This window comes from Stenella coeruleoalba (assembly GCF_951394435.1).
Source record: "Stenella coeruleoalba genome assembly, chromosome: 5".
Classification (NCBI taxonomy): domain Eukaryota; kingdom Metazoa; phylum Chordata; class Mammalia; order Artiodactyla; family Delphinidae; genus Stenella; species Stenella coeruleoalba.
The window spans coordinates 137,429,734-137,501,822 of record NC_137150.1 but is presented as its reverse complement, the minus strand read 5'-3'; positions in this window follow the sequence as shown (position 1 = coordinate 137,501,822).

Below are 72,089 nucleotides of genomic sequence, written 5' to 3'. Positions count from 1 at the left end.
ATAGATAGCTAGTGGGAAGCAGCTGCATAGCACAGGGAGATCAGCTCAGTGCTTTGTGACCACCTAGAGGGGTGGAATAGGGAGGGTGGGAGGGAGACACAAGAGGGAGGAGATATGGGGACATATGTGTATGTATAACTGATTCACTTTGTTATAAAGCAGAAACTAACACACCATTGTAAAGCAATTATACTCCAATAACTATGTTAAAAAAAAAAAGCTTTGGAACAGAACAGGCTTTATAGAATCATAAAAAAAAAAAAAAAGAACTATCATAATATCCAGCAATCCCACTACTGGCATATACACTGAGAAAACCATCATTCAAAAAGAATCATATACCATGGTGTTCACTGCAGCTCTATTTACAATAGCCAGGACATGGAAGCAACCAAAGTGCCCATCAACAGATGAATGGATAAAGAAGATGTGGCACATATATACAATGGAATATTACTCAGCCATAAAAAGGAACAACACTGAGTTGTTTGTAGTGAGGTGGATGGACCTCGAGACTGTCATACAGAGTGAAGTAAGTCAGAAAGAGAAAAACAAATACCGTATGCTAACACATATATATGGAATCTAAAAACAAAAAAAAAATGAAAAATTGTTCTGACGAACCTAGGGGCAGGACAGGAATAAAGATGCAGACATAGAGAATGGACTTGAGGACATGGGGAGGGGGAAGGGTAAGCTGGGACGAAGTGAGAGAGTGGCATGGGTATATATACACTACCAAATGTAAAATAGATAGCCAGTGGGAGGAAGCCACATAGCACAGGGAGATCAGCTTAGTGCTTTGTGACCACCTAGAGGGGTGGGATAGGGAGGGTGGAAGGGAGATGCAAGAGGGAGGAGATGTGGGGATATATGTATATGTATAGCTGATTCACTTTGTTATACAGCAGAAATTAACACATCATCGTAAAGCAATTATACTCCAATAAAGATGTTAAAAATAAATTAATTAATTAAATATTTTTTAAAAAGGAAGAAAAAAGAGAAGGCAATGTCCTGGTATATTTCCTAAGTGGGTCAAGCTTTGTATAATCTAAAAATTAAATAAATAAGGACTCAAGCTTGGGATTCACTTAGCAAGTCTTTATTCAATTAACAAATAGACAGTAATATAAATGGAACTAAAATTATCTCAGGCAGCTTATGTCCAATTCAGAAACACAATGGAACCAAACAGTTTGTTCTTAGGAATAGTTATTTTATGGCAAAAACAGTCTAGCACAGGGACCAGCAAACTACAACCCACAGGTCAAATACAGCCCACCACATGTTTTTGTAAATGAAGTTTTACTGCAACATAGCCACGTCCATTTGTTTACAAATTGTTTATGTCTGCTTTCAGGCCAAAAAGGCAGAATTGCAGAGTGGTGACAAAAAAAAAAGGGTGAGAAGTATAGTCCACAAAACTGAAAATATTTACTGTTTGGTCTTTTTCAGAAAAAGTTTGCCAACCTGTGATCCAGCAGATCAAGCAATATAAAATGTATCATCTAAAACCACCTTCTTAGTCACAGTGAGTAGAAGTCTCCAGAAAAAAGAGGTTCTTTCCAACAAGTAGTTATTGAGCACCAGTTAAGTGCAAGTTTTGTCTTGTGAATATCAGAGAATAAAAGGATGTGCATTTTTTAAACCTGCCCTTAAGAAAATTATAGTCCAGTAGGAAAAGTCAGAAATAATTTATTTCTTTACAAAGAAAATATTTCTAAAATTTTATAGCTTGAAAAACCATACAAATTTTGAACCTTCTCAAAAGTCCTCATCTCAATAATTGTACAGACAAGAGGCAGAGATGTTCAATGGTTCTGAATTAGACAAGCTCCATGAGATGATTTTAGTTGCATTCTTATTGTTGGCCACTTGTTATTTGAACAAGCACTTGCTAAGTGCCTCTCAAGCTTGAGTCCTTATTTATTTCATTTTTAAACTGGGTTGAAGTCACACAGCCGGGTGGAGAGGCAGGGAAGTGAATCTCTACTATTCGTTTCCTCCTCGTATACTGCACCATTTGGTTTGATCATTTTGATTACCACGTTTCATGAAGCATCATCTCAACTATGGGCCAGGTACTCTTCTATTGGTGTGGAGACAGCAGTAAACAAAACAGACCTCCACCCTGTCCAGTTTTTCTTTGCCTTGAATTTATAAGTAAGCATATACACACACAGCTCGTCAAGTGAGGATGGAGAAAAAGCAAGCAGGTGTGGGTGATGGGAAATGAGGAGGGGTCAAGAGGCCAAGAAGGTGCCACTGATGAGGCTACTTTGGGACAGAGCCCCGTTGAAACAAAGAAATTGGGCAAACAGATAGACAGAGTCTTAGAGGGGACGGCCCGGAGGAGGACAGTCTGGGAGCGCACTAGGAGAAGAGCCGGGATGCCCGGGTGGTAGGAGAGACGTGGGGATGAGGGATTGGGGAGGAAATCCTGTAGAACCTTGCAGACCTTTGTATGAATTGAAAATGAAGCCACTTGGGCATTTTATTTATTTATGTATTTTGTTTTATACAATTTTTAAAGGTTACTTTCCATTTAGTTATTACAAAATATTGGCTCTATTCCCCATGTTGTACAATAGGTTCTTGAGCCTATCTTATACCCCATAGTTTGTACCTGCCACTCCCCCACCCCTATCGTGCCCCTCTCCCCTTCGCTCTCCCCACTGGTAATCACTAGTTTGTTCTCTGTATCTGTTAGTCTACTTCTTTTATGTTATATTCACTACCTTGTTGTATTTTTTAGATTCTACATATAAGTGATATCATTCAGTATTTATCTTTCTGTCTGACTTATTTCACTTAGAGTAATGCCCTCCAAGTCCACCCTTGTTGCTGCAAATGGCAAAATTTCATTCTTTTTTATGGCCGAGTAGTATTCCACTGTATAAATGTACCATACCTTCTTTATCCATCCCTCTGTTGATGGACTCATAGGTTGTTTCCATGTTTTGGCTATTGTAAATAGTGCTGCTATGAACATAGGGGTGTATGTATCTTTTCGAATTAGTGTTTGTGTTTTTTTCAGATATATGCCCAGGAGTGGAATTGCTGGATCATAGAGCGACTCTATTTTTAGCCCTTTGAGATACCTCCATACAGTTTTCCATAGTGGCTGCACCAATTTGCATTCCCACCAACAGTGCACAGGGGTTCCCTTTTCTCTTCTTGGGCTTTTGAAATGATTTAAATGTTGGATGAGGCCCTCTCTCTTTAAACTCCTAGCTCTGGGTTTCTGTTTGGTTTGTCTTCAAAGGGTGTACACATGGGTACACCCATGTGTACACACATGGGCAGGAGAAGGGGTCTTTTCCACACGCAGCCCCGTGTGAAATCCTGGTGCTCAGGTAACCCCAGATCACTGTCAGTATGGCAGAAACAAGCATCAGAGAAGCAGCAGTGAGAACAGCACGTATATAGGAACAACTTTCAGTCCATCTGGGATGCATATAACCACCACCTTGCTCGCTCTCTGATTACATTTTCTGTTTGGGTAAATAACCAAGACAGAGTGTGGAAAATGCACCATCCAAGTCTTGGCTGCACAAAACGAAAATGACCAGTGGACGCAGTGTGGGGCAGAGGTGACGACAGCCCCAAAAGGCAGCTGTGGCTTCAGGTACCCATGTGCCTGTTAAGGATAATTAATCCCTCCCTGAACAGAAGAAAGCGGTTTACACACACCAACACTGGGCCTTTGTAGACAAAAGAAAAGAGGAAGCAAGTCATCCTTGAAAAGTTTAGACTAAAAAGTGGAATAATCCATGGAGGGTGGAAATCCCATATTGCTCCAAGAGTATGTTTTGCCCAAATGTATTTAGGTAGTGGCCTCAACTCTACACACTGTCACAAATTTGCTGTTCATAGTGGAGAGCTTGGATCTGGACAGCGAGCTTATTTGCACAAGATGAAAATTCACGGAGCTGCCTCGGGCCTCTGCCATCTACACAGGGCTGGCCTTTTCATGGAGCCCATGGGCGCCTGCACCCAGTGGTGCTGTGAACACCAATACCGCAACCTTCAGGGAGACATCTGGAACAAAAGCGATACCCTGCTGCATTGAAAGGTGACCTGGCTGCCTTGCACTTGGGGAAATTGCAAACCTGAAAATTCTCAGCAAGAAAAACATATCTTACCAAAGCACAAACCAGACACTTGGCACCTACGCTCTGTGACGCAGGGCTCCCCGACTGGCAGGAAAACCACAGTAAAGAACTGATTATGCTGCTAGAACAGATTCCATGGGCTGTCCTAGGCTATTTTTATTTTATAATAAGGTACAATATGTTCCGTGATGCTCCCTACCCTGGGCAGTTTTTAAAAATTGTATTTGCCTACTCATTAATCCCAGTATATCACCAACTACCCAAAAATTGAACAAATTAACTAGATTTGGGTGTGTCTATTAAATGCAACAGCAAGAGTCATACACATGTGTAATTTTTATTATAAGCAGAACACTGATGGCTGGTACCACCTGTTGACTATGGAAATCTTTCATGAGAGATGGGCATTTTGAAAGACCGAGCTCCAGGAAAACTCTTGAATTTTACAGATCAAAAATGCCTGCCTTTTTAAATCTTTTTTTTTCCTTTTAAGAGAAGTCAACTGTGAAAACAGTGTTTGGTCAAATGTTATTTGGTCAAGAAATGGACTAAATCCTCATAATAGAACATTCCAAGAATTTTCCCCCTAAGAAAATAAATGTTCCTGTTTTAACTTAGACTCCATAAAAATTAAAATTGTTTTGGAAGAAGGAATGGCTTCCCTGCAACATAATGGATATTCAACAACTCAGATGCATTTTGAAAGCAACTTTCCATCCATCTCTAAAAGGATAACAGACGATCAGTGTAAGATTACTCGTAAAGCCCAGACCGTGCTTGAAGACTCATGCTGAAGAAAAACTTCCTTGCTAATGCTTAACTTGTTATCATGACCACGTTTGCTTTTTCAGTACTTCCTAGCTCCTCTGTAACCACTTTTAATCAGGCAAACTGGACAGAGCGTATCAAATCCAATCAGTAGGTCCGCTAAGGAAAGACTAGACGTGATGAAATTTGAGCATTCCCCATTGTTTTTTTTTCTTTGCAGACTTTGAAAAATCTAAGGGTCACGAGAGGGTTAGCCATCTGCAGTGTCATGGTGGGAGTCTGCGCTTCTTGATGGTCCTTAAAAAGGACAAGCCATCACTGTAATACAGTGTACTTTGTTATGGGGGTCCTTGGAGATACAAGGGTGGGGAGAGACAGAAGTGACCAGTGAATTTAAGTAATATATCTAATTACTCATAACAAGGAGAAAGAATAGGAAATATACCCCAGGAATAAAAGCTCTGTAAGGAACTGCAGTAAAAATAATGCTCATATATGCAAATTTACACCTCATAAGAAAACACACATAAACCAAGAGTCTTGTTCTAATTTTTTAATGGCAATTTTGCTGACAAGATCAGGAGACTTGGGCCAAACATCTGCATCAAATGATAAAAGTCACAGCAAAAATGTCCTTTTTCCACTGTAGGGCAGTCACAGCAAAGCAGACACACAGAAATGCTTTCTGTTTTCACTTAAAGCTCAGATGAGGGTCCAAGCAGAGTTCCCCATGCTGGGAGTGGTAGTGCTTCTATTTCCCTTGTAACTCTAATTTCTATTTTAAGATAAGGTTGAAGGAGCTGACCTTTTTCATATCTTTGGTTTGCTCATTGGCCTGCAAAGATTGTGCATATATCTATGCTGTGCTTTATTCACTATTTAACCCTAACTAACACTAATAACACTATTATTTTTATTTAGTTTTTATAGGGTACCAGAAATGTGGCTGAAGTTAAGTACTTTTTCTGCCTTTCCAGCTACAATGGAAATTCTTTTTTGGAAGGTTTTTAAAAGACAAAAAGGGAGAAAGGGAAAAATAAACATAAATCAGGACCCCAAGAGAGGTCTTTTCAGAATTCATGCGTTCAGATTCCCTGCCACGGGGGTCCTGTGGGTTGCCTGTGGATTCTCGGGGTGGGGGGGCAGGATGCCTTCACTGTAATGCCACCCTTGGTGGCTATTACACTTGATATACTTTCTGGGTGGGTGGCTTTGTGACCTTTGGGTGATCAGATAGCAAGCTTGTGGGAACTGAGCAATGTTACAAATATCAAAGTTGTAAAGTAAATGTCACATCAAAAATTGTTCTGGTTGGAATCTTGGTAGTAAGGGTGAACATGCCTCTACGAACATCTGGCTCCCAGAAATATCAAAAACAAAAACAAAACAGCTAGGTCTGAATTATTTTCCATCAGCTCCTGTGAATAGGTCTTTTCTCTTGTGACAGCAAGCCAGCTTTTCCAGTTCAGTGGAAAATGGCTTGCTTCTGCAGGTTGACCCTCATCCAGAAACATCCCAGATGTTCCCTGTCACTTCTGCAGATCTACTTGTAGGGTTTTAACTTTCACAAGTCACTTGCCTCGCAGTTACAGGATCATGTCTAACCAGGGAACAACCTCTGAGAACAAAAATATTTTGTGAGGGAAGGACAGGTAAAAGATGTAGAGAACTGAAAGGGAGAAACATTTTTCCCTGTGGTCTTTCTTTTCCACACCAATCCCTGGACATAGAGTATTGGAACTATACTCAATATCTGGTAATAACCAATAATGGAAGAGAATGTAAAGAAAAAGAATATATATATGTATATGTATATATAAAAGAATATATATAAGAATATATAATATATATATATAAACTGAATCATTTTTCTGTACATCAGAAATTAACACAACATTGTAAATCAACTATATTTCAATTAAAAAAAGTTATGGGCAAAAGGAAACAAAAATACAATTGCAGAATAGAAATATTAGCACAGTCTTAATCATCTATTTTTAGAAAAATGACATACTTATTCTAGAGAAAATCATCTCTGGCGGTCATCAAAGATCCAAGTGTTTTACAAAGGTAAAAAGAAAAGGGAGGAAATGTCTTCTATGCTTCAAGAAAGGCCCTGAAGAAGAGTTTTTGTGTCCAAAACCTATGAAATCTACTGACACTGTGCATGGACTATATTGATTTTTCTCAAGAGTTAAGATCTCTGTTGAAATCCCAGCATTTCATGATTTTATCAGGAAATTACCCTGGTGGGTTTCTGGACATCACAGGCTGTTTGAGCATGGAGAAAGTGATCTAGCCACACACCTAACCTGTCTGACAGGTATTGCTTCTACCTGTATGTCTTATTCATGAGTCAGAAAACACCTCTGTTGCCAGGTTTGTGTTTCATTTTGTTCTTACTTTTGTCTGACTCAGGATGTTGAACGAGTTTTAAAATTCAGAAATATAAAAGGTTTTAAAAAGCATGTGCTTATTATTCAGATTCTCCAAATAACAGATATCTTTATACATAAACTTACATTTATTGAAATGTTTATATAGGCAAAAAGGAACCCTAGAATAACGCCAATGCCAGCATTCAAGCTGTGTCTCTACAGCTATAAGACTATCAGACATTGAAGGGGTTGTGATAGTTTCAGTGCCTGGTTGGTCCACTCGGAAAGGGCTCCCAGTTGTGAAGCTCTCTTTAATAAACTGGAGGGGATCTTTAAACCCAGCCTTGGTTGGTCCTTCAAACAGATCACAAATTCATAAAGTCTTTTAATTTCCATCATCACATCTTGCTAGAACAAAAGTTGTTTATTTGTTTCTGTTTGGTCTATAAGGAACCCAGGACAGCAGTAACGAATCATTTTACTATGTGTAGAACTTTAATTCAAAATATGATTCATATATATATATACACATATATATATGAATATATATAAAAGTGTAATATATCTGACAATAACAGCATAAAGGAGGCAGGAGGGAACAAAGACATGTTGGGGTAAAGTGATGACACGGTAACTTTAATCTACAATAACAAATAAAGAGAACCAGAAATGAAACATAAGAAGACTGACATAAAAAGTCTTTAGATACGTATTTTCTCTCCTTTCTTATCTCAGCTTCCTTAAATGATATATAATTACCTAAAGTGGTAACTAAAGCAATGTATTGTTGTGTTTATTATATATGTATATGTATATTTGTATACATATATAGAGAGATGTATGTGTATATATATATATTTATACACACACACACACACACATATATATATATATATGTGAGAAAGAGAGCATGTATAACAAGAATACCACAAAACAGGGAGGAGGACTGTATAGAGCTATGTAAGAGTAAAGTTTCTATATCTCACTGGTTGGTATTAATTTAGCATGAGTCTGAAGTCAATTCTGATAAATTAAGGTTATAGTATAAACCCTAGAAAATACCTTCTTATAAGCCACTAAAAAAGTAACTGAAAAAGTTATTAGAGGAATTAAATTATTACACTGTAAATATTCACTTAATGTAAAAGAAAGTAGTAAAGGAGAACAGAGGAGCAAAATGTTACATGAGCTATATAGAAAGCAAAAAGCAAAACAGAAGGTGCAAATCCAACCATATCAGTAACAATACTAAATGTGAAGAGATTAAATAGTACAATCAAAAAGCATACATTGGGCTTCCCTGGTGGCGCAGTGGTTGAGAGTCCGCCTGCCAATGCAGGGCACGCGGGTTCGTGCCCCGGTCTGGGAAGATCCCACATGCCGCGGAGCGGCTGGGCCCGTGAGCCATGGCCGCTGAGCCTGCGTGTCCGGAGCCTGTGCTCCATGATGGGAGAGGGCACAGCGGTGAGAGGCCTGCGTACCACAAAAAAAAAAAAAAAAAAAAAGCATACATTTTTAGACTGGATTAAAACAACCATGATTCAATTATATGTTGTCCCTGGGTCATAAACTTTACATTCAAAAATATAAAGAGCTTGAAAATTTAAAAATGAAAAAAGATATGCCATGCAAATAGCAATCATAAGGGAGCTACTAATGTCAGGCAAAATATACGTTAAGGCCAAAGAAATGATACTGGAAATAAACAGGGTATTTTATAATGATCAAAGGGTCAATCTATCAGAAAAATATAATAATTATAAACATTTTTCACTTAACAAATCTGATTAGGCCTACAAAAATAAAAATATTGAATGACTAATTTTAAAACTTCCCACAGAGAAAAGCCCTGACCCAGATAACTTCACTAATGCATTTACCAAACATTTAAAAAAAAAAAATAATAGCATCTCTCCAGAAATTATTTGAAAAAAATAGAAGAGGAGGAAACAATTTCCAAATCATTTTGTGTGGCCATTGTTACAAAGACACAAAAATCAAACAAATGCATCATAAGAAAACTCTCAAAACTACAAACCAATGTCTTTTATGAACATAGACACAAAAAAATCCCCATCGAGATAATGGTGAGCTGAATCCAGCAACATATAAGAAGGATTATTCCTATGACCGAGTGGGAAATATCCCAAGAATGTAAGGCTGATTTAACATCTAACAGTCAATCACTCTTATATACCATATCAATAGAATAAAGGACAAAAACTACATGACTATCTCACTAGAGCATAAAAACATTTGACAAAAGCCAACACCTATTCATGATAAAAAACACTCAATAAACACTCAATAAACACTCAGGAATAGAAGGAAATTTTTTCAACTTCATAAAGGGTAGCTATAAAATCTCGCAGATAACAACACACTTAATAATGAAAAGTTGAATGTTTCTTTTCAAGATAAGGCAAAATACAAACAGGTCCACTCTCAGCAATTCTATCTGACATTATACTGGAGGGCATAGCTTTGGAAATTAGGCAGACAAAATCCCTGGTCAGGGAACTAGATCCTGCATGCATGCCACAACTAAGAAGCCCACAAGCTGCAACTAACTAGTCTGCATGCTGCAACTAAGAGTCAGCATGCCACAACAAAAGACCGCGCATGCCACAACTAAAGATCCCATGTGCTGCAACTAAGACCTTGCACAGCCCAAACAAACAAAGAAATATTTTTAAAAAAGACAAACGAAATAATAAAACCATCCAGATTGTAAAGGAAGAAAGAAAATCATCTCAGAGATTTGAGAAGATGGCGGAAGAGTAAAACGCGGATATCACCTTCCTGCCCACAGATACATCAGAAATACATCTACATGTGGAACAACTCCTACAGAACACCTACTGAACGCTGGCAGAAGACCTCAGACCTCCCAAAAGGCAAGAAACTCCCCACGTACCTGAGTAGGGCAAAAAAAAGAGAAAAAAACAGAGACAAAAGAATAGGGATGGGACCTGCACTAGTGGGAGGGAGCTCCCCTCCCGGGAGCCTGTGCAGCCTGCCACTGCCAGGGTCCCGTGATCCAGAGACAACTTCCCCGGGAGAATGCATGGCGCACCTCAGGCTGATAAAATATCTTGTCAGCTGCTGCCGCCGCAGGCACGCCCCACCTCCATACCCCTCCCTCCCCCAGGCCTGAGTGAGCCAGAGCCCCCAAATCAGCTGCTCCTTTAACCGCGTCCTGTCTGAGTGAAGAACTGACGCCCGCCGGCAACCTACGCGTAGAGGCAGGGCCAAATCCAAAGCTGAGCCCCGGGAGCTGTGCGAACAAAGAAGAGAAAGAGAAATCTCTCCCAGCAGCCTCAGGAGCAGCGGATTAAATCTCCACAATCAATCTGATGTACCCTGCATCTGTGGAATACCTGAATAGACAACGAATCACCCAAATTGAGGACGTGGACTTTGGGAGCAAGATATATTATTTTTTCCCCTTTTCCTCTTTATGTGAGTGTGTATGTGTATGCTTCTGTGTGAGATTTTATCTATATAGCTTTGCTTTCACCATTTTCCCTAGGGTTCTGTCCGTCTGTTTTTTTCCTTTTTAACTTAAAAACATTTTTTTCTTAATATTTTTATTTTAATAACTTTATTTTATTTTATCCTCTTTCTTTCTCCCTTTCTTTCTTTCTTTCTTTCTTTCTTTCTTTCTTTCTTTCTTTCTTTCTTTCTTTCTTTCTTTCTTTCTTTCTTTCTTTCTTTCTCTCTTTCTTTCTTTCTATTTTTTCTCCCTTTTATTCTGAGCTGTGTGGATGAAAGGCTCTTGGTGCTCCAGCCAGGAGTCAGTGCTGTGCCTCTGAGTTGGGAGAGCCAACTTCAGGGCACTGGCCCACAAGAGACCTCCCAGCTCCACGTAATATCAAGTGGCAAAAATCTCCCAGAGATCTCCATCTCAACACCAAGACCCAGCTTTACTCAACGACCAGCAAGCTACAGTGCTGGACACCCTATGCCAAACAACTAGAAAGACAGGAACACAGCCCTACCCATTATCAGAGAGGCTGCCTAAAATCATAATAAGGCCACAGACAATCCAGAACATACCACCAGATGAGGACCTGCCCAACAGAAAGACAAGATTCAGCCTCACCCACCAGAACACAGGCACTAGCCCCCTCCACCAGGAAGCCTACACAACCCACTGAACCAACCTTAGCCACTGGGGACAGACACCAAAAACAATAGAAACTACAAACCTGCAGCCTGTGAAAAGGAGACCCCAAACACAGTAAGTTAAGCAAAATGAGAAGACAGAGAAACACACAGCAGATGAAGGAGCAAGGCAAAAACCCACCAGACCAAACAATTGTAGAGGAAATAGGCAGTCTACTTGAAAAAGAATTGAGAATAATGATAGTAAAGATGATCCAAAATCTTGGAAATAGAAGAGACAAAATGCAAGAAACATTTAACAAGGGCCTAGAAGAACTAAAGAGCAAACAAACAGAGATGAACAGCATCATAAATGAAATTAAAAATTCTCTAGAAGGGATCAATAGCAGAATAACTGAGGCAGAAGAACGGATAAGTGGCCTGGAAGATAAAATAGTGGAAATAATTACTGCAGAGCAGAATAAAGAAAAAAGAATGAAACGAACTGAGGACAATCTCAGAGACCTCTGGGACAACGTTAAACGCACCAACATTCGAATTATAGGGGTTCCAGAAGAAGAAGAGAAAAAGAAAGGGACTGAGAAAATATTTGAAGAGATTATAGTTGAAAACTTCCCTAATATGGGAAAGGAAATAGTTAATCAAGTACAGGAAGCACAGAGTCCCATACAGGATAAATCCAAGGAGAAACATGCCTTAATCAAAATATCACAAATTAAATATAAAGAAAATATATTAAAAGCAGCAAGGGAAAAACAATAAATAACACACAAGGGAATCCTCATAAGGTTAACAGCTGAACTTTCAGCAGAAATTCTGCAAGCCAGAAGGGAGTGGCAGGACATATTTAAAATGATGAAGGAGAAGAACCTACAACCAAGATTACTCTACCCAGCGAGGATCTCATTCAGATTTGATGGAGAAATTAAAACCTTTACAGACAAGCAAAAGCTGAGAGAGTTCAGCACCACCAAACCAGCTTTACAATAAATGCTAAAGGACCTTCTCTAGGCAAGAAACACAAGAGAAGGAAAAGACCTACAATAACAAACCCAAAACAATTAAGAAAATGGGAATGGGAACATACATATTGATAATTACCTTAAATGAAAATGGATTAAATGCTCCCACCAAAAGACACAGACCCGCTGAATGGATACAAAAACAAGACCCATATATACGCTGTCTACAAGAGAACCACTTCAGACCTAGGGACACATACAGACTGAAAGTGAGGGGATGGATAAAGATATTCCAGGCAAATGGAAACCAAAAGAAAGTTGGAGTAGCAATTCTCATATCAGAAAAAATAGACTTTAAGATAAAGACTACTACAAGAGACAAAGAAGGACATTACATTATGATCAAGGAATCGATAAAAGAAGAAGATATAACAATTGTAAATATTTATGCACCCAATATAGGATCACCTCAATACATAAGGCAAACGCTAACAGACATAAAAGAGGAAATCGACAGTGACACAATCATAGTAGGGGAGTTTAACACCCCACTTTCACCAATGGACAGATCATCCAAAATGAAAATAAATAAGGAGACAGAAGCTTTAAATGATACATTAAACAAGATGGACTTAACTGATATTTATAGGACATTCCATCCAAAAACAACAGAATACTCATTTTTCTCAAGTGCTCATGGAACATTCTCCAGGATAGATCATATCTTGGGTCACAAATCAAGCTTTGGGAAATTTCAGAAAATTGAAACCATATCAAGTATCTTTTTCTACCACAACACTATGAGACTAGATATCAATTACAGGAAAAGATCTGTAAAAAATACAAACACATGGAGGCTAAACAATACACTACTTAATAACGAAGTGATCACTGAAGAAGTCAAAAAGGAAATCAAAACATACCTAGAAAAAAATGACAGTGGAGACAGGACAACCCAAAATTTATGGGATGCTGCAAAAGCAGTTCTACGAGGGAAGTGTCTAGCAATACAATCCTACCTTAAGAAACAGGAAACATCTCAAATAAACAACCTAACCTTGCACCTAAAGCAATTAGAGAAAGAAGAACAAAAAACCCCAAAGTTAGCAGAAGGAAAGAAATCATAAAGATCAGACCAGAAATAAATGAAAAAGAAATGAAGGAAACGATAGCAAAGATCAATAAAACTAAAAGCTGGTTCTTTGAGAAGATAAAAAAAATTGATAAGCTATTACCCAGACTCATCAAGAAAATAAGGGAGAAGACTCAAATCAATAGAATTAGAAATGAAGAAGGAGAGGTAACAACTGACACTGAGAAATACAAGGGATCATGAGAGATTACTACAAGCAACTCTATGCCAATAAAATGGACAACTTGGAAGAAATGGACAAATTCTTAGAAATGCACAACCTGCTGAGACTGAACCAGGAAGAAATAGAAAATATGAACAGACCAATCACAAGCACTGAAATTGAAACTGTGATTAAAAATCTTCCAACAGAGAAAAGCCCAGGACCAGATGGCTTCACAGGCAAATTCTGTCAAACATTTAGAGAAGAACTAACACCTATCCTTCTCAAACTCTTCCAAAATAAAGCAGAGGGAGGAACACTCCCAAACTCATTCTACGAGGCCATCATCACCCTGATACCAAAACCAGACAAAGATGTCACAAAGAAAGAAAACTACAGGCCAATATCACTGATGAACATAGATGCAAAAATCCTCAACAAAATACTAGGAAACAGAATCCAATAGCACATTAAAAGGACCATACACCATGATCAAGGGGGGTTTATTCCAGGAATGCAAGGATTCTTCAATATACTCAAATCAATCTGCATGATACATCATAATAACAAATTGAAGGAGAAAAACCATATGATCATCTCAACAGATGCAGAGAAAGCTTTCGAAAAAATTCAAAACCTATTTATGATAAAAAGCCTGCAGAATGTAGGCATTGAGGGAACTTTCTTCAACATAATAAAGAGCATATACGACAAACCCAGAGCCAAAATCGTCCTCAGTGGTGAAAAACAGAAACCATTTCCACTATGATCAGGAACAAGATAAGGTTGCCCACTCTCACCACTCTTATTCAACATAGTTTTGGAAGTTTTAGCCACAGAAATCAGAGAAGAAAAGGAAATAAAAGGAATCCAAATCGGAAAAGAAGAAGTAAAGCTGTCACTGTTTGCAGATGACATGATATTCTACATAGAGGATCCTAAAGATGTTACCAGAAAACTACTAGAGCTAATCAATGAATTTGATAAAGCAGCAAAGATACAAAATTAATGCACAGAAATCTCTTGCATTCCTATACACTAATGATGAAAAATCTGAAAGTGAAATTAAGAAAACACTCCAATTTACCATTGTGACAAAAAGAATAAAATATCTAGGAATAAACCTACCTAAGGAGACAAAAGACCTGTATGCAGAAAACTATAAGACATTGATGAAAGAAATTAAAGATGATACAAATAGATGGAGAGATATACCATGTTTTTGGATTGGAAGAAAAACATTGTGAAAATGACTGTACTACCCAAAGCAATCTACAGTTTCAATGCAATCCCTATCAAACTACCACTGGCATTTTTTCAGGGAACTAGAACAAAATAATTTCACAATTTGTATGGAAACACAAAAGACCCTGAATAGCCAAAGCAATCTTGAGAATGAAAAAAAGAGCTGGAGGAATCAGCCTCCCTGGCTTCAGACTATACTACAAAGCTACAGTAATCAAGACAGTATGGTACTGGCACAGAAACCGAAATATAGATCAATGGAACAGGATAGAAAGCCCAGATATAAACCCACGCACATATGGTCACCTTACCTTTGATAAAGGAGGCAAGAATATACAGTGGAGAAAAGAGAGCCTCTTCAATAAGTGGTTCTGGGAAAACTGGATATGTATATGTAAAAGTATGAAATTGGAACACTCCCTAACACCCTACACAGAAATAAACTCAAAATGGATTAAAGACCTAAATGTAAGTCCAGACACTATAAAACTCTTAGAGGAAAACATAGGTAGAACACTCTATGACATAAATCACAGCAAGATCCTTTTTGACCCACCTCCTAGAGAAATGGAAATAAAAACAAAAATAAACAAATGGGACCTAATGAAACTTAAAAGCTTTTGCACAGCAAAGGAAACCATAAACAAGACTAAAAGACAGCCCTCAGAATGAGAAAAAATATTTGCAAATGAAGCAACTGACAAAAGATTAATCTTCTTAATTTACAAGCAGCTCATGCAGCTCAATAATAAAAAAGCAAACAACCCAATCCAAAAATGGGCAGAAGACCTAAACAGACATTTCTGCAAAGAAGATATACAGATTGCCAATAAATACATGAAAGAATGCTCAACATCATTAATCATTAGAGAAATGCAAATCAAAACTACAATGAGATATCATCTCACACCACTCAGAATGGCCATCATCAAAAAATCTAGAAACAATAAATGCTGGAGAGGGTGTGGAGACAAGGAAACCCTCTTGCACTGTTGGTGGGAATGTAAATTGATACAGCCACTACGGAGAACATTATGGAGGTTCCTTAAAAACTACAGATAGAACTGCCATACGACCCAGCAATCCCACTACCTGGCATATACCCTGAGAAAACCATAATTCAAAAAGAGTCATGTACCAAAATGTTCATTGCAGCTCTATTTTCAATACCCAGGACATGGAAGCAACCTAAGTGTCCATCAACAGATGAATGGATAAAGAAGATGTGGCACATATATACAATGGAATATTACTCAGCCATAAAAGGAAACGAAATTGAGTTATTGGTAGTGAGGTGGATGGGCTTAGAGTCTGTCATACAGAGTGAAGTAAGTCAGAAAGAGAAAAAGAAATACCGCGTGCTAACACATATATATGGAATCTAAGAAACAAAAAAGGTCATGAAGTACCTAGGGGTAAGTCGGGAATAAAAGCACAGACCTACTAGAGAATGGACTTGAGCATATGGGGAGAAGGAAGGGTAAGCTGTGACAAAGTGAGAGAGTGGCATGGACGTATATACACTACCAAACGTAAAATAGGTAGCTAGTGGGAAGAAGCTGCATAGCACAGGGAGATCAGATCGGTGCTCTGTGACCACCTAGACGGTGGGATAGGGAGGGTGAGAGGGAGGGAGATGCAGAGGGAAGAGATATGGGAACATATGTATATGTATAACTGATTTACTTTGTTATAAAGCAGAAACTAACACACCATTGTAACGCAATTATACTCCAATAAAGATGTTAAGAAAAAAAAAGAAAATCATCTCTATATATGGCATGCTCTTGTATATAAAAAATCCTAAGGAATCACTAAAAAAAAGTAATATAAGTTAGTTCTGCAAGATTGTAGGATACAAAATCAATTTATGAAAATCAGTTTTGTATTGTTATATGCTAGCAATCTGAAAATGAAATTAAGAAAACAATTCCATTTACAATAGTATCCAAAAAGAATAAAAGCTTAGGAATAAATTTAACAAAAGTAGTGTAAGACTTGTACATTGAAAACTTTAAGACTTTTTTGAAAGGAATTAAAGAAGACCAAAATAAATGGCAAGTCATTCCACGTTCTTGGATTGAAAGACTTGATATTGTTAAAATGATGCTATCCCTCAAACTGATCTACAGATTCAGCACACTATCAAATCCCAGCTGGTTGTTTTTCAGAAATTAACAAGGTGATTCCAAAATTCATATGGAAAGTCAAAAGACACAGAATAGCCAAAACAATGTTTTTTCTTTTTCATTTATTTTATTTATTTTTTTTTTGGCTGTGTTTTGTCTTAGTTGCAGCACACGGGATCTTTCATTGCAGTGCAGGCTCTTCGTTGTGGAGCACGGGCTTCTCTCTAGTTGTGGCGTGCGGGTTTTCTCTCTCTAGTTGTGGCGCATGGGCTCCAGAGTGCATGGGCTCTGTAGTTTGTGACATGCAGCCTCTCTACTTGTGGCCCACATGCTCAGTAGTTGTGGCACACAGGCTTAGTTGCCCTGTCGCATGTGGGATCTTAGTTTCCCGACCAGGGATCGAACCCACGTCTCCTGCATTGGAAGGTGGATTTTTTTTACCACTGAACCACCAGGGAAGTCCCTAAAGTAATCTTGAATAAGAACAAAGTTGAAGAACTCACACTTCTTAATTTCAAAACTTATTACAAGACTATAGACACTGTCGTACTAACATAAGGACAGATAGAGATCAATAGAACAGAATTGAGAGTCCAAAAATCAGCCCTCATATTTATGGTCAAGTAATTTCAACAAGGATGCCAAGACAATTCCATGGGGACATAGTCGTTTCAACAAATGGTGCTGTAACAATTGAACATCCACATGCAGAAGAATGAAGTTGGATGCCTTCCTTACACTATAGAAAAAGTAACTCAAAATAGATCATAGACCTAAATGTAAGAGCTAAAACTATAAAACTCTTGAGAGGAAACATAGAAGGAAACCTTTGTCACCTAAAGTTAGGCAAACCCTTAGATAGGAAATTTTAAAAATGCAAGTTACAAAAGAAAAAAATAGATTAATTGGAACTTGTCAAAATTAAAAACTTTTGTGCCTCAAATGATACCATCAAGGGTGCAGTGGTTAAGAATCTGCCTGCCAATGCAGGGGACACGGGTTTGAGCCCTGGTCTGGGAAGATCCTACATGCTGCAGAGCAACTAAGCCCGTGTGCCACAACTACTGAGCCCACGTACTACAACTACTGAAGCCTGCGTGCCTAGAGCCTGTGCTCCACAACAAGAGAAGCCACTGCAGTGAAAAGCCTGTGCACCGCAATGAAGAGTAGACCCCGCTCACCACAACTAGAGAAAACCCGTGCACAGCAGAGCCAAAAATTAATTAATTAATTAAAAAAATGATACCATCAAGAAAGTGAAAAGACAACCCACAGAATGAGTGAAAAATATTTGCAAATTGTAAATCTGATAAGGAACTTGTGTCTATATAAAGAATTTTTAACAACTCAGTAATAAAAATATACATAACTGAATTAAAAATGGATGATTGATCTGAATAGACATTTCTTCTAAGAACTGGTTAATAAATACATGAAAAGATGCTCCACATCATTAGCCATTGGGGAAATGCAAATCAAAACCACAATGAGATACTACTTCACACCCACTAGGATAATAATTACGAATGACAGATAGTGATAAATTATAATCATGTGGAGAAATTGAAATGTTCATACATTAGTGGTGGTAATGTAAAATGATTGAGCTACTTTGGAAGTTCTTCAAACTGTGAAACATGGAGTTATATGATCTAGTAATTCTTTTCCTGGATATATACCCAAGAGAAATGAAAACATACATTCACACAAAAACTTACACACGAATATTCATAACAGCACAATTCAAAATAGCCAAAGTGGAAATAACCCAAATGCTGAAATAACCCATCTACTGATGAATGCATAAATAAGACAGTTTATTTACATACCTTATTATTCATCAATGAAAAGGAATGAAGTACTGAAACATACCACGATATGGATGAACCCTGAAAACGTTATGCTAAGTGAACGAAGCCAGACACAAAAGGTCGCATATGGTATAATTCCATTTATGTGAAATACACAGAACAGGCATATCTATAGAGGTAGAGGGTAGATTAGTGGTTGCCTAGGGCTTGGGGAGGGGGTAGGGGAAGGGCGGGGAGATTATGACTGAAGTGTATGGGCCTTCTTTTGGAGTGATGAAAATGTAAAATTGGTTGTGGTGGTTGCACAGTTCTATGAACACACAGAAACCATTAAATTGGACACTCCAAATGTGTGAATTGTTTGATACATGAATTACATCTCAATAAAGGTGTTAAAAATTTAACAGACTTATGAGCCAGTCATGTAGTATAAGGTTTTAGTCTCTAGAAAAATCATTTAATACAGTAACCTTCATTAATGTTGTCACTTTTGATATTTTGGGCCACACATTTGCTGCTGCAGCGGGGTGTGGGCGGGAGGCATCCCTCTGTCCTGTGCATTGCAGGGTGTTTAGCTGCATCCTTGGCCTCTACTCCCCATATGCAGTAGCCTCCCTTCCCCTGGGTATAACCACCCAAATGGTCTCTAGACACTGACATACGTTCCTTCGGGGAGGGGGGGAAAAATAGCTCCTGGTTGAGAACCACCGTATACAGTGTTTAGTAGCAGTAATTGGACAACATCTGAAGACTTCAGCTTTTAACACTTTATATTTCTAGAAGCTTAACCATTTGCCCCTTATTACTCACAATAAAACTAAAGAGGGCTTCCCTGGTGACGCAGTGGTTGAGAGTCCCCCTGCCGATGCAGGGGACACGGGTTCGTTTCCCGGTCCGGGAGGATCCCACATGCCGTGGAGAGGCCAGGCCCGTGAGCCATGGCCGCTGAGCCTGCGTGTCTGGAGCCTGTGCTCCGCAATGGGAGAGGCCACAACAGTGAGAGGCCCGCGTACCGCCAAAAAAAACCACCAAAAAACAAAACTAAAGAATAGATTATTTTTGTTACTTTCAGCTTATATCCTGGAGCTCAAGGGAAACCCAGTTAGGAAAGTGGTGTAAGTGCAATTATAACTTTCCACAGATTAGGGCCTGTACTATGTTTCTAGTTAACTAGCATACTTGGTATTGTAATTTTAGTGAGTGTCAAAAAATATTAAATTTGCTTGCTACCCATTTAATAAAGAGTTCCCCTAAATAAGAAAATATTTAGAAAAGTAAAAATGCCTGCATCTTTTACCAATATTGGATTGGTAATAGAACAAATACTATTCACGCTTATGCAAAGTAAGAAAAAAAACAGGATTCTATGGGGATTTAAATAAAAATATTTCTCTCGAATTTACTCATTTTTGGTAAATTAGTCATCGAGCTTCTCAATCTATATTCAAGGAGCTCAACAAAAACTCCAGTGATTGATTGGAAAACACAAAATTTGATTTCCAGGTAAAGCAAGAAGGCCTGTGATTTATTCTACCACTATTTAACACAAAAGCTAAATTGTAATGAGTGAGAAAAATTAACTATATTGAAACCCAGGAGAGAGCAGAATCAGAACTGTGAATCTTAGGGAAAAAATGAGAAAAATGTGACAAGTCATGAGGGTGTTGAATAAGTCACTGATAAAAGGGAACATATCACTTTCTCTCACAAAGAGTTTTGGCAATAAAAAACAAAAATAAAAACAAAAAAGAAACAAGGAAAGTCGCCATCCAATGCAATGAGAAAATATCTGGGTTTTACGTACACAGACTCATGAGCACATTATCACTGAATAGTAATACTCATTGTCATATATTCATTTCTTTTTTAAAAAATTTCTATTGGAGTATAGATGATTTACAATGTGTTAATTTCTGTTGCACAGTAAAGTGAATCAGTTGTGCATATACATATATCCACTCTTTTTTTTTAGATTCTTTTCCCATATAGACAATTACATAGTACTGAGTAGAGTTCCCTGTGCTATACAGTAGGTCCTTATTGGTTATCTATTTCATATATAGTAGTGTGTATATGTCAATCCCAATCTCCCAATTTATCCCTCCTCTGCACCATAAAGAGATAAAGATACGGAAAGAGAGATAAAGAGATGGAAAATATGCAAGAATAAATAACTTTAACATATTTCTTATAGATGTCCCAGAAATAAAATAGGAAAAATGAGGAAGAAACAACACTCAAGGAGATAATTACTGAGAATTTTTCAGGGCTGTTCAAAGACAGGATACTCAGACTCAAAAGGTATACTGAGTCCTGAGTAGGAAGATATGGATTTAAATCCACATCTGGACACATTGTAGTGAATCCACAGAATATCAAAACAAAGATGACATATTAAAAAGTATCAGAGAGAAAGGTCAAGTACAAGGGAACAATGATTAGCATAAAACAGAGTTCTCGGGCTTCCCTGGTGGCACAGTGGTTGAGAGTCCGCCTGCCGATGCAGGGGACACGGGTTCTTGCCCCGGTCCGGGAAGATCCCACATGCCGCGGAGCGGCTGGGCCCGTGAGCCATGGCTGCTTAGCCTGCGCGTCCAGAGCCTGTGCTCCGCAATGGGAGAGGCCACAACAGTGAGAGGCCCGCGTACCGCAAAAAAAACAAAAAACAAAAAACAAAAAACCAGAGTTCTCAAAAGCAATAATAGAGATCAGAAGATAATGAAATAATATAAAGTGCTGTGGGAAAAATATAATATAGAATTTTACATACAACTGAGCTATTATTCGAGAGTAAGGATGAAATAACAACATTTTGATTTATGCAAAACCTAAGAACTGCAAACTTAATTGAATACACATAAAACTACAACTGATTTAGGGACCATTAAAAAATTTGCAACTAAATATAAAACATAAAAAGTGAGGTTCAATTAAACTAATAGATAACTATAGCCTATAAGTTGAGAGGGAGTGATTGGACTTCAAGCAAACTCATATGTTTGTATAGTTCATGAGAATGGCTGAGATACTTGTTAATATTAGACTCAAGTATGCATACTAAATATTTAAGCATCACCAGTTCAAGAACAGAAGCACAATATATAACTTAGGAAAGAATGGGAAAAGAGAATTTATAAAAAAACAATTTCTAAAAGAAAATAAAGCAGGAGAGGGGAAGAAAAGAAGCAAAAAATACATAGTATATATAAAACTGAAAATGATATGGTACAAATTAATTTTCTTAGTGACTGATTACAATGGACTATGTTCGTTAATTAAAAGACTGGGATTTTCAAATTGGATTTTTAAAAATCCAGTTATATGTTGTTTAAGTTTTTAAAAAGTAAGCAAAGGCAGAAGTAAACTGATAACATTGTTATTAATATTAGAAAAAATAGGCTTTAAGGTAAAAAAACAAAACAAAAAACCATTATTAAAGATAAAAAGGGTCACCACAACATAAAAGAGGAATAATTCAATAAAGATATATAAAAATTCTGAAATTATGTGTCTCTAACTATGTAGCCTAAAAATGAATGCAGCAAAGGTGAGAAAATTATCAGGTAAAATTTTTAAATCTACAATAAGAATTGAAAATTTTATCACATCTATCTCAGAAGAACAGATCAAATAGAAAAAGTATTAGGTGTGTAGAACTTTTAAGTGAGAAAACTGAAAACCTTGATCTAGTTAGCATTTATGGAACCCCTATCTCATCACTGGAGAACATACATTGTTTTTATGCACCCATGGAACATACAAAAATTGACCTCTTAATAAGCCACAAAGCAAATCTTTGAAATATCAAAATACTTATGTATCATGGGGCCATGTTCTTCTGGCACAGTATTCTAAAAAATAGAAAATGACAATTTAAAGTTAATTTAAAACATGTGTTTTAAAACATTTTGAAAGTTTAAAGACACGTCTTTATAGGTCACTTTATATGACCTATAAACATAGGTCATAAAACAGGTCAAAATGGAAGACTGTTAGAAATAAATGAAAAGAAAAATACCATACCCTCAAACATAACAGTATTTAAGAGGAAATATATAGGAATATATATCATATTCATCAGGGGGGAAAAAAAAAGAAAGTCAAAATTAATGAGCTAAACAGTGTGAAAAGTTAGAAAAAGATCAGACCTAACTACAAAGAAAGTAGTACAGGGAAACAAAAACGAAAGCCCAAATAATGAAATAATAATTGAAGAAAGAATAATCAATATCATGTCAGTGAAAAGAATATTTTTAACACCAAAATACCTCTCAAACCTCCCCCCATTACATTCATAACGTAATGAATAATTTACAGTATTCAATGTAAATTGAATAAATGTCTTTATGAAAACTTATTATATTTTTCTTCTATTTCACATTTTGCCCCTGACTCTTGAAAATTACTTTATACTAGAATGGCCTTAATTTTTGAGCCATTTGTTGGAAATGACTGCATTATACCCTGAAGTCTCCTATTTTGATTGAACATGCTCAATACACTTCTAAAAACAAAGAAGTTTTTACATAAAATAACATTTTTATAACATGCACATAAATTAATTAGAAGTTATATTTTATTCTTTTTAAAATACCCATGGGTTTAAAAACTAATGGGAAAAACTGTTTATCTCACCATGCCAAGTGTTTAGAAAGAACTTCGATGTGTTTAGTGACCTCTCCTGTAGGACAGGTCTAGAATTTAGACTCTGCTCTCTTCTCTGACAATAATTTGACATATGCTCCAAGGTGCATGTCAAAGAAACTCTCTTATTTTAGGACTTTTCTTTCACCATTGAAGCAACCACAAGAGCTGAATGGCATCTTGCTCTTATTACTATCCAAGGCACTTTTACAGTCAATCTTTTCTCTTGCTACTATTCTATTTTCCTTTTGCAATATTATCAGCAATTTTATTTGAAAATAAACTCATAATAACTAGCATGGTAAGAAAACTTTTTACAACGCCACATGTTATAAATTAGCAAATGAAAGGCACACACAACATCTTCAACTCAACTTATGCTCATGTGGAATCCTTTAGACCCGCAGGTTAGTTGAAAGAGGTGAATTGTGTTATTTCGAAGAATAACCTGTGTTCATATACTAGTTCTATTTCTTATTAGTTAGTGAGTTGCTTTGCAAGCCAGTGTCTTCATCTGTAAAGGCGAAATAATAATGATATATTCCCTAAGGGATTTCTGTGGGTGAAATCATGGACATGGAATAATATTCTACTCACATTACCTTCCTTCCATAAAGTAGCAGTAGCAGTAGCAGCAGCAGCAGTACTAAATAAATAAATAAAATGAATAAATATAAATCTTCCTTTTACTTACGATGGGGTTACATCCCAATAAACCCAATGTAAACTGAAAATATTGTAAATTGAAAATACATTTAATACACCTACCCCACCAAACATCCTAGCTTAGCCCAGACTAACTTCAATGTACTAAGAACACTTACAATAGCCTACAGTTGGGCAAAATCATCTACCACAAAGCCTACTTTATAAAAAGTGGATGGACCTAGAGTCTGTCATACAGAGCAAAGTAAGTCAGAAAGAGAAAAACGAATACCGTATGCTAACACATATATGTGGAATCTAAAAAAAACAAAAAGGTTCTAAAGAACCTAGAGGCAGGACAGGAATAAAGTCACAGATGTAGAGAATGGACTTGAGGACACGGGGAAGGGGAAGGATAAGCTGGGACGAAGTGAGAGAGTGGCATGGACACATATACACTACCAAAAGTAAAATAGACAGGTAGTGGGAAGCAGCCGCATAGCACAGGGGGATCAGCTTGGTGCTTTGTGACCACCTAGAGGGGTGGGATAGGGAGGGTGGGAGGGAGGCACAAGAGGGAGGAGATATGGGGGTATATGTATACGTATAGCTGATTCACTTTGTGATACAGCAGAAACTAACACACCATTGTAAAGCATTTATATTCCAATAAAGATGTTTAAAAATAAATAAATAAATATGGGGGGAAAAAAGTGTTGAATATCTCATGTAATTTACTGAATACTGTCTTGAAAGGGAAAAACAGAACGGTTGTCTGGGTACAGAATGGATGTCAGTGTTATTGGTTTTTTACCTACATGATAGTGTGGCTGCCTGGGAGCTGCCCAGCATCATATCAGAGTTTCATACCACATATCACTAGCCCCAGAAAAGATCAAAATTCAAAATTTGAAGCATGGTTTTACTGAATGCATATTGTCTTCACACCATTGTAAAGTCAAAAACTGTTAAGTTCAACCATCGTAAGTAGGGGACCATTTGTAATACTAAAAATCATAACAGCAACAATAATAATTGTTGTTATATTTATGAGAATATTATATACAAGGTACTAGGCTAAGCAGTTCCCATGTACTAACTCATTAACTCATCCTCTAAATAACCAGTTTGAGTGGTACTATTTTTATTATCCCCATTTTACAGATGGAGAAACCGAGGGCTAGAGAAGTTAAATTAGATGTCAGCTTCTAGGGGACAGGCCTAAAGCTGCATGCATCCCTTCTATCCACATCTCCTGGGTCATAGCTCAGAAATATGGCCTTACTTAACTACAAAGACGGCTGAGAAATGTAGTCTGCCAGGAAAGGGAAATGGGTTTAGTGTACATTTGGCCAGTCTCTGCAAAAGTATAATTATACAACTTGCTTTTTTCACTCGATATTACACATTTAAAATTTTACCCATGCTGGTACATGTAGAATGAGTTCATTCATTTCACTTTGATATATTATTTCATTGTGTGGCTTTACCACAATTCATTTATGCAGTCTACCATTGATAAGCCTGTGGATTGTTTCCAGTTTGGGGTTATTGCAAACAGTGCTGCAATGAACACAATTGAATTGGTCTCCTTGGACGTACAGAACGTTTCTATATTGTATATACCAATAAGGAGAATGGCCACACCTTATGGTCCAGCGATCCGCAACTTTACCAGATATTGCCAACTTGCTCTCCAATGCATGTGAAACAATTTGCATACCCAGAAGAAGGAGCTAGGACTATTTTCCCACATGCTTCTTACATGTTTTAAATTTTGCCCATCTTATGGGTATAAGGAAACATCTCAAACTTAATTAATTGTTAAATATACATTGAGAGGAAACATATCACATCATAAATGGTAATTTTCAAGGTGGATGATTTGGGTAATGTTTCTTTAGAAGTTCTGTATTTTCCCAGTTTTTCTATAATATTTTTATAAACAAAATAAGTATTAATTTTCAGGGAAAAGAGAAACTTGTTCATATACAACTATGAAATGTGAAATCATCAGTCAAGAAACGTTCAAGACATGCACAAGTGTGCAATGCCCGCCCTCTCCAGCTTTCTAAGGGTATATCTTTCTAGGTCACCTCAAACCTTAAGAGATAAAAGCTAAACTCACTGGGAATTATGTGCTTAATATGTACAAGGCACTTTCACATGTGTAAGCCTTTCACCTCCTGTGGGGGAGATTTTATTATCCCAGGTTTAAGATTAGGAAAAGGAAGCTCAGCAAAGTCATGTGACTATCTCAGGATTCCACAGACAGAGCAGCTGAGCTGGGACTGACCTCAGAGTATCTGAATATAAGGGCTGAGCTCTTCCCAAGAGCTGCCAGGCCCTTAATCCTGCAGAAATGGTTTCCATTCACAGCTGAAGGTGGTCAAGGGCTGGACATTTTGCTGCAAAACAAGGGCAAAACGAGATATAAGGCCCATGGTAACAGCTGGATCCTCTCACTTCACCATCACTCCAGCTTTATGCTCCAACATCATGGGCTTCTGATGATATTTAGTGTAGACTCCTCATTTCCAGCCCCAAACTTGTTGCCCGGATTTGTAGAAGATTTTGCCACATTGTTTTGACTCTGAACATGTCTTAGAGCAGTGCCAGCACACAGAGCGATGCTTCACACTCTGGTCCCTTGGGGCTACCTTCCCAACTCAGGTCCTTTGACCCTGACAGGGGAGTTCAGGGTTAGTTATCTTCTAATTATCACCAAGGTTTTGATTGTTTACTAGACGTGTATGGTCTAGAAGAACAATAGCTAAACACTGTTTCCAGATAAAATTAGATTCTACCCAGGGCTGCCTTCTTCCAGCAACGGGCATGCACATGTTCAAGCACACAGACACACACACGCATACAGCCTGGATAAGAAGTCTAGCACTACTTGGCAGGCAGACTAAATGGGCGTGAATTCCTGGGAACTAGTCTTTCCAGCAAACCGAAGAGTGTTTCACGTGGAGAAACCTCTCAGGTGAAGAGCATCACATTTCAGTTGTGCCCTTGGGCACATATCTAATGCCACTGATTCCGGGTATTGTTTCCTAATATTTGGATAACAGTAAGCACACAGCTACATATTAGATTCTTAAGCCTAATCTCTGTTGCTTGATGTCTTGCTGCCAAATCTGTTCCAGCAATGCCCTGGAGCGGTGAGCACCCCCCTCTTCCTTCCCTATCAGGAGGTTGAGCAGTGGCCCTGCAGCGCCAGACAACATCCATCATGGCGCCCGTACAGATGAGATGTTGAAGGAGCCGGTGGCTTCATCAAGTGGTCCCACTGGAAAGACTATGAATGAAGGAGGTTCCATATTCCCAGACATGAAGAGTGAGGATCATGGGAAGTAAATAAGGTTCCTTAAGATAAGTGGGAAATTTCACCTCCTATTGAGGGCTAATAATCATATTCTTTTTGATTTCCTCTGAGGTGACAAGTAGAAAATTCAATTTTTTTGTATAAACAAATTTTAAAAATGTGAAATCATAGCATCCTAAGGAGGTTTGCTGTTGTCACTATTATTGTCCTCTTAGTTGAAGATTGTTCTATGGGAAAAGTGAATCTCCAATCATTCTGTTTTAACCTTTTCCTGGGCAAGACCTAGAAGCAAGGTTGAAATATCCCTCCAGAGACATGGGTATAATTTGTTTCTAAGTTCAGACACAATAGTGCAACTTTTTAAGAAGCGTTTAATAAAAGTCACACTAAGGAGGAGAAATCTGGTAAAACTTGACTCTGAAAGACCATCCAGGGCTCGCCTGTCAACTCCCTAGCTTGGTGTAAGCATCCAGGTTGAGCTTTAATTTTTTGTGACCCTGCTGTGATTAACTGGCTTTACTAGCTCCCCATACATTGCTGAGGATGGGCTTGGATCATTTGTGGGGCTGCGGGGGAGTGATGAGAGGGGCTTGTTCAGCTTCTCAGAGCAAAGTGGAAGACCAGGTGCAGAACTAGGCCTGCTGTCCCCAGCCTCCAAGGGCACAGAGCAGCATAGCTAGACAAACCCAGTGGGAAAGAGTAGGTGTTCAGGGCTGAACTGTGTCCCCACCCAAAGATGTTGAAGTCCCCAGGACCTTTGAGTGCGACCTTATTAGGAGATAGAGTCTTTAAAAAGGAAATCAAGTTAAAGTGGGGTGATTTGGGTGCACCCTAATCCAATATGACTGGCGTCCTTAGAAAAAGGGGAAACTTGGACACAGAGACAGACAGGCACAGACAGATGATGATGTGAAGACACAAAATGAAGATGGCCATCTAGCCAAGGCATGTCTGAAGCTACCAGAAGCTGGGAGAAAGGCCTGGAAGAGAATCCCCCTCACAGCCTCAGAAGGAACTAACCCCGTTGACACTTGTACATCCAGAACTGTTGAGACAATACATTTCCATTGTTTAAGTCAATCACTTTTTGATACTTTGTTATGGTAGCCCCAGGAAACTAATATAGGAGTCCAGTGGCTTCTTCTACCAAAGGGCTCTGCTGTGGTAGGTGCCCTCAGAGCCTACTTAAAAACAGCTGGTACCCAGAACTCTCTGCTGGGGCTCGTGCCTAAATGAAGGACAGAACTCCAACATAGGTGGAAGGCTTTGATTTGTGCCGTGTAAACCACTTCCTATGGGAACAGAAGGGGACACAAAGGCCCAGATATTTGTTTTTCTCTTTTCACAGTGTATTTATACAAAGTACACAATTATTATACCCTCTTGGAGAAAGCAGTTAATAAATGACTATTCCAGGAAAAACAGGACTGGTTCAGTGTCCTGTCCAGATTCCTCTTTGTATACTTTAGTGATAGTCACTGAATTACCCCCAGAGATCCTTAATTATCTCCTCTGCAATCAGGAAAGGATTCATAATTGCATTCATTTTCAAGATGTACATTATTGTTTCTCAAATTCTAATATTCATGGGATTCTCCTGAAGGGTTTGCTAAAAATCGGATTCCCCGAACCCACCACAGAGATACAGAATCAGAATCTCTCCAGGTAGGACTTAGAAATCTCCAATTAATCATTCCCCCTTTTCCCCCTACCCCACCCTAGGATACTGTTATAGACAACTTGATCAACCTTCTTTGGGAAACTCTGTTGGAAATGATCAGTTAAAGTGTATGGTTTTATCTCTGTGATATCTGAATTTGGAGAAGCAATACAACCTTTGTAGGCCTAAACCAAAGGAATGAAGATCTAACTGTGGAATATTGGGCTATGGTGAGTTGGAACGTGGAGACATTTCCACGAATAGCTCCTTGACTAGGCTGGGCTCATTCCTACAGTAAGTTACTGGGTTGGGGAGTTGTGTCTCCATCTTTCAGTTCACGTGTCTTTCTTATGCCCAAGTGAACCGGGTAGTTTCCTACAATAATGATTGTCCGTCTAGATCAGGTGGCATAGTGGGAAGCCAGGACACCCAGTGAAGTGAGTCATGGCGTACTGATGGATTTAATTCCACTTAGAAACACCACGCCTGTGCCTGGAGAAAAAATGACTTTATTACATGCAATATCAAGTAACAACCAGAAGAGTATGTGGAAAGCAACTTCTATGTCCAGCATTGGTGCCACATGCAATATCAAGTAACAACCAGAAGAGTATGTGGAAAGCAACTTCTATGTCCAGCATTGGTGCCTATTTCTGAATGATTCTAGGGCTCATCGTCTGCCACATGGTGACTCATCTTCTCACAGGCCAGCAAGTGGCAACAGATGCTCAAACTGCACGGGAAATGTAGTAGAGAAAATTTGAAAGTGAAAAACTAAGACCCATTGATTTTTTTTTTCTGTAAGTTGATAACTTTTTGTTTAGTATGTGAAAAACTACCACTGAATCTTTTCCAATGACAGAGAGTATTTTAAAGATGCTGTCTAAAATTGGGCAAAAATTCTTAGGCTTGTAATAAGTAGAAGTGTTTAAGTGGTATAAAACTAAAATTTCAAGAGTACAGGGAAATAGCATCTTCCACTTCTGTAGAGCTATGGTATTTTATTTATTTTATTTTTATATTCTTCATATATTTATCTATTTTATAAAATTATATTTTATGTTACATATTATACTTATTTACCTATAATAAATTTTACATTCTATATTTATATGATACATATTTTGTATTAAATATCCATGTATATGATATATGGATATATTTTGGATATATGGATATATATGGATATATTTTAGAGTAGACTGGAAAATCCAAATAAATGTTTTAAAATAACTCTTAATTTCAAAGAAATATTATGTTTGCATTGGGTATCCTAGAAAGCCAGGCACTCAGATATTACAATATAAAAATATGATTACATGAAGCGAAAATCACAGGACAAATACAAATAGATCATAAATACAATTTTGTGGGAAAATAAAATTATATATATATATGTATATGTGTATATATATATATATACATATATATATACACATCAGAAAACAGTTACCTTTGATGGTAGAATTGGGTGATTTTTATTTTCTTCTACAGACCATATTGTTATTTTTCATATGTTCCACAAAGAACATGTGTATTACTTACATAATCAGAAAAAAATATATAATTCACTGCCAAATTTTCCATGCAGTTTCCTATTTACTTTACTTAATTACATTTGTAAATCTATTTTCTAGATGATGTTACAAGCTCCTGGTGAAACCATAAACAAGAGTTTTTCAGGATTCAACAACTCCTATTGCCAGGGGGACACCATTTCCCATCTTCAGATCTGTTTTTATGTTCCTACTAATGATCTGGCTCTCAAATTCTCTTTGCATTCTTCCCAGCAAACACTCCTCTAGCTAAAAGAGCATTCATGTATGCATGGCTCTTTCATCATATAGTGAGTAATTGATGTTAATTCCATGGAGCTTTCTGAGACGGTTAGTGTTTTGAAATAACAGAGTGTTTGATCTCTTTTAAGCTTTCTACATCGCGGGACAAAACTGCAGAGTTCAAGGGTATGTCTCTCTTGGCAAAGTTTAAAATGTAAGCTCACCCGAAGAGTAAAGAGTAGTTAGTAAATTGGAACCCAAACATTCTGGTGCCTGTTCGTCTTGTCGGGTGCCGGGTCCTGATTCTTGGCACCCAGGGAATTTGCTAGAGGCAGTGGCCTTGGCCATATTTCACTGAGGTGTTATAAAGAAGGCAGCACCAGGGACAGCCCCTTACTCTAGGAAAGATGGTTAAAATCAACTGGAAAAACAAATTCCTTTTTACCTCCTCCTGAGACTTTCATTAAGAGTGTTTATTCTTGGCTGATGGGGGTTAAGGGAAAACGTATTTCAGATGTTGGTGCAGGGCCGGATGCTGAGATGTGGGCTTTCAGCTTGTGATGAAATTATATAATGCGCACTTGGGTAAGAGCTGCTTAATCCCTCCTAGTTAGGGATCTTGCTAACTGAAAACAGGCTTCCTTATTGATTTTTGTAACACTTTGGTAGTTCTTGCTTAACATTTTCTCAGTCAAAATTGAATTAAGACAATTGTTTTTAACAATTCTTTAGAGCAGTATGATGAGGGAGATGATTATTTTATCCCATTTGGAGGAGGTGAATCCAAGCACAAAAAGGAAGTGAATTTCCAGGAAGCAAGGCATGGATGAACTTGACAATTTAGAGAACAGATCACCCTTCTCTCACCCGGCAGTGACTCGTACCACCGCACACCCACCCCATCCCGACATGGCCAGATCTGAGTGTTTGCACACTGGCCTGAAGGTTGCTGTAATGTCAGCCTTACCATTGTAAGCCAGGACCAATCCTATTCCAAAATCAGAGTGTGCCAAGATCGGAGAGGAAGACTGCTACCTACCACTGGGTATCTCTGTTCTGTGAGAAGTTTCATGCAGGGTGCATAATATACATCATTTCTTCAATCCTTTCAACTTGACTTTGAGGTTGACATTACAGGTGCACAAACCTAAACTCAAAGAGGTTAAGAGAGAAGCCCATAGTCATATTTGTAGGTGGTAGCAGTGGAATTCAACCTAGGGTTGTTCTGAAGCCTGAGCTACTTTCCACATACCATGCTACCATTATTTTTTCAACTTGTCTTTTAATATTAGAAATAAAAGGAAGCTGAGAGAAGGATAAACTGACAAGAGAGGAGCTAATTGCCAAGATGGATAGGTTTTCTTTCATATAAAGATTAAACTCTGATTGTCCCTTTTTGCCCTTTCAAAGTTAAAAGCCTTAAACAAGAGTGTGAATGAATTAGTCCTACCTGTGACCAAACTATGCCCATACAGGATCAGACTAAGGATCAAAGCAGTGGGAATCATTTTCTCACCTGTACACAAGGTGGCCCAATCCATGCCTCAAGTTGCAGAGTTATCTGGAGACCAAGCCTGAATCAGAGATTTGTTGATTACCAAGTGCCAGAGTTATTATTACCATCACTATTGTTTTTACAAAGTCTGGTCTTTACGTAGGTGCAGTGAGAAAGGCAGCCAAGATTTCTTCCACACCACTTAAAAGTGAAGGAAAACATTAATTTGGTTCATCTGGGCATGTAGTCCTAAACGATCAAGACTCAAAATATACAGTCTGGATTTTTTTCAGTTGATCAAATATGCAAGTAATTAACTTTTCCTTATCTTAGAGCCAAAATAACTAGAATGAGGTTGAGCAGAAGAAAATTCAGTGGTTCTGAGTTACTCGACAAGCCACAGTCCTCCATGAGGGACAGAGAATGTGGCAGTAGGCACCCCATGTTCCCCTTACAGGAACATAATCCTAGACAAATACCTTGACAAATAGAGCCATGCACATCTTTCACTTTTCAGCATCCTGTGTAGAATTCACACATGGGACACATAATATGTTTAATATGCCTGGATTCTGGGAGCCAGGGTTGGGTATGGGAGGGGCATGCCAGTCTTGGTGGGATTGTAGAATAAAGATGAAGAAAGAGGGATGTGTGGGGGACTCTGAAAGGTGGGTGGAGGGAAAGAGTCCTATGCAAAGGTAAAATCTAGAATCAAGAAGAGACAAGGCTAAGCTGGGGGTTTTCAAATTACCCAGAAATTCCATGGGAATTGAGGCACCAATACCAGTTTTAATGGGTTGAATAATGTCTCCCCAAAAGTGCATGTCAAAATGGAATCAAATAAGAATGTGACCTTATTTGGAAACAGTCTTTGAAGATGTAATTAAGGATCAGTATGAGATCATACTGGATTAGCACTGGCCCTAAATCCAAAGACTGGCATCCTTAAAGAGGAGACAAGACAGAGAGACATACAGAGAAGGCCACACAAAGATGGAGGCAGAGATGAGCGTGATACAGCTAAGAGCCTAGGAACAGCAAGGAGTGCTTGCTGACACCTTGATTTTAGAGTTCTGGCCTATAGGATTATAAGAGAACACATTCTGGTTGTTTCAAGCTGCCCATGGGCATTTAGAAACAGAGCTTTTCACAGAAGCCAGTAGGGACCTGGGAGCTAGACACTATTCAAGCACTGAACCAGTTTAGACATTTTACTGGCATGGCAGAAGGCTGAAGGGAAAATTTGAAGATGGAATTGATTGGACGATGGTCACACATTCCAAGCAGTAATACATACGTGTTCAGTACTCTGCGATATGTCCTTGGAGGAACCTTTCAGACACTGGGAGGCTCGAAGCAGATTTAGACCACCGTAGGGTGTTAGTGTGATTTTATATGCTTGTTTTTTCACTATGAAAAATTCCCACCCAGAAAACGAGGAAACATCTAGCATGAGGCATCGCTTGGCTATAATGGCAGGAAGTGGATATGGCTGAGGAATTACTGGTAACCCTGACAAATCTGACAAAAGTAAATCCATAAAGCCCCTTGACCCCCTAAACATTTTAGTATTTCCTGACCATAGTACAATGACCAAAACTGGAATTTAATACTGACATAATGTTTATCTAATCCTTTGTCCGTATCTAAATTTTGTCAATTTTTCAAATACTATCATCTCTATTTATTTTCCTCTGGTCCAGGATCTAATCCAGGATTGTGCATTGCATTTAAATGTCATGTTCCTTGAGGCTCTTTAATCTGAAACAATTCTTCAATTCCTTTCTTAGTCTTTCATGACTTTTATTGTTTTGAAGCATATGGACCAATAATTTTGTAGAATGTCCCTAACTTCAGGTGTCTCTGGTATTTCTTCATGATTATATTCCAGTTATGCATTTTTGGTAGAAAAACTAAAGAAATATTGTTGTCTTCTTTTCAGTGCATCATATCCGGAGGCACATGAGGTTGGCCTGTCCCAATATTATTCCTGTTAACTTTTATTACTTGATCAAGAGGGTTTGTACTACATATATCCTAAGTTACTCTTTCTCTCTGCTTAGAAATCAAGAAGAAATTTACCAACGTGTGTGGAGACATGAACTCCATATATCAGAACTGCAACCTCTACGAGAAGGTAGCCTAAGACATGGGCAAAACATTAGAGGAACCACTTCCTACTATCACAAGGAGACCTGCTTCTATGAGAAGAAAGCTCAAGAAAGTGGATGACGGCTATGGCCATTGAGAGAAAGCTCAAGGAGCTAAGGAAAGAGAGTGACCACAACAGGCAGATGCTGGCCAAGGTCGAGTCCAACTTCCAGCCTTTCCCAAGGGGCCCTTGTGCCCCTGCTGCTCTACCCACAGTCCACAGGGGCCCGGAGGTGTCAGGGGATCCCTTGAGTCATCAGGTCTCCTGGGAAGGAGGAGGGTCACGCCATGAGGGCTCAGGGACCTGGGGTCCCTTGCAGGTTTGACTCAGCTCACAGCAGCTGTGACACTGACAACCAGGACACAACATCTGCATGTGTTTTCCCTTTTTAAAGTAATTTTATTTTTCTCTTTATTTTTAGCTACTATAAATTAAATGATATTCTCTTTCAGGTAGATAAAGCATTATAATTTGGAAGATATTTTTTTCAAATTTTCATTTACATCTGCATGTATTTCTGTTGAAGTAATTTTGATTTGTCCTTCTTTAGTTAAGCTACTATTCCTAAACGGATGCCACAATTATCCTTATTAGTATAGCATTATACATTTATGGTAGTATTATTTAAATATAGACTCCATTGTATAATTCTCATGAATAAATAATATCTCCATTGGACCCTTCAGGATTATATAAGTATTTTATTTTGATTTAAATTAAATGCCCACTATGACTTAAATCATTCTTTAAGTTTGACATGGATAGAAAAGTTTAACACAATACAGACCATTTCTCTCTACTCTGCCTATTTTTACAAATCTGAAGAGGTAACTTAATATTTGCCTTAATAAATTTTGGTTGGTTTAAAAACAGTGCAAAAAAACCTTAAATAAAACAGCACCACATTCAAACTACAGAAGATTTGTTAGTGTGCTCTGAAATTCATAGTTTAGTCCCCAATTCATAAAATTAGTATAGTCCTAAATATACAGATTGGAAGACTTAAGATTTTGCAATAATTTCTTACTGTTTAGTAAGTTTTTCTTAACTTTTGTTGGTTCGTTCAAGATAGTGTTTGTTTTTTAACATCTCTAAAGTTTATGAAATCAAAATCAAGACGTTTTCTCTTGATTGTAAGCACACACACACACACACACACACACACACACGCACACCACAGTACAGATAGATACTGGGCCTAATTTGTTGTTTGGTGAGTACCTGAAATGTAAAAATAGAGTTTCAAATTTTTTAGAATGTTTTCAAATAAATAATGAAAAGAAAATTTGCGTTTATATAATTTGTACATAGGGAAAAGATTCCTAAATCATATACAAAGAAATGAGAGTTACCTGATGCTTCAGTAAGGTTCCAACTAGAAACACTTCATCCAAATGGTGCAGATGGAGGGACTGAGATGAAGGTGGTTACATGGGCTGTGGAAGGATGAGGGAAACAGCGAGGATGGGGACTCCCAGGTGGCAGCAATAGGGATGATGTCCCCACCCCTGGGCCTGGAGGGAAGCAGGACAAGTGGTGTCATCTGAGCTCAGTGAGGAGCTGTCATGGGACCGGAAATAACTCCCAGCACCCTGTGTCCTGTCCTTCCATCTACTGCTGGAGCAAGAGACAGCCACCCAGGGGGCCAGGTAGTAGAGACAAGAGGTGGCCCAGAAGAGAGCCTGGTAGAATCTGGAGAATGACCAGCACAACTGACTCTATTTGATCCAAAGTGTGTGTATGTTTGTTTTATTCATTCACATCCTTTTATCTAGTAAATACCTGTGGAGCTTCTCTGACCTTTGACAATGTTCAGGTATTGGGGATGCAGTGATGACAAAAGCAGCCAAGGGGGGCTTGTGGACCCCAGAGGTTACACTCTAGTCAGGGGAGAGTTCAGATAATAAAGAAAAAGAGACAAAGGATGGTAATATTTGCTCTGCAGATGATTCCACCAGGGTGACAGGCTAACACCAGGAGGTGACATTTACACTGATATTTTAAAAGGTAAGGGGAGTTAGCCTGGGAGAGTCATGGGGCAGAATATTGCAGGCAGAGAGGACAGAAGTATAAAGGCCTGAGAACCAGGTTTCTGGACCGGGAAACAGGGCAAAGATGATGGGGAAGGGGCGAGGCGGTCAGGGAGCAGCCCGCTGCACAGACGTCTCTTTAATGCAGTGTAGGGACCCCAGGAGAGGGTGCAGACCTGGAGGGAGAGGGTTGGAAGGTGAGGACAATGTGTGTTGTGTGCTTTACACAGACCTCAGTGGCCGTGGAGAGAGTGGAAGGTGGGGTGTGGGAAGGGGGCAGCGTTGGGGGCAAAGCCCTCACAGGGGTCTCCGTACAACATTGTGGGCTCAAAACATAGACGGAGGACTACAGATGGGGCTGGGGGGTCAGAGAGGAGGAATAAGAAGCAGCTCAGACCTTTTCTAATCACTCTGTGTGTCTTTGTACTTCAAGTAACGCTTGTAAAGTCTCTTGAGAGGAAATCCCAACAAATTCAGCAAAGCGTATTACAGCCCATGAAAGCCTGCTTCTCTAAGGAGTAGAGCATGGAGTATGCAGGTCCATTTGGACTCCACGTGGTCTCTGCTCTTCCTGAGGGCCCTCGTGATCAGAAGCTCTCACCTGCCAGGTGTTCCTACAACAGGGGTTCCAATGGCAGGAACAGGAGGGGCTGGAGTGTAGGGAGAGGATTCCCACGTGTGATGCACTTCCTACCTAAGTTGAGCTGTCAGGATGCTACTCGTGGGGAGACCGAGATGAAGACTAGGTTTACTGCAGCGGAGCACAGGCTGCGGAAGAGACAGACTCAGGGTCTAGAAGTGCTCATGAAGGTGACGGGGACAGTCATTGTTGGCGTCTTGCCCAGCTCTCTAACTGTCCTCGTAGCAGGCTGGGGGTTAGGTGGGAAGTCTGGGAGGGCTCTCTGAAGGAGGTGGCCCCTGTGCTGACTACTGAAGGATGAGTAGGGATTATCTCCAGTGCTTTTCACCATTTAGGGGCATATGACTCACTAGCAGATTGTGTCACAAAGCAGATTCCAATTCATAGGTCTTGGGTCGGCCTGAGTCCCTGCACTGCCGCTCATGGTGTCGACAGGGACAGGACATGGAACAGCAAGGAATTTCAGATGGTTATGGGGGAGGAGTAGGGGCAGTTGGAGGGAGAAGGCGCATTTCTGGCAGAAAGCACAGCACAGGCGAAAACACAAGGACACAGAACAACCTGGTCTGGGTGGGCAGTGCAATTAGCTTTCTGGGGCTCAGAAACTCAAAGCTAGGAGGACAGGACAGGAAAGCCAGAAAGCCGGACAGATGTAGAAGCTGTGCACACACTCTGTTCCCACTTATCCTGTCCAGGGCTCCTCTCAAAGACGCGGGGATGCTCTCCCTACAACAATGCCCATTTCAGAGGTGCACTAGGAACCACAGACTTAAGGTCCCCTGTGGGAGGCCAGCCATAGAGGACCTGTTCTGTCCAGACACAGACACAGCTTTGCACGATAGAACGCTCTTTATCCTGACGATGTCAATGGCTTCAGACCACAAATACAAGCTCATTTGTCCCATGAGTGGGGTATCTGACTGCTCAATTGTCTGTGCAGCTAGTAGGCACATCAAAGGCAAACACATCTTATGTGTCGGTATTTGGTGACACATATATGTATTGACCCCTTTGGCAAGGTGAAAGGATATGTATTTTGCTGTGCCCACTTCAACTGAGGGTTAAGAGATATGTATATTTAGCATGTTTTTTTTTTTAAAGCATCACAATGCTTTCTCCTTTCAACCTACAAAATTCTCACCTGACAGCTACCCCAGGTACAGGTTTCAAAGACAGCTGCAAAAAAGATTGCATGTTTTTATTCAAGGTTAAGCTGGTTATACTTTTATTTTTTTATTCATTCATGCATTCATTCACCTAACAGTGATTTATTAAGGAACTTCTATACCAGGCAGCAGGCACTTTTGGAGGATATCGGTATGAACAAGATAGACAAGATCCCAGCTTGAAAAAGTTGAACTTGACCAAAAGGCACTGAAGCCCCTGTGGAGGGCAGAGGTCCCCTGCCTAGATCCCTGGGGAAGCTGGGGTGAAGGTCGGGGCACGCTCGCCTTCAGTACAGCATAGTCAGAAAAACTTATAGTTACAGAGTTTATTAGGACATATTACAGAGCTAAAAGGATCACATCACTAAAAGAACAATAAAATAAAAAAGAGATTAACGCAAAACCACAAAAGGCAAAGCCATGCATCAGCCTGCTTCTTACGACACTCACGACAGGGTGGAAATCTCCAACTCACCCTCTGCCCCGTGCAAGTATTTTTCTCAAGAAGAACCTAATGGCATCTTCCATTGTGAGCCTGTGGCCACCACCTCATCAGCTGTATGCAGCTGGAGAGGCAGCTTTGCAGAGGACAGAGGCAGAGGACTGGCTCTGGGCAAATAACTTAATGCCAAGAAATTTCAGTTTACTTATCTGAGAGACAAGAATAACCATTGCCTTTGCAGGATGGCCACTGAGGAAGAACTTACACTTGTGCTGTGACCAGTAAGTCAGTTCTTAAAGAAGGGAAACTCTTAGCACCAGGCTGAGCCATAGTGGAGCCTGGGACAAAAGGAAAAATCAGTAGTAGTATTTCTCTTTATCTAAAATGTTGTTATTTTGTTCACCATGGATTTTTCTGCTTTAATTTTGATTTTTAAAAAATATTGCATTCAAATATTATCTGATTACTGGGTTTGGGGCAAATTATTTTATTATTATAAAATTAAATATATATTATTATATATTATATATATAAAACTTACCATTTTAACTATTTTTAAGTATAAAATTCAGGGGCATTAAGTACATTCCCAAGGTTGTACCACTATCACCACTCTTCATCGTCAGGACTTCTTTTATCGTCTCAGACTTAAACACTAACTCCCTGTCCTGTACTTATTCTTCTGCGACTTGATATTTTGCTCAGTCATCTGTACTGGAGATTTAGTCATGGACGTAGTTCTAGTTCATTCATTTGAAAGACTCAGGAGCCCTCTAGCATGTGAAGATCCCCACTGTTCCACCCCCTGCCGGCCAGATGGGCCGCTCATCTAACTGCCTGTCCGGTGCCTGACCCCTCCTGTCTCCAATGGGAGGAATGTGAGAAAGGATCTCCTGTGGGGACACCCAGAGCCCTGGGCGTGGAGGCCCTGGTCAGGCACGACAGACTGATCAGTGTGCTGTTACCCCGTACCTCACTCCTCATGGATTTGAGGTGCACACAGGAGAGCATCGCTGAAACTGAAGATTAAAAACTCGAATGCATGTGCGATCAGAGCAAAGAGAACGAAGACAGAAACATGAGGAGAAGGAGGTCAGGATGTGCTGTGTGCTCACGGGGATTCAAGGGGACACAGTGCTGGGGCCCCATGTAACCCGAGCTTTCTGGGCCGAGCAGAAAGGGGACTACACCAGGACCTAATGGTTCTTCCAGAAGAAGCAGAGACCTGCTGGGCACTTGCCGTCAGAGAGCTTCCCATGGGATCCAAACAGGAGACCCTGAGGAGGCCACTGCCTGGGACTCTTCCTTGCACACAGGGCCCTTGGGGCTGCCGTCCCGAGGGGACGTAGGCTCCCCATCACCCCACCCGCAGTCCTGCTTCCCAGGGCAGCTATTCTGCCTGTGTTGCTCACCCACACCCTCCAAGGCAGGAACCGTCTCTCCTGCACCGTGCAGTCCCCCAGGATTGCACGGCCGGCGCTCAGCAGGCCCTGGTTAGACCCGCAGGTGCAAGCGGTCTCCGCGGTGGGTGAATCAGGTGATGTGTGGCTGTGGCCTCTCCATCCAGGTGAAGATGAGGATCCTTGGGAGAAGCCGCCATGTGATGGAGATCAGCTCCCCAGGGGGACTAATGCTGCTTCTCTGCAGCGCCCCCTTCTCGGCTAATCCAGAGTCATCAAGCATCTTAATGTCGGGCCACATGCATTCTGCAGTCACAGGTAAGTCCCTTTTTAAAGACAGGCTCTGACAAGCCTTCTGGCATGTCCCCCACCCCGTCCCAAAACCTAAACTAGGATTTCACCATCGGGTCCTGAGCGATGTCCTGTGAAAACCCCACCTCCCCTCTTGGCCGCCCAGGGCCCACCTGCTCTCCAGTTATTGCCAGAATCTGCCTGAGTCACCCAGGAAAGACCTTCTTCCCAAGTGGCTGGTCTGGGGGACTGCACACCTTCCCTCCCCAGCTCATGGCAACGGCTTCCTCCTCACCTGCCCACCCCTGTCCCAGCCAGCATGGAAATCAGAGGACGGACCACTGAACAGGAATTTGTACCTGGTTCCCGTAGCCAGTTATTCAGAACAGGGACTAGGTGTTAATTTTACCAGCCGCTCCCACCTGGAAGACGTCATGTCCTGGTTTCAGGGCCAAAGGAGGCCAAAGGACGTTGGGAAAAGGGACTTGTTATTTATTGTCTCTAAGCTGTGAAGGTGAGGAAGCCAGGAAACGATGGCAGGAGGTGGAGGGGGTGGGGTTTTTAGTAAGGACGATGCTGCCAATGAAATGATAAACCCACTTTTCACGCCGCCTTGAGCTCAGGAATAGGGAGACAAGTGCAGGAAGTCTGGGCTCCCTCAGCGATGTTTGTGTTGCTCTAAAGATGCTGAGAACACTCACAGGATGAGGTGAAATGACAGGGTCCTGAGCACCGACACCCCCGGTTTGGTTCCTGTGGGACTGGGGCCAACAGGTGACAAGGGGGCTCAGGATCCTGTGTTGAGAGCTTCAGGGAGGAAAAGTGCTGATCTGCAGCTGGGTTGTCCCAGGTGCTCTGGGGACCATGCCACCATCTCTGGTGCCACAGCTCGTGGCTGGTGGTGGCTGTGGGCATCTGATCCCGAAGGGCCAGGATGGGTTCAGAGTGAAGAGCAGGTAGAGGACGGGGAGAGGGTTCCCATGGCAACACACGGACAGAGATCAGACACTGGAGAAGGTTCTGTCCTCGAAGCCCAAGTGAGCAGCAGCTCAAGGTGACAGATGACATCAGGCCCACATCACCTGCGTGTCCACTGTCTGGGCGCCCACCTCCCTGTCTACACGCGGAGGGGACCACCTTCACGCCGATCCTATGAGGTCTGCGCAGGGTCTCCAGTCTTCTGATCTGCCAGCTCCGTCTTTGTCTCCAGTTGCTTCCCGCCTCCCCTCCCTCCCCTCCTGCCTCTTTCCTCCCCTTTCCCACCTCCATCACTCCTTCCCTTCCTCACCTCCTCTTCCCACCTCAATCCAGGTCACCTGCCCGACATCCATCCCAACCCCACCCAGACTGAGCATGTGATGGGCGCCAGGCACTTGGAGACACACGGAGAAGTTCTCCCCACCCGGGAGCACCTGCAAATATGCTCATGAAATTACAGGGAAAAGGGCTGCGTTCAGTGTTTCCCACTGAGGAAGCAGGGGAGCTGGATATTTTACTCATCTCTCCTTGGTTGGTTTCCATTTCTAAGCAATGTTCAATAATCATTTCAAGTAAACCCTGCTGATGTGTGATTCAGGGAGAGGAGCTTCGGGGTGGGGAGAGACCTGCTGGGCATCTGAGGACCTGCCAGGAACCATCAGGAAGGACAGGGGAGTGGAGGGGAGGGGAGAAAAGTCAGCATCCCCAGCGGGAACTCAGGCTTTCCCGGATGCTCCCATGATCTTTCAGGGAAGCAGAATCTTCTTCAGTGAGAAACCTCTCCCTGTTTTTTGGGTTGATTGTGAACTTAAAACCTCTCTGAGCCATTATTTATTCACTGTCAATCATTATGAACTTTAAATATGAACTGGGATTTTCCAGTTTAAAGAATAAGAAAGAAACCCTCTGGGTGGGTCAAGTTCTCTATCATCAACAGGGATGGAGAGATTTTGATGGAAGAGTGAAAATATCACCTCTCTCACTGATCAAAAACTGATAATATTATTACCAACCTAAAACATTGCATCTCTTCTTTATTGTTTTAAAATTTCTGATGACTCCTTTTTAAAAATATACCTAAAATCAGATATCTAAGGGTAGGTCAGATATCAGAGATAATATTTTGGGGAACCCTGCAAGGAGTGTTTGGGAAACAAACCAAGGGTCCCTGGGCATTGCCTGAGGCCGATTCTCTTGTTCCCACCTGTCCTCCCTCAAGGGTGTGTCTTCTAAGGCCCCAGCTGTGCCCACAGGCACCTGCTCTGTTCATACTTTCCTATGAACCTGGTTGGAGGATGCACTGGCTTTGGGAACAGGTATGACACCTGTCCCCTCCCTGGACCAGAGCTTGACCGTCACCTCTGAGTCAAGAAGGTGAGGTAGCTCCCTGCTAGACTCTCTGGATTTGAATTCCAACTCTGCCACTTACTGACTCTGAGTCCTGGGGGAATTTATCCACTCTGTGAGCCTCAATCTTTTCATCTGTTAAATGGGGAAATTCTTCATACCTACCTCATAGTGTAGTTGTGGGGATTCTCTTAATAATACTGATAAAGCTCACAGCACAGTGCCAGCACATAGAAAGTGCTTGAGAAATGTTAGCTCTTATTATTTGTACAGCCATGTGTGTGTGGGGGGAGTGTGGGGGGGGGTGTTAGTGTGACAAAGTCCCTGCCATTTCAAACACCCAGAAACTGGAATGTTTAAAGTGCCTCTTTTGTAGGGAGTCTGCATGTCCACATGGTCCAAAGTCTCACACCCGACAGGGAGGTAAGGGAATTGAAGGAATGTGCGATGACAGCTCGTGTCCAGTCCTAAAGCTGTGCCAATAAAGAGGTCCTCATCCAGATGCACTCAGGACTCTGCCATTCCCCAAATCAGGGCTTCCAGGGTAATCTGCTGCCTCCTGTTCTCCATCTGGCATCTAATTAGATGCCAAATTAGATGCTCAGAAGGGCATGGCTCAGAAGGGCCTGAGGCTGCAGGAGGTCCCCTTGTCAGGAGACATGAGACCTGGGAGGGAGGGAGTCCAGAGAGGACCCCTAGCCACAAAGGACAGGACAGTGAAGGGTGGTGGCCTTTCCCACTGACCCTTTGTTTCCCTGTGCCCAAGATCCAGAGGAGTAAAGGCTGTAAGAATGAGGATGAGCAGGTTGTTTTTCTTTGTTTTTGTTTGTAAATAAAATGCATGTTGGAAACGATTTGTCAAGATAATCTCGAGCGCCTTCACCATCCCTAGCTCTTAAAAGCTACACATGGATCTTTTTGAAAGTCTGGCATGTGTCTGGACATAAGGGCAGCCCCTACAAAAATCAGCACAGAGGAAAATGTGACGCTTTTGGGAATATTCAAGAGGTAAAGGCAAGAGTAGGTATTTCTCCGACTACTAGAGCATTTTCACATGTGACACATGGGAAAGTCACGACAAAGCATTCGGAAGGCACTACACCTGGGGTCCAGGTTTCTGCAGCCCCAGAGGCAATGACAGAGGCATAAATTCCTGAGCAAAGGCCAAGAAATCCCAAGAACCACAATTCACTCATTCTGTGTGGTCCTTGCCTTCTAACCGCCATAGGTGGGTCCCATCTGGGACAAATCCAGTGTGGATTTCTGATGGGTGTGGGTCGTACCCAAGGCTCCTCCCTGCTCTGAAATAATGCTGAGAGGTCTTAAGCCCTGACGGCCCACAACTAATGGAAAATGCAAACTGATGTATTTAGATACGGCTATACATATGACAATTTTTGGTAACAAATGCAGCTTCATCGTTTTCTCTATTGAGATACAGCTGACATATAACATTGTGTAAGTTTAAGATGTACAATGTGTTGATTTGATACATTTATATATTGCAATATGATTACCATGATCGTCTTAGCTAACACCTCTATCACATGACATAATTATCATTTCTTTTTTGCAGCGACAACAATTAAGATCTAGTCTCTTAGCAGCTTGAACTTTATAATACAGCATCGTTGACTGTAATCTTTAGGCTGTGCACTGGAGCTCCAGGACTTATTCATCTACTAGTTGCAAGTTGTTACCCTTAAACACCATCTCCCCAATCCTCCCAGCCCACCACCACCCCCCAGACCCTGGTAACCACCATCCTATTCTCCTTTTCGATGAGTTCAGCTTTTGTAGATTCCATATATAAATGGTATCATACAGGATTTGTCTTTCTCATTTGTATAACATCTGTGCCTTACATGAAGATTAACTTTCACATCCTGACCAGACCTTACTTGGAAAGCAAGGAGAGGTCAGAAGTGGGGAGAAACCAGCCAGGGTGTGACAGTGCTTGACCTTGATCATGTTCTTTGAGATCAGTCAAAATGACACGTATTACATGCAGTGGGGATCTGCATCACGCTGAGTTCCATCAGTGAAGGGCCGTTGGATATGAGTGCCCAGAGCAACTGTGGAGAGAGAAATTAGTTCAACCCTCTGTGCTCCACACTTGAGGAAAAGAGGTCAGAGAAAAAAAGCACCTGTTTATGGAGTTAGGGGAGGCCCTGGAGGAGAACCACGGGTCCTGAATGTCCCCTGGTGTTCCCTGCTCAGCCTATGCCCTCTGAATTGCTGTTGGGCAGTGACTCCACCCATGTCTCTCGGGAGGGGTCCTCACATCTGTGCTGTGTTCCCCTCTAGCCACTGCTGGAGCCAAGGGACAGTATTATGTGAGAAAAAACATTTCTGTGGTTGAAGCTACCCAGTCTGTAATTTTTTGTTATGGCAGCCTTCCAGTGAATAGGATGGGCCTCCTTCGCCATCAGGGCAGGACTGGCATCAGCCTGGGTCCTTGGTCCCCTCAGTATGAGTCACACACACACACCCCACAAGTGTCACCTCAAAACACATCTACATCAGGGATCAGGCCAGGGTCACAGCTAGTGTCCTCCCAGCTTTGGTGGGGATGGGGGGCAGAGGGAGAGAAATGGGTTACCACAGAGGACTTTATTTATTTATAAATTTGTTTATTTAATTTTTGGCTGCATTGGGTCTTGACTGCTGCGCTCATGCTTTCTCTAGTTGCGGCGAGCGGGGGCTACTCTTCGTTGTGGTGTGCGGGCTTCTCACTGTGGTGGCTTCTCTTGTGGAGCACGGGCTCTAGGCACACGGGCTTCAGTAGTTGTGGCACGTGGGCTCAGTAGTTGTGGCTCACGGGCTCTAGAGCGCAGGCTCAGTAGTTGTGGCACATGGGCTTAGTTGCTCCACGGCATGTGGGATCTTCCTGGACCAGGGCTCAAACCCGTGTCCCCCTGCATTGGCAGGCAGACTCTCAACCACCGCATCACAAGGGAAGCCCCAGAGGACTTCAGTACTTTCTGAAATGTTCATTCTTTTTAGGGCAAAGTTTAAAAGTCGTTACAGTTTGAATTTTAGTTAAAACTTCACTCTGCAGAATCCACTGCTGGTGTTAAGGTTCAAGTCCAAAAGGACTCCCAGGTTTTTTTTTTTTTCTTTAATCTTCTTCTTTTTTATTGAGATACCACACTTGCACTGCAGGTGCTTGAATGTTCGGGGTACCATTCAGGGAACTTTAACGTACGTCTCCAGCATGGGACCCCTCCCCGAGCAATATGTAGAACTTTCCAGGCCCCAGCAGGCCCCCTGGTCAATAGCAACCCCCGTCAAGAATCCCCAGGCTGGAGGCGGCTTCTGTCCCGACACCCAGCACCACGTGTCACTGGACTTCCTGCAGGTGGGTTGACACAGTACACGCGCTGGGGTCTTTCTTCACTCGACACTGTGTCTGTGACGTGTCCTCGCCTGGAACAACTGTTTGTTTGTTTACTGTGTACCGTCCCATTATGTGAATGTAGCACAGTTGATTCAACTTGTCCTACAACTGATGACCATTTGGGTTAGCTCATGTTTGGGACTATTATACATGACGATGATTATGGACATTCTCACGAGTGTCTGTTGGTGGCCTGAGCCCCCAACTCACCTGAGTTACACACACCCAGGAACCTCTGGTCATGGAAGCACGTGTGTTTACCTGTAGGGGATACAGCAGAACAGTTTCCAAGGTGGTATCACTCTGCACTTCAGCCACAGACGTCTGAGAGCCCCAGCTGTCCCACCATTGTCACACTGGTCAGTCTCTAGAATTTTAGCCATTCTAATAGATGCAGGAGGTAATTTACTATGGGTTCGGTTTGCATGTTCCTCTTGGCTAATAACCTTGGGCACCTTTTCATATGCTTAGTGGGCTCTTGGATCTGCAGATTTTTCTGAAAGGGGCTGATAGTAAACATCTTTGGTTTACAGGCCACACAGTCTCTGCCCCAACTCATCAGCCCCGCTGCTGTAGAGAAAAGCAGCCCTTGACCACATGGGAGTGAACGGTGTGGCTAGAACTATTTATAAACCAGGCTGGGGGGTGGGATTTGGCCTGAGGGGCCTCATCTGCGGACCCTGCTCTACTGTAAAGCACCGGCTCAGGACCTTTGCCCATTTTTTAATTGGTTCGCTTGTCTCTTTCTTAGTGATTTCTGCAGGTTCTCTGTAAGTGCTGGATCCCAGTCTTGTGTTGTTAATCATCTATCATGTTCTGGAAATTAGAAGAAATGATGGTATTGTGTTGGACCACTACTGCAGCCTTGCCCTCGAGGTTTCTACCACAAGGCCCCTGGGGGGTCAGTTGTCCGTGGTCGCAGGAATCGTCCCCTGACACGTGGACGCGGGAGGGCCGGCCTCTGCCAGAGGCACCCCGAGGGGCACAGCTGGCGCACAGCAGCCCAAGCCCAGGTCCCTCTGCCCCTCTTGCTGGTCTCTCAGAGCCAGGACGGGCTGTGTGAAAAATGGCCCCGACGTGTTCAACTGGACACATTTTCCAAAAGGAGCACAAACTCAGTGTGGATAATGAAAGTATGTGCCGCCAGGGATTTTTTTCTCATTTGAAGGTAATTTTCCAGTTCTTCAGACCACAGATGTTCAGAATGAGGGAGGGGGTGGGACGCCTTTTCCATTGTGAGCCAAACCTTCTTAGGCTGGGCGACTGGGGGGAAATTGCCCACTTTCTGGGTTGCTTCACTAGTAAAATGACCATTGTTTCTGCCCTGCAAAACCTTTTTCACAGGTAAGCTCCCCAGGGGAGCTGCGGCCAGGTACCAGGTACGAGGGCACGTCAGGAGCAGGGTGTTGTCTTGCCTGTGGGATCTCAACTGAACAAACATTATCATCTCATTTCACAGCAAGAAAACTCAACTCAGAGAGGTTAAATGACTTGACCAAGATCAGAGATTCAATCACTGAGCAACCCAAATGCTTTACTTCAAAGCCCAGCCCTTCCCCACTGGACTGTACTCAGATCTCCCCTTACAAAGATCGGGCTGGAAGGGCTGTTTTGGGAAATGTGGTCATTTCCACCCAAGATAAATGAGACCTTAAGGTCTAAAGCGGGGGTCAAAGGACTCATCACTCAGGGTCCCCAGCAAGCTAGCTGCAACGCTGGGATGAGAGATCAGATTTTCTAAGTCCAAAGCTTTCCTCACATATTTTTTTTCTTATTTAAATAATTTTGATTTTATGACTTCAACCACAATGTAAGCTGCATAAAAACAGCAATTAATTTTGTCTTTTTCTCCACTGTATCTAGTGTCTATAACAGCATTCGTGATTGAGACGCTCCATTTCTTGAACAAATGGACCATAAAAAGTTAAGTAGTAAGTGGTTTGTTTTTGTCCTGCAAGGAAGTTTTAATGCTGTTCCTCCCTCTGGCTCCCTCTCAGGTCTCCACTCAGACAGAGAGGGTGGCTGGATGCCCGAACATCAGCCAGCACCCAAGGCCAAGGGGAAACTCACATTACCAGGCCTCTTTTCCTGATATCTTACTAGAGTCGTAAGCATGCAATCATTCATGTCCTTGACAGATTCTCTCATTACAGCGATATATAGAAATACGGAGAATTCTGCTTCTTTCATCCAAAGTGGCTTCAGATGGCCAACTATTCTTCCTTTCATTGTACCCATTCCAAACACAGAGCTCCCTAGGAATGTAGGAAAGCTGTTCACAGCCCCTAAGTGTGGGATTTATCAACTCGTGTATTGTTGATTCTTGTGCAATTAGCAACATCATTTCTGAAAAAAGGACTGAATTGATGTCATTTTCCGAGCAGTGATTCTGCTCCTTTATGCCTGCTCTCATTTCATACCAAACTTGGTTTATGGGAAGTTTAGGTAAACAAGTCTCTTATGAGTAATTAGTATTTAATTAGGCTAAGTTTCCTGTCTGTGTGAGTCAAGGCCTCTTTTTCCAACCTCTGGGACCAATTAAGTATGTCAGGCCTCTGTTTACAGAACAAGGCCCAAGACTGAGTCCCCCGGGCATTTCCCAAGTTGTTGTTAGTAGCTAAACCTCTAGATTAAGCTACTAAATATTTTTCTTGACCCTTGCTGTTGGTGAAAGGGCAAGACTGGTCACCCAGTGATCTAGGTCCTTCTTCTCTATGTTTGTCTTGTAGGAGGTTCCACAGCCCACCAGCATCCCCACCAAGAAGCTTGGTCACAACACTCCCCTCTGAGCAAAAAGGTCAGGACACTGTCCTTCCCACCATCAGTCTTTTTCAAGTGAAAGAGCCTCTCTGCTGACAAGAGTTTGTGCCTAATTTGTTTTTCCCAAATTTATATTACAAAAATTTCAAACATATAGAAAAGTTTTAAAAAGAGTATAATCATATTCATATACCCACCACTTAGATTCAACCATTGTTAACATTTTTCTGAACTCTTTGAAAGTGAGTTGCACTTTAAATATTTCTGGGTATATCTCCTAAGAATAAGGAAATTCTCCAATAAAACCAAAATAACATTATTACAAAGATTTACTTATTCCACTTAAGTTGTCAAAATTGTTGGAATAAAGTTGCCCATAATATTTCCTTACTAGCCTTTTAAAGTCTGTAGGATAAACATAAAGCCAGGAACAAATTAGATGCAGAAAGCAAACCCCAAGTCTACAATTGCTCCCAAAGTCCACTGCCTCAATTTTGGGCTGATTCCTTGTGTATTCAGGTATTCCACAGCTGCAGGTACATCAAGTTGATTGTGGAGATTTAATCCGCTGCTCCTGAGGCTGCTGGGAGAGATTTCCCTTTCTCTTCTATGTTAGCACAGCTCCCGGGGTTCAGCTTTGGATTTGGACCCGCCTCTGCGTGTAGATCGCCTGAAGGCGTCTGTTCTTCGCCCAGACAGGACGGGGTTAAAGGAGCCGCTGATTCGGGGGCTCTGGCTCACTCAGGCCGGGGGGAGGGAGGGGTGCGGAGTGCGGGGCGAGTCTGCGGCTGCAGAGGCCAGCGTGACGTTTCACCAGCCTGAGGCGCGCCGTGCGTTCTCCCGGGGAAGTTGTCCCTGGATCACGGGACCCTGGCAGTGGCGGGCTGCACAGGCTCCCGGGAGGGGAGGTGTGGAGAGTGATCTGTGCTCGCACACAGGCTTCTTGGTGGCGGCAGCAGCAGCCTTAGCGTCTCATGCCCGCCTCTGGGGTTCGCGCTGGTAGCCGCGGCTCGCGCCCGTCTCTGGAGCTCGTTTAGGCGGCGCTCTGGATCCCCTCTCCTCGCGCACCCCAACACAATGGTCTCTTGCCTCTTCGGCAGGTCCAGACTTTTCCCCCGACTCCCTCCCGGCTAGCCGTGGTGCACTAACCCCTTCAGGCTGTGTTCACACCGCCAACCCCAGTCCTCTCCCTGCCCTCCGACCGAAGCCCGAGGCTCAGCTCCCAGCCCCGCCCGTCCCGGTGGGTGAGCAGACAAGCCTCTCGGGCTGGTGAGTGCCGGTCGGCACCGATCCTCTGTGCGGGAATCTCTCCGCTTTGCCCTCCGCACCCCTGTGGCTGCACTCTCCTCCGCGGCTCCGAAGCTTCCCCCCTCCGACACCCGGGTCTCCGCCTGAGAAAGGGCTTCCTAGTGTGTGGAAACTTTTCCTCCTTCCCAGCTCCCTCCCCGAGGTGCAGGTCTCATCCCTATTCTTTTGCCTCTGTTTTTTCTTTTTCTTTTGCCCTACCCAGGTACTTGGGGAGTTTCTTGCCTTTTGGGAAGTCTGAGGTCTTCTGCCAGCGTTCAGTAGGGGTTCTGTAGCAGTTGTTCCACATGTAGATGTATTTCTGATGTATTTGTGGGAAGGAAGGTGATCTCCACGTCTTACTCCTCCGCCATTGCAGCTCTATTTACAATAGCCAGGACATGGAAGCAATCTAAGTGTCCGTTGACAGATGAATCAATAAAGAAGATGTGGCACATATATACAATGGAATATTACTCAGCCATAAAAAGAAACAAAATTGAGTTATTTGTAGTGAGGTGGATGGACCTAGAGTCTGTCATACAGAATGAAGTAAGTCAGAAAGAGCAAAACAAATACCTTATGCTAGCACATATATATGGAATCTAAAGAAAAATGGTTCTGATGAACCTAAGGGCAGGACAGGAATAAAGACGCAGATGTAGAGAATGGACTTGAGGACACGGGGAGGGGGAAGGGTAAGCTGCGACGAAGTGAGAGAGTGGCATGGACTTATAAATACTACCAAGTGTAAAATAGATAGCTAATGGGAAGCAGCCCCATAGCACAGGGAGATCAGCTCGGTGCTTTGTGACCACCTAGAGGGGTGGGATAAGGAGGGTGGGAGGGAGACGCAAGAGGGAGGAAATATGGGGATATATGTATATTTATAGCTGATTCATTTTGTTATAAAGCAGAAACTAACACACCATTGTAAAGCAATTATAATCCAATAAAGATGTTAAAAATAAATAAAAAAATAAAGTCTGTGGGGTCTGTAGTAATGTATCTTATCCTTGATGTGATAATTTCTATTTTCTCTCTCTTTTTTTTTTTTCTGGATAAGCCTAGTTAGAGGTTTATTTAATTTCATAGATTTTTACCAAAGAATCAGCTGTGGAATTCATTTGTTTTTTTAAGTTTTGTATTTCAATGAGTTCTACTTTTATGTCTATTACTCCATCTTTCTATTTTAGTTTTTTTCTTTTGTACCATCTTAAGGTAGAAGTTTAGATTTTTTTTAGCTCTATCCCCTGAATTTGGGTATGTGTTTTTAAATTTTTATTTAGTTCTAAATGTTCTTTGTTTTTTATTAAATAGAATTGATATACAGTATTATGTTAGTGTACTACATAGTGATTTGACATTTGCATGTTATAAAATGATCACCACAATAAGTCTAGTAACAATCTGTTCCCATACAAAGTTATTACATTATTACTGACCATATTCCTTATGTTGTATATTACATCCCCATGGCTTACTTATTTTATAATTGGAGGTTTGTACCTCTCACTCCCCTTCAGCTATTTCACACACATTCCCCACCCCTCTGGCAACCATGCATTTGTTCTGTCTCTATGAGTCTGTTTTTGTTTTATTTTGTTTACTTGTTTAGTTCTAAATATTTTTAATCCCCTTTATGATTTCTTCTTTGACCCATGTGTTATTAAGAATATGTGGTTTAACTTTCAAATATTTGAGGATTTTCTATATATTTCACTATATCCTTGTCAAGACTTATTGTCTGCTCTTTCTCTTTTTAGTTTAGCCATTGTAGTGAGTGTGAAGTGGCTTCTCATGTGGCTTTGATTTGCATTTCCTGAAAGACTAATGATGGTGAGCATGTTTTAAGTGCTCATTGATCATTTGTAGTCTTTTTGCCGAAATGTCTATTCAAATATTTTGTCCATTTTTAATTGAGTTATTTGTCTTTCTACTGTTGATTTGCAGACATTCTTTACATATTCTGAATACAAGTTCTTTATCAGATATATGATTTGCAAATACTTTCTTCCATTCTGTGGGATATCTTTTCTTGATATTGTCCTTTGAAGCACAAATATTTTTAATATTGATGAAGTCCAATTTATATTTATTTTGTCCCTTGTGTTTCTTTGGTGCTGTATCTAAAAAAACTATTGCTAATTCATAGTCACAAAGATTTCTTATATTTTTCTCCAAAGAGTTTTATAATTTTAGCTCATACATTTAGGTCTAGGATACATTTTGAGCTAATTTGGTGTATGGTGTAGGGAAATGGTCTACCTACATTCATTCGCATGTACATATCCAGTAGTTCCAGCACCCTTTGTTGAAGCCATGCATCATTATTGTCAAGAAAAAAGAAAACTCTTCTAATACATAAACTTTCTAATTTTATGAAGTCATAGGATATTACCTCTAGAATACTGCTTACAGATAACTTAGTCTAAGTGCCCTTAAACAGGTCAATTAATTTACTCAAGATCATCCATGCACCAATTCTAGTCCCAGCTCATGCACTCAGGATCTGCACCAACCCTAATCCTTAATGTGATGGTATTTGGAGATGGGGCCTTTGGGAGGTAATTAGATCATGATGGTGAAACGCTCATAATGGAATTAGTGCTCTTAAAAGAAGAAACAGGAGAGAGCTTATTGCTTCCTCTCTCTCCTCTCTGCCATGTGAAAACACAACAAGAAGACAACCATCTGTAAATCTGGAAGAGGGTCCTCACCAAGAACCCAGCTATGCTGGCACCCTGATCCTGGACTTTTAGCTCCTAGAATGATGAGAAATAAATGTTTGTTGTTTAAGCCAGTCAGTCTGTGGTCATTTGTTAGAGCAGCCCAAACTAAGATACCAACTATGTGAAAAATGGCTTTGCTTGTCTCGAAGCTTGTTTCCTTATCTGTAAAATGAGACAACCACATCTAAGCAGGGTTTGGGGGAGGGTGAATGAGATGACATATATCAAGTCCTGTGTACACTGATGCGCTCAGTCTATGGAGCATATTCTGGCATGACACAAGGGTTTGAGATGTTGCCGTGAGCTGGATGATACCTCCATTCACTCTTTAAGCTCAAGAGGTCTCCTCCTTGAAGCATCCCCATTAGAAGCCCTCTAAAATATGCAGGATTCCAATCTTGGCTAAATAGAGCCTGAAGCTTCCTAAGACATACTCCCTAAGCCATTCTCTCATTGGCAAATAACTGAAACACGCAGTTTTAACCCTTCCTCTGCTCTTCCCCCTGGAAGGCAGCCCCACTCATTCTGGGTAAGATCTCTTCTGTCCCTCCATTCAGGCCATCATCTAGCTCTTCTGTCTGCTGCTTTGCTCTCTGCTACTCTCCTCTCTGTCCGTCTCCCCATCCCTACTTATTACAGTTTAGACTAGGACCCAATCGTTATCCACTTAGACTATTGCAATAACCCCTCAGCTGATAGCCTCATCCTCAGATCCCCTAAATTTCTAACCTCTTGATACACTGCCACCAGAGTAACCAATGAAAAGCACATATACAGTATGATCCTGATAGCTTCTGCTCTCAGAAGACGCGATTCTCCATCTCTATCAGTGGGGATCATGAATGAAGCCATCAATCTGAGAGAAAGAAAACTTGACAAGTCTATCAGGAACTCCTTTTTATTCCAGTCTAAGTCCAAGCTTCTTCGTATGTCTCTCAGGGCCCTTTAAGACCTGGTCCCTGCGAATGCTACAGCTCCATCCCTTAACACTCTCCGTGGAATTTCATGCTCTTCTCATATTGAACTGGATGGACTCTCTGAATTCACCTGTCAATGTCCTGCCCTCATCATTTTCCCTCCACCTACATCATCTTTGCTTCTCACCTTCATGCACATAACTCTTACACGTCAACTATCTCAACTCAGAGGTTTCTGCTTTCTGAAGACATTTCTTGGGGCCTCAGCAGACTTAAGTGTCCTCTCATGTCTGCCTACAGTCTCTGTGACCCCTCTGCGCAGGTCCTTATGATAGTGCATTTCAGTTGTCTCTTGACTGGTCCAACTCCCTTGTCAGACAACAAACTTCTTGTGTTACTGTTCACTGTAGCCTTAGACTCAGCACATCCCTGATCTCTGAGTGTGACTCCTTGTATCTGTGGGAATAGGTGGGAGACCCTTGGTTTGGGAATCAGCAGGGGAGAATGCAGACATGTTCATATATGTCTGACGAACTGTGGTGAGGGACAACAGGCGACCTACAGGAGAGATCAAAGGGTCTCCTGGGAGAAAACTCAAACAGTAGGAGAGTCTCCAGCTATGAGAATTTTGTTTTATGCTATTGCTTGATGAGCTGATGGGCTTCCACTCCCCAAAAAACTCAGATAAGAGGTCAGGGGTGGCTGTTACGAGAGAAGGACTGCACTGGAAGGAGAACTGGGGGATGGAAAGTACTATGTGGTCCCCATGTCCTCTGAGGATAAAGGTTTTCCTGCTAGGTTATACTGCCCCTGCACATGCCACACACACAATCACAACCCTCTCTTATAGCTCATTCTTAGCCAGGTCTCCTAATCCCTCAAAACCCCATTTTCTTCGCTTCAGATGACCCGCACGGAGCCTAGGACAGAGTAAGCGCTCATTAAACAACATTACTGTTCTATTAGTATTATCTCCCTTGGAGGAGCCAGAGACATTAATTCTCCCATGATGAGATTCACTGTTTAACGTGCAACAGTGAAAGCAGGTGGTTAATGTGCACACACAGGTATGTCTGACCACTTGGTGTAGCTGTGGAGAAAGGAGAAGCGAGACCACAGCAGGGAAAGATTCTTTGCAGCAGTATAAGCTGAGACTGTTCCCTCCCCAGAAGGAGGCTGCTGCTGTCATAAAGTGTCTCTTTATCCAGGGCAGTAGAAAACTTAATCCCCATTGATCTCTTTGTGACAGGCTTTGGGAGAAGGCAGTGGTTGCTGCCGCTTCTGCTCTCACAGGACACAACTCCCCCTCTCTATCATTATGGGTTATAAATGGAGCCGTCAATCTGAGCGTGAATACTTGGCAAAGCTGTCAGCGGTTACACACTTAGCAAGCTCTGAGAACAAGAAATAGTGCGATGGAGATGCCAGAAATGGCATTCCATTTCCCCCTCAGCACTCTTGTCATTGTATTAGCCAATTAAAATGCAATTCCTGGCTGAAAGTGTGATTCTTGTCATCACTTTTCACATTTTAATCTATTTCACAGAAAATCTTCTTTAAAGTACCTTAAGGAATTTCATTATAAAAAATTATTTTTTTAAAAAAACTTAAGCCATGCTGTAGAGGGAGAAATAACACTACGCACCTTTCAGGCAATGAAAACAAAATCATTGCCCCCATTTTTATTTTCCAGTGGCACTTTGCTTTATTGCTTTGTTATTGTTTGGAGTCAGAAATACTAACTTTACTTAAAATGTAAGGCAACTTTTCTGTCTCTTCAGAAATACAAGGAAGAATTCCAAACAACTCAAGTGTAATATTCTAATGATTTTCTTATGGCTTGTTTGATTCAACCATCAAACAGTCAAAGGAGATTATAATTTTTAATTAAAGGGTCATGCAGTCCTTTGGTTAAAGTATAACTTTGCTCATATGAACTTAATCACTATAAATGCTGATTAGCATTTCCTGGTTTATTTATTAATGATAACATAAATGGTTGCTTTTATATATGAATACATAACATTATTTGAATGAGTTCCTACCGATAATCCATAAGTTCTACTTGAATGAAAACACAAAAGTCCATGCCCAGTGATATTATGTGACAGGAATAACAATAATACTGACAGTTCATATTTGGTGAACCTATATCGTACTCTGCCTTGTGCTATTACTTTGCATTTGTTACTTGTTTTTCGTTTATTTCTCACAGCAATCCTATCAGATGTGTAGTATGTATGATGGTTAACATTTTATAGATAAAAGAATGGCCTATAAAGTTTAAGAAACCTGCCAAAAATCACAAGCGAAAAGATTAAAGTGTACTGAGTGACTATGTAACGTGCTAGTCATTGTGTTAAGCATTTAACTACTTCCTGCCTGCTTCTCTCCATCCCTTCTTCCTCAATCCCTCATCCTCTCCTTTCCTCCCTCCCTACAACTAGATATTTATCAAGTGACTGCTACATGTCAGGCATGTTTTCTGGCACTGGAGGTTATTAGACTGATGAACAAGACAGGCAATGTTTTTGCTCTCATGATCTTTATTCTCTTATAGAGGGAGTCAGGTAGATGTTAAATTAATATCAATAAAGCAGATGGTAACACGTGCTGTGAAGCAAGATATAACAGAGTCATTGGGTGGCTACTTTGGGTGTATTAGACCTGGCTAGGCTTTCTAAAGCAGTGGCATTTGAATGACAGGAAGAAACCATTGTGGGATAGTCAGGGGGAAAGGAATTTCAGGCAGGGGAAGCCATGTTTAATCCTCTTAGTAAATCTATAAGAATTATTATTCCCAATGAAAAGAAAAATGGAGGCTCAAATATAGTGAAATAACCAGTCACAATCATGGAATCAGTATGCTGCCATGTTGGCCTCAATCAGAGAGGTGTCTAATTCTACTGTGTTGCTTTTGACATTTAATTGATTTGAGGGTCACACACGCACACACACACTACATATATAAAGTGTATACAGAAAGAGGCAAGGCACAGGGATTCAGTTGTGTGTGCGTGCTTGGGTGCCTATGTTTACTTGTATCTGTATCAGCTACCATCAGATGCTTAGTTCTGTGACACCATTATTAAAAACCTTAAAAACATTTTTCACCTCGCATATACCGAAACACTTGACCAGCCTTTAAAATCTGCTTCTTAGAGAAAACATCATGCATAGATAAAACTAAAACCTGTCAGTGTGGTTGGAGCTATTAATCAAATGAATAGGACTTGTAAAGGAACAGCAAGTTAGCAGTAAAAGAATTTATTTGCAAATATCTACCTCGAGTTTATAAGTAATAACTTATATTACAAGTGAAAAATAATGTAGTGCTAGATCACTTGCTTAAATAGTATTTGTTTCCTGAGAGAAAAATGTACAAATCCTTAGTAAGAGAAGAAGGAATTCACTTTTCTTTGATTAAAAACAAAGTAAAAGACCTTTGGTAAGCTCCTGGGGTTTAGGAAAGTATGGAAGTTTGGTCTTAAGTCATGGGGTATAAAATTAGGCAATTAAGAGCATTCTGGGTGGCCATTCTAGGATAAAATCATCACAATGGCATGGACAATGTATTGTATAAAGCAGTACTTATTTTGTTACATTTGTGATTTTTTTTAAAATTAGAAGATATTGTCTGCCTGCAGGAACAAGGCATTTTACGTGGAACTCTGCCTATTGTTTGGTCTTGCCCCGCAAAATCTTTCTCGTCCTTCTATTTCTCTTTCAACTTATACTAAAAATCTGTAAGAAGAGAAAAAAGCAAAGATGTGCTGGTTCTCCTTCGTGAAAGATTTTTTTTTTTTTTTTTTGTGGTATGCGGGCCTCTCACTGTTGTGGCCTCTTCCGACGCGGAGCACAGGCTCTGGACGCGCAGGCTCAGAGGCCATGGCTCACGGACCCAGCCGCTCCACTGCATGTGGGATCTTCCCGGACCAGGGCACGAACCCGTGTCCCCTGCAGGCAGACTCTCAACCACTGCGCCACCAGGGAAGCCCGAGGATTTTTTTTTTAATACACAGAAAAATTTTCCAAAAATTTCCTGATGGAATCCAATCAGATTTGTCATCCGCATTTAACATTTACACTTCTGAAGTTTGAGAAGATCAGAGTAGTGCATATATAGAAGCAAATACACCCCAAATGACCTGACTAGTTTGTTTTATTATGATAATAATAATTATGTATCTTTTGGAACAGTTTATGTTCGTAGCAAAATTGAAGGGAAAATATAGAGATATCCCGTGTGTCTCCTGTCCCCACAAACGCATAACGCCCCCCATTATCAACATCCCCCGCCAGAGTTTTGCTATAATTTTTGTTTTGGCCACTCCTGAGGCATGTGGGGTCTTAGTTCCCCAACCAGGGATCGAACCCACATCCCTTGCAGTGGAAGCACGAAGTCTTAACCACTGGACTGCCAGGTAAGTCCCATGTTATAACTGATGAAACTACACTGACACATCATAATCACCCAAAATCCATAGTGTTTACCTTATGCTTGACTCTTGGTTCTGTGCATTCCATGGCTTTGGACAAGTGTATAATGACATGTAACCACCAATACAGTATCACACAGAATAGTTTCACTGCCCTAAAAATTCTCTGTGTTCCAACTACTCATCCTTTATCCTCCCCACCTCGGCCCCTGGCGAGTTGTTTGTTTTAAGAATTAGCCAGTACTGCGCGGGGCAGTCCTTCTCCAATCAATAAGTTCCCAGATGCCAGAGCATGAAGAATACAGAAAATAAGAAAATATAGTAAAATATGTAATTTAGCAACAAAATAAAATGAAAGTGTATTGGTTTTCTATTGCTGTATATACCAAATTACCACAGACTTAGTGATTTAAAACAAGAAAAGTGTATTATTTCTCATGGCCATGGGTCAGGAGTCCAGGCACAGAGCAGTGGGCCATCTGCTCAAAGTCTCATTAGGCTGACATCAACCAATTAGCCAGGGCTGGAATCTCAGCTGAGCCCTGGGGTCTTCTTCCAAATTCACTGGTCGTTGACAGAATTAAGTTCTTTGCAGTTGTAGGACTGAAGTTCTCATTTTCTTGCTGGCTGTTGGTCTTTTTTCAGCACCTACAGGCCACCCTCAGGTCCTGGCTATGTGGACCCCTCAATGGGCAGTTCAAACATGGCTGTGTGCTTCTTCCAGTAGCGTGCCTCTCTCTGACTTTTGTCTCAGACCTCGAGAACTCACCTGATTATGTCAGGCCCACCCAAGACGATAGATTTTTTTGTTAACTCTACTCTTCAAGGACCTTAACTGCATCTGCAAAAATCCCCTTTATCATCTATGGTAACATAGTCACAGAAGTGATATCCTCTCAGATCCACAGGTTCTGTCCACAATCAAAAGAGGAGATTCTGCCAGGATGTGGGTCATCTTAGAATTTTACCTGCCATGGAAGAAAAGTACTCCTTTGGAGACAATGAAAGAAAAGCTGTCAGAAAGATTTTCTTCTTTTCATTTGGGATGTTTTCTGTATTTTAAATGGATTTATTGAAAACTGGAACCAGGTCGTCTATGGTTTCCCAGCAGAGGGGTGTGCATTCTCCCTCAGAAAGGTTGCCTGACTCCTATGACTCATTCTTGGGTCTAGTCCTAGGACCACCTCAATGCAAATATCCCAGAGGGTTGGTGAGGCTTTGTGCATATGAGCATCAAAATTCAGCAACAGCTGAAATGTTCTCCCATTAAGGGAGTTGGGTACTACTATGGACTGAATGTCTATGTCCCCCCGAAATTCATAGGTTGGAACCTAAATCTCCAATGTGATGGTATTTGGAGGTGGGGACTTTGGGAGGCAATTACATCATGAAAGTGGAATCCTTGTGAATGAGATTCATGCTTTATAAGAAGATAAGAGGAAGAGAGAGAGAGAGAATATGAATCTCAGCCACGTGAGGACACAGTGAGAACAGAACCAGGAAGCAGGACTTCACGAGACACTAGACCTCCCAGCACCTTGCTCTTGGACTTTTCAACATCCAGAAGTATGCGAAATAAATATTTTTTGTTTAAGCCACCCAGTCTGTGGTGTCCTGTTATAGCAACCTGAATGGACTAAGACAGGTACTGTTAATGGAACAGACATCAGACGGCACGTGGCAGATGACAAGGAAGATGCTGAGGGTCTGGGTAATGGGGGTGCTTTCTCCCTCTCTCTGGGGTTCCCAGACATGCATTTTCAAACTCCTTCAATTACCCAGACCCTGGGCTTTGATGGTCAGTCATCACAGATTTTCAGGCTGTCTGCTGCTAAGAATAGTTTAAAGGTGGTAGGAAAGGAAAGATGGGAGGAATGGGGAGTGTTCCGTACACGTTCACATTTATTGTGCAGAAGATTTAGAGCTTTAATCTTTCTCAGCTTTGCTTCCAGGACTCCAGGGCCTCACTGTGACTGTTGTATTCAAAGCATGAAATGTTATTTAAGGCCGTTTCTGAAATCTCCTATAAAAAATATTGAATGAGGTAGAGAAAAGCTGTGTTTACTTTTTCGACACGCCTGAATGTTCCTTCCCTAATGGCACTGTCCCCCTCACTCCATCCTTGAGCCCATCTGAGAGGCCATTTCATGACTAATCTCAAATAATCTGGGAAAAATAGGTCGATGCTGGACCCAATCCAGAGGTCTAGGAGGGTTGAATTCAATTCCAAAAGTTTTTGTTTTTGTTGTTATTTTGGTTCAGCTGTTATCAGACTAAACCAGCGGTTCTCAATCAGGGGCAATTTTACATTTTGGGTGTCACAGCTAGAGAGGCACTCCTGGCATTTGGTGGAGGCCAGGGATGCTGCTAACATCTTACAGTAGACAGGATGCCTCCCCCCCAACCCCAAGGCAAAGAATTCTCTAGTCCAAAATTTTAATAGTGTGGAGGTTGAGAAAGCTTGGATTAAACCAAACCCTTGGGCCTGCCAGTGCTGTGTCCCTTCCACCAAAGCAAGCTCATCTCGTGAGGCCAGGACATGGGGAGGCCGAGTTTCTAGAGCTGTGGTCACTTCTGCCCCTCCCCATTTTCCTCCCACAAAGAAGTGAGATGCCCCCTAATCCCTAGTGTCCTGTATCTGTGGGCCTGCCCCGTAGAAAACTCATGGTCCTGGATCTAGAAACCCAGCCTTTGTAGGAGCTCCAGGCAGGACCAGGATGCAGCTGAGCTGTGCACCAGGGGGTGCCGTTGCCCACTCTCACCCCTGGGTGCCCTGACCTCTATGGGGAGGTGGGAGGGACACATAGCCCAGGGCTTTAGTTGATTATCATCTTACTCAGGACTTCATTTTCTGTCACGCAGGTAAATCCTGAATAAATGGTATGTGCTCCTGATTTTTGCTTTCAGGAGAAAAGGTAAAGGTCAGTCAAATGAACTGATATAAAGGATTCTGTAAAAGGGGAGAAAATATCCTTCCAGGTTGTGACAGAGGCAAGTCAATACAGAAGACCTAAGCTTGAATCTAATGTGCTTGCAAACAACCCTATTTTGTACATTTGTGTTAAGTAAGTTCCAGAAAGAAATAAGAGAAGTAGAAAATATTTGAATTTGGGGGATGGGAGGAGGTTTTGGGTGCCAAACCCCAAGTCCCCAGTATCTCTGGTCACTCATATCTCTGGGTAAGGGCAGCTTAACGTGTTCCCCTTGCTCTGTGACCTTGGGTGTGGTATAGTGGCTTTGGAGCCAGACACACTGGGTATGACGACTTAACCTCTGTGTGTCCTTGGGCTTGTTACTTAACATTTCTGAGCCTTGGTTTCCTTAACTGTCAATTAAGATAATAATACTGCCTGTGCATAGGGTTGTTGAGAGAATGAAGTGAATAAATATTTGTAAGGTGCTTAGAACAACGTCTGGCCTTTAGCTAATGGTGCCTAAATGCCTGTTGACTAATTTTAAGATCTTTTTTTCAGCTGCAACGCCCTGTGAATCTATGACCCTTTTTTGTCGCTGACCTGGAGGCAGTGCCTTGTTCAGAACCAGCAGGTACAGCACCATGATAGCCACTCTGCTGGGCTTTGTAAGCAGCACACACCTTTAAGGGATTTTCTACAGCAAGAGAGAAACACGGAGGTCTTCAATTAAGCTAAGCTTCACCAGAAATTCAATTCACCGGACTCTGGTCCAACGGCATCATTCTCGCTGAGATCCTCCTTTGAGGCTTTCGCTATTCCCACTAGATGGGACGTCACTTTCTCGTGTTTCTGCTTCTCCCTGTTTCTCTTGGATATAGATCATGGCTCTTGTTTTGTTTTGGAGAGAAGACTGGTGCTGGAGAAGGTTCTAGAAGGAGTGTGGAGACTGAAATCTAACAGCCCCATTTAGCCCTGGGGAGGGGAGGGACTTGTTCAAGGTTGGGGCAGCCTGGAGCAGCACAAAAGCTCCCCTCCACTCCCAGGCCAGTTAAACTATGGACTGCACAGAAATGACAGGCTGAGAGGGACCAGCCACTGGCCTGCTCCCTTCCTGGTGAGGAAGAAAGTGGCCCTCTGGCAACCCCTGAGGACACTATGGGCAATGGGGGGAAATACATTCTCTTCACCTCCCCCATCGCATTCCCAACGCGGAGGTGCTGCCAGGAATGGGGGTGACAGGGTCCACCCTCCCAACCACACAAAACCTAGATTGACCAAGGTCCCTTAGAAATATTCAGCGCCTGGCCCTTCCTCCTATGTCTTCTGGTCTCGTAGCCTCCTCAGCTGGTGGGAGGACACAGGTGAGTGTCAAAGGGGGAGAATGATGGATGTCGCTTCTCCCTGCTGTCCTGGCACAGCTATTAACAATGTCCCTTCTACCCTCAAAGGTGCCCCAGTTTGGAGGATGAGTTATATGACCGACACTTAGCATCTCCTGGAATTCAGCAGCTGGGAGGCATATTTGTGTGTCTTGGGGGATGGACACTGGGGACATCAGTTGTGGCTCTGGGCCCCCTGCCCCTGTTTCCCTGACCAGTGCTGGCACAGCCAGCAGTGGGCACACACTCGGCAGGTACAGTGGGCTACCCCAGAGCTGGCATTGCAGTTCAGGGAGTAATGGCCAAGCCTTCACGTGAAGCAGAGAAAGGCACTTGGGTTCTGCTTCCAGGCAGACGTGGGGAAGAATCCTGATAGATCTTTGCAGTGTTTGGAGGAAGACTAGGGATAAGGTAAACAACATGCCTTACCGATTCCATTGCTCAGCACGGTAGTAGATTTACTACATGGCAGCCTGGATTAATACCCTCGCACCATTAATACCATTATACCATTAATATCATTGCATTGCAAGTACCATGGCTGAATCTGGCTAAACTTTGAGATTTTGGCGGAACTTCAGGGCGTCCCTCTATGGGGAGTCACATAAACCAGTGCCTACAGTCTTCTGTCTAGCAAGAGGGGGGCTTCAACGGACTCTTGGTGTGGTCTCTACCCAGTGGGACATCTCAGTGCATGGGTGTAAAGCAAACACCTCCTCCCAAAGGCTCACTTACACCTCTTGCTTTCATGGGACCCAGGAGACTCTATAGGGTGAAAGGCTTTAAGCACCTTTTACTTTTTGGATTTACCTGTCTGAGGGATGGCCAATGCTCACAACAACCCACTGCAGGAGGGACAAACAGGGGTGGAGGGAGGGTTTGAGACAGAGCGACCCAGGAAGGAGGGAGGAACCAGACGAGCTTCCCCAAACCCAGCGCCGAGCCCTAAGAACTGGAACCAAGTGATGGTTTTTCCCAGCCAGATCTAAAGTAGCACTGTCCTCAGTTATAAGAAATTAACAGGTATTCTTGTTAAAGGCTTACCTTTACCTACCTCCACAGCTAGACCCAGGCTCCATCAGGGCGACACCTTGTCGTTTTCATCGCACAGCCTCCCTCACCTAGTGCCATGCCTGGTACCCAGCAGGCAGTGATGAGCCCTGTGGGGTACCTGGGTAGACCCTGCATGTGGGGTGGGACTGAGCCCTGTCCTCCTGCCTCCTGGCTGGGTGTGTGGGCTCCAGGAGAGTGGCTGTGGGGAAAGAGTTCAAAGGACAGGGTCCCACTGGGCAGACGTAACTCAAAAGGCATGTGTAGGGCTGGGACAGCATGGGGGGTGAGGAGAGAGGTATGCTCCCAGACTGCTGGTCTCAGATGGCCCAGGGCAGGAGCTGCCCTTTGGGAGCCGTCAGCTCTGTGTAACCAAATCTGTCTCGACCAGCTGCAGTGACAGCAAGGACTGGAGGTGACCAGGAATATCAGAGTTGTGGATTCTGGAAAAGGATGGGCTTTCCTCTAAGCAGGCTTCAAGGTGTACCTATTAATAGAATACATAATGTGTATTAACGTAATATGCAGAGTGTTAACCATGTAATACGGAGGGTGTCAATAGTGTAATATGCAACGTGTATCATTGAGATATGGAATGTGTGTTAGCATAACGTGTAATGTGTTATTAATACAATGCACAATGTGCTTTCATGTAATGTGAAATGTATTAATCCTGTAATAGGTAATGGATTATCAGTGGAACGTGTGATGTGTATTAATGTAACGTGTAGTATCTATTAATATGATATGCAATGCATACTAATGTACTGTGCAATGCAAATACTGGAATAGGTAGCCTGTGTTAGTGTGATGTGCAAAGTATAATAATATAATACATAATGTGCGTTGATGTCATATGGAATGGGTTACTCATGGGATGGGGAATGTAAGTTGGATGCAGTTAGAATGACTGTGAGGACATGGTGCCCAGATGGCCTGTCCTGACACAGGTCTTTTCTTCTCAGAGGCTGGCTGGTAACACAGCGACAGGTACAAGGTCTCAGGGAAAGACCTAGGCTTTCCGTAGCCAAAGGGAAAGTCCACAGGAAATGAGACAGAGCCAACCACGCACGTGTGTGTACACACACACACACACACACACACACACACACACACACACACCACTGTATTTTCAAGGAACAATAACTTGTAACTTTGCTCTCTAACTCTTTGATACAAATTAAAGGCTTTCAAAATAATGAATACTTCAAAGGACCTTTCAAAAGAATAGAGCTTCCAGCTGTCTTCTGAGAGCAAAGGGAGCATATAAATAGATAGATGGATGAGAAATTGACAGATGATGATAGATAGATAGATAGATGATGGATAGATTTTACTAATTGTGTGTCTGTTATACACATGTGTGATCTTATGCTTTCTCTTCATCAAGGTTCTCATCATCAGAACCTCAGCACTACTGATACTTTGGGGTGGATAATTCTTTAATGTGTGGCTGTGCTGTGCATTGTAGGGTATTTAGCAACATCTCTGATCTCTACTCACTAGATGCCAATAGTGCCTCTCCAGTTGTGACAACCAAAAGTGTCTAGAGAGTGCCAGTTGATGCTAACTAAATGCAAAATCATGGCCAGTTGAGAAGCCTTGCTCTGCCATCTCAGGAAGAGCATGGCAACGTGTTTAGGGGCACAGAGTCCAGAGCTAGATGGCCTTGGTTCAAATCCTGACTCACCATGTAGTAGCTCGTGACCTCAGGCAAAGTGACCTTTCCGCGCCTCCACACACCCATCTGTAAAACAGGGAAATGGGGATGACAACATTAGCACCAGCACAGGGTCTTTGTCCTGAGAACCAGGTGAGCTAAGATGCATTAAGCATTTGCTACAGACTCTGGAACAAAGTAAGAGCCCAGCTCTTGTTATTCTAAATCCCCAAAGAAATAGAATGGCAATGTGAGGAAAGGGTGTTCCGTATCCATAAACCATAAAGAACATGAGAATGAGAAAATCTGGACATGTATCTTGATTCTTAGCCAGGAACCCCTTGTGACTGTAATCTGTTGGGGTTCACATGAAATAACATCTTCATTGAATTAGAATTGGATTGATGAAAACACAAAGTATTTCCATAACAAGAAGGTATCTAACAGATGGGTGTGTAGTGCTTGGCAAAAGGCAGATTAGATTTATGTTTAATCTTTTCATCATTTTTCACAATTATTGGAGTGAGTTTTCTTTCAGGGTCTATCTTTAGCCAGAACTCCCAGTTCCCGCTGGCTAAGGGTCTCCATCACCCTCTGCTGGAGCCTGTGAAACAGTCTAACAGTGAAAGAAACCATCCTCAGCCACAGGATGGCTTCACCATTTCGTTTTTGTGGGAAAATTGGAAAATCCTAATCATGTAAGGTCATGGGTTCAGTTTCAGGATCACAACTTTCTTCTTCTAATCATTTCACACTCCTGATTTTGCAAAGGACACACTCAGTATTTGGTGGACCTCAGAGACAAGGAAAGTATCCACATACCTGCCAGGGTGACCAGAGAGTCACAGAACCCTGGCCTCTGTGAGATGCCTAGGGATACCCTTGGTGCTGATGTAATGTCCACCCCAGCGAGGGCCTGAAGAGCAGAAAGATGCCCTGAGGCTGCCTTGCCTTTAGAGAGAGGAGGTGACACAAGTGCAAAGGATTGCTTTCCCTCCGTGGAGCCTTTACTTTTCCGGGGGTACAAGATTCCAACTCTAATGATAGGAGCAAGTGGGATATTGCAGGCTTTGTGCATGTGTGTGTTCACGTCTGTGTGTGTGTGTGTCTCTGTGTGTGTGATTTTTTAAAAATCCAGGTTCCCCAATTAGTTGGTAAGAAGTTTGACTTTTCCTCGAATATACAATTCCTGGGAAGGATGAGTTGCTTACAGAAAGTCAATGTCACCATCTGGACTCCAGCTGACTTGGCAAACGAAACATGTAAAGAACGCTGGTCTTTAATACAATCGATCGCTTTTGGCAAGCAGATGAAAATGAATTTAAAGGAGCCAAATTTTATAATTGTCGGTAAATCTGGTGATGATCAGCTTTGAAACCTTTGTGGTCCTTTTTTCTTTCCATGGATCACCATTTGTTATATTCTGCTTCCCATGTTTTTGGAAACATAACCAGATGGAAACCAGGCGGCAGCCATCAGGCAGGTGAGAAACAGATGGTCCAAGAGGGAAAGAAACCAGAAAGCCAGCAGGCAAGGGGCTGGTGTGCCAAGCAGCCTGCCCGGGTCAGGTCTCAGGACCAGGCGGGCTCCAGAGACTGTCCCAGCACTTTGCCCCTGTTGCTGTTATCAAGCACAGGGCACAGGTCACCTTTAGGTAAGGACAATAGTGACAGAGTGAGGGGAAGGGGGGCCTGCAGGGTGGATCAGACCTTCCAGCTGCCAACCTGGCTTACGGGTGAATAAAGGTGACTATTCCTGGCCTTCTGAGACCTTTGAACCTGTGAGACACTCTTTTGTATTCCCTTTCCATGTGAATTTAGTGTCTATCTATTGTCTTTTGTCCATTCTATAATACAAGCAGAAATAGGTCCTCTGTATCCCCACCCGTTTCCCACTTGCAAATCCCTTGACAGTAAATCTAGACGTTCATGCAGCCACAGCAAAGCAGAAATCAAACTGGTAATTCACGCTTCTCTGTGTCAGAAGATTCTCATGACCCCTCCTCCAAAGGAGAACACACAGCCCAGACCCCATGCAGCTTGAGCAAACTGCTCCACTCTGGGTGGGTCCTCAACAAAGGATCTGGATGTGACCTCATTACTTATCAATAACCCATCAGGAAGAATTGGCTCTGATCAAACAGAATTAGGACATTGCCTCTCTGGAAAAACTATTTCTGAAATGCAAGACAAAACCTCAATTCTTCCTGCTCTGCCAGGTTTCCTTTCCTCTTTATCCAGGAGCCAGACATTTGGGGATTTGAACAGACCAGCACATAAATCATCTCATCTCACCCCAATCAATTGTTTTTCTTCCTGTCATTTCCTTCTGCCTTTGGTGGGTCAAAGGATGCTTTCAGATTTTCAACCACCAAGGGATAGCAGGATTTTCAGCTTAGACGGCGCTGCTGGTGAGGCAAAGGCAGAAGCCAAGAAAGGAAGGAGAGGAAAAATAGAATCAGATCCAAGACATAAGGAAAAGGGAGGAAGAAGGGGACATGGGGGTACCAAGGGCAACTATGGAGTCACAGACAAAGGGTGTTGCTCCTAATACCTTCTGTTTGTAGGGTGCAGGCTTGAACTCTGAAAATCTTTGTCCAAATACCAGTTCTGCTACTTCTTAATCAAGGGATCTTTACTGAGTTACTTGGTCTCTCTAGGTCTCAGATTTGGCCACACAGCATTATTAGGATGAGAGGAGCAGGGTATGTTACAAATGACCCAAGAATGTGGCAGGCACACAATGCCTGTCGAACTTGCAGTTAACTGCTATTGCAGTAACCACACTGTGTGAAGTCCATCATAGGTTGTCATTATTACCATGTTGTGAACTGGCACCTAAACCAGGGGGGGAATGAAATTGGCTAATATATTCTCTTATGCCTAAAAACAACTCTAATTTTTAACATTCTGAGAACAGTGCTTTAAGTTGTAGGTTTTTGTTTCATTTATCATTTTTAAACTATAGCCAAACTGAGACAATGAAATTGTCCTGAAAGAATAGATCCTCAAATTGTTAAGTAAAAAGAAGGAGGAAGAGGGTGAGAGAGAAGAGAAGGAGAAAGAAAAGGAAGAGGAGGAAGAGGAGGAAGAAGAAGAAGAGGAAGAAGAAGAAGAAGAAGAAGAAGAAGAAGAAGAAGAGGAAGAAGAAGAAGAAGAAGAAGAAGAAGAAGAAGAAGAAGAAGAAGAAGAAGAAGAAGAAGAAGAAGAAGAAGGAGGAGGAGGAGGAGGAGGAGGAGGAGGAGGAGGAGGAGGAGGAGGAGGAGGAGGAGGAGGAGGAGGATGGGAGGGGTAAGGAGAAAGGGGAAAGGGGAAGGGGAAAGGGAAGGAGAAAGGGGCAAGGGTCAGAGTGCCTATGAGCACACAGTTAAATCCTGAGATTAAAACAGATCCTGACGGGATCCCTGAGGAACTGGTGTTCTCTGGTCACATGTGCAGAATCGCTGGATGAAAAACTGTGCAGAGAGGTAACACCTCTCATTTGTAATCCAGTTTACAGTGCACAGAAAGTTGTCACCTCTGGTAAGTTTATTTCCTCTTCCTCCCCATCCTATGAAGGAGGTTTCATGACCCTGAAGCCTCCTATTTTACAGATAAAGAAATTGAAGCCCAAATGTTTAAGGAACTGGTCAAGATCACTAATGAGTAAGGAAGCTAAGGCTAAGGCCCCCCCATCTCCTAACAATTTTTTCTTTTAAAAGAGCACACACAGGTTAAAACAAAGTGCCAGAAAAGCCTCCATTCCCAAGAGGTCCACTTTCTCTTCCACTCATTAATCCAGAACACATTTGTTCTTGGACGTTAGGAGACTGGGTCAGGCTCAGCTTCCAGACATCATAGAAGTTGACTCAGTTCGTCAATGAGAAATGCCTATTGGGCATTAGTTGACAAACAAGACTCAGATTCATCACTCAAAGTCTTATTTAATTGACTTCTTCAAGCTTACAATTTAGCAAAAATAATATTTTAAAAACATGAACATTTGGGTAGTACATGGAAGAGTTACTCAAGAAATACATATTTTGTTCTGTTAAATTACCTATGCCAATTTCACAATTTGTATGGAAACACAAAAGACCCCGAATAGCCAAAGCAATCTTGAGAAAGAAAAATGGAGCTGGAGGAATCAGGCTCCCAGACTTCAGACTATACTACAAAGCTGCAGTAATCAAGACAGTATGGTACTGGCACAAAAACAGAAATATAGATCAATGAAACAGGATAGAAAGCCCAGAGATAAACCCATGCACATATGGTCACCTTATTTTTGATAAAGGAGGCAAGAACATACAATGGAGAAAAGACAGACACTTCAATAAGTGGTGCTGGGAAAACTGGACAGCTACATGTAAAAGAATGAAATTAGAACACTTCCTAACACCATACACAAAAATAAACTCCAAATGGATTAAAGATCTAACTGTAAGGCCAGGCACTATCAAACTCTTAGAGGAAAACATAGGCAGAACTCTCTATGACATACATCACAGCAAGATCCTTTTTGACCCACCTCCTAGAGAAATGGAAATAAAAACAAAAATAAACAAATGGGGGCTTCCCTGGTGGCGCAGTGGTTGGGAGTCCGCCTGCTGATGCAGGGGACACGGGTTCGTGCCCCGGTTCTGGAAGATCCCACATGCTGTGGAGCGGCTGGGCCCGTGAGCCATGGCCTCTGAGCCTGCGCGTCCGGAGCCTGTGCTCCGCAACGGGAGAGGCCACAACAGTGAGAGGCCCACGTAATGCAAAAAAAAAATAAAAAATAAAAAAAATAAAGAAATGGGACCTAATGAAACTTAAAAGCTTTTACACAGCAAAGGAAACCATAAACAAGATAAAAAGACAACCCTCAGAATGGGAGAAAATATTTGCAAACGAAGCAACTGAAAAAGGGTTAATCTCCATAATTTACAAGTAGTTCATGCAGCTCAATAACAACAACAACAACAAAACAACCCAATCCCAAAATGGGCAGACCTAAATAGACATTTCTCCAAAGAAGATATTCAGATCACCAACAAACACATGAAAGGATGCGCAACATCATTAATCATTAGAGAAATGCAAATCAAAACTACAATGAGGTATCACCTCACACCAGTCAGAATGGCCATCATCAAAAAATCTACAAACAATAAACACTGGAGAGGGTGTGGAGAAAAGGGAACCCTCTTGCACTGTTGGTGGGAATGTAAATTGATAGAGCCTCTATGGAGAACAGTATGGAGGTTCCTTAAAAAACTAAAAATAAAACTACCATATGACCCAGCAATCCCACTACTGGGCATATACCCTGAGAAAACCATAATTCAAAAAGAATCATGTACCACAGTGTTCATTTCAGCTCTATTTACAATAGCCAGGAGATGGAAGCAACCTAAGTGTCCATTGACAGATGAATGGATAAAGAAGATGGAGATATATACAATGGAATATATACAATGGAATATTACTCAGCTATAAAAAGAAATGAAATTGAGTTATTTGTAGTGAGGTGGATGGACCTAGAGTCTGTCATACAGAATGAAGTCAGTCAGAAAGAGAAAAACAAATACCGTGTGCTAGCACATATTATGGAATCTAAAAAAAAAAATGGTTCTGAAGAACCTAGGGGCAGGACAGGAATAAAGATGCAGACGTAGAAAATGGACTTGAGGACACGGGGAGTGGGAAGGGTAAGCTGGGACAAAGTGAGAGAGTGGCATGGACATATACACACTACTAATTGTAAAATCGATAGCTCGTGGGAAGCAGTTGCATAGCACAAGGAGATCAGCTCCGTGCTCTGTGGCCATCTAGAGGGGTGGGATAGGGAGGGTGGGAGGGAGACGCAAGAGGGAGGAGATATGGGAACATATGCATATGTAAGGCTGATTCACTTTGTTATAAGGCAGAAAGTAACACACCATTGTAGAGCAATTATACTCCAATAAAGATGCTAAAAAAAATTACCTACACCACGTATGTCAAGAACTGGTTGCAGTTACTTACATTATTTGCGGGGCAAATTATTTTTACCTGTGAGGAGGAGATTCACCGCGAGGGTGCGTTCTTTAGCGTTTGCTCACAATTTCGTTAGATCTGTTATTGATTTCTTCTCCATAAAAACTAAATTTGAGGGCTTCCCTGGTGGCGCAGTGGTTGGGAGTCCGCCTGCCGATGCAGGGGACACGGGTTCGTGCCCCGGTCCTGGAAGATCCCACATGCCGCAGAGCGGCTGGGCCCGTGAGCCATGGCCGCTGAGCCTGTGCGTCCGCAGCCTGTGCTCCGCAACGGGAGAGGTCACAGCAGTGAGAGGCCTGCGTACCGCAAAAAAAAAAAAACCAACCAAACAAAAAAAAAAACAACTAAATTTGAGCATTGGGTGGATGCAGTAAAAGAGATTTTCTCATACGTACAGCTTCAGAGGAAGATACAGAATGTACCAATTCTCCAGGGTGTTTGGGGATGGTTGGCTTTTCTGTTTTTGCTGACAGGTGGGAAGTATGGCCATTGAAACACACCCAGGTTGCCTGACTTCTTGGAAATCAGAGAATGTGGCTAAAGGGAAGATGAGCTGAATCCAAGGTTCATCTAAAAGTGTCTTCCAGAAGCAGAAACAGACACAGGATGTATGAAAACCAATTTCCAATGAGACGCTCCATTTCCATCTCCTTATAATTGGAATGATCTTGATGTAGCCTATCAGCACTCACTTTGTGTTTCAGTGGAGTTTCCTTGGAGAGCA